The 72,089-nt window shown below is 40.1% G+C and overlaps 1 protein-coding gene across 6 annotated transcripts; it reads left to right on the plus strand.

Annotated features, from left to right (window-relative positions):
- The first annotated feature begins 5,415 nt into the window (after nt 1-5,415).
- Nucleotides 5,416-53,982, plus strand: POLD3 (DNA polymerase delta 3, accessory subunit). Of its 6 annotated transcripts, none has more exons than XM_002822247.6 (12): nt 5,416-5,602; nt 6,935-6,990; nt 17,544-17,646; nt 23,054-23,093; nt 24,434-24,566; nt 30,114-30,381; nt 31,554-31,626; nt 36,681-36,846; nt 40,466-40,572; nt 45,850-45,962; nt 47,452-47,530; nt 51,811-53,982. In XM_002822247.6, exons 1-12 carry the CDS (start codon nt 5,543-5,545, stop codon nt 52,011-52,013), a joined length of 1,401 nt encoding a protein of 466 aa, XP_002822293.2. In that variant the 5' UTR covers nt 5,416-5,542; the 3' UTR covers nt 52,014-53,982. The 6 variants fall into 6 exon arrangements, with proteins under 6 accessions (XP_002822293.2, XP_063584278.1, XP_024111526.1 ...); XM_063728208.1 differs by lacking the exon at nt 5,416-5,602 and adding an exon at nt 5,650-5,815; XM_024255758.3 differs by lacking the exon at nt 5,416-5,602 and adding an exon at nt 6,053-6,084.
- The last annotated feature ends 18,107 nt before the right edge of the window (nt 53,983-72,089 follow it).

Consider the following 72,089-nt stretch of genomic DNA (forward strand, 5'->3'; position numbering starts at 1 on the left):
TGGCTGGTACTTGCTTACGAGAGCTGAATGTTAAATTTTCATAAGTTTGCAAGTCAGTTGAACAGAGCCATTACTAAAAATTTAATTATATAAATGTACAATCAAATTATATTAAACACAAGACAATATTCAAATTTCATCACTTCCTAAGTGTTTTACTACTATCTATGCTCTTTTTTGTTTGTGTTTTTTTTTTTTTTTTAGAGAGACAGGTCTCACTATGTTTCCCAAGCTGGACTCGAACTCCTGGGATCAAGGGATGCTCCTGTCTTTGCCTCCCAAAGTACTGAGATTACAGACGTGAGTCACTGTACCTGGCCTATCTATGCTCTTGAGGTTATTTATGTTTATTGTGTCTGTGTGGTGGAAATAATGGTGTGATACTGTGCATCTCTTCCTAACTCTGCATTCTATGGCATCAATATCTGTAGCTTGAATTCTGCTATGTGGAGTATTTATACCACAGAAGTGCAACCACTTCAAATCAGGGCTTTTTTTATTTAGCAAGTTGGTTATTACACATTTATCTGTACATCGCTGGATATTATTATCTCTCTTAAGATGATAAAAGAAGTTAAATGATTTGCCTAAAGCCACACAGCTAGTAAGTGGTAAAGCTGGAATTCAGGCCCAGATTTTTGTTTGTTTGCTTTCTTGCTTTTTACAAGAAAAATTGTTTCCAAAGCCCATATGCTTTTCATTCAATTACCCTCCAAATTGGAAAAGGAAAAATCAAACTGGGTAGGCCTTAGACACAGAAACAGAAAAGCTATCTCTTCTCTTCCCCCTCCAGCTCTCCTGCCCTTAATGTACACACCCAACCCCCAGCCCACCCAATCCTGTGCAGAGCTGTAGTCATTCCTTTCTAGTCCCATTATCCCAACCCAGACTTGGAGATATCTTTCATTATTTATCGTGATTTGATAATCCAATTACTGCCTTGCTTTGCACCACTTTTGCCCATTATCCCTTCTTCCCAGAATCTCCATTCTATTGTCCAAGGTTAAGATTAAACCCATTCTTTCTAATACCTCTACCTATTTTCTATTTTCGTAGTTTGAAAAGGCTTGACACTGTATTTAAGATTCCTCAAATAATCAATTTCCTTAAACTTTTGATTAATGCAAACATCCATATAGAAAACTATATATACATATCAAAAGTATATACCTCAAATCATTTTCACAAATTCAACACACCATGCAACCAGCACCAAGATCAAGAATATTACCTTCATCTCAAAAGCCTCCACATATTGCCTTCCAGTTTTTACCCTCCCAAGGGTAACCACTAATCCAGCTAAGTCATTCAACCCTAATATTGGCAGGTCCATTGGGTTGGGCTGGGTACTCTAGACAGTGTGGTTGATACAGGAGTTAAGAAGAAATCCCTTAGGCAGATAGTAGGGGTATAGAAGTCCATGGTAAGGCTTTTCTTTTTAATGAAAAGCAGCCCCAAATCATTTTCTAACAAAGACCAGCCTGTAAAGTTGAGCTGCAGACATAGACAAGCAAGTTGGGAGCTTGCACGGGTGAATGTGGGCAGGAACTAGGGCCTAGACATGTTCAAGATGGCAGCTGCATCATCCCTTCTCTGCCAGCCACGTGTACAGTAAGGAGCAGACAAGATGGTGCCAACCAAGGAGAGTTTATTTGCATCATAAGATTAGGGTGGGGATACCAGCCTTCCCCCTGGGCTATGTAAATGTCACACCTGATTGAAACAATCTGTGAGCCCTACATAAATCAGACACTGCCTCCTCAAGCTGGACTATAAAGTCCAGTGCATCTGCCACCATGATCACTAGGAGACCCCTCTCTCTCTCTATAAAGAGAACTGTTTCTCTTTCTCTTCTGCCTATTAAACCTCCGCTCCTAAACTCTTCGTGTGTGTTAGTGTCCTAAATTTTCCTGGCGCCAGACTACCAACCCCAGGGTATATAGCCCAGACAATGTAGCCACCTCATTGTCATCTGCTCCATTTGGCATAGGGATAGTATCAAGACTCTTCCCTGGCCAATTACCTTGACTTACTTCCCACTCCTGTGGAGCATTGACAAGAGACCTGAGTTCTGATCCCACAGCAACCACCTAATAATCCTGGAAAAATCTATTTCTCTCTGAGCCGCAACAATCCAGTCTCTAAAATATGGACAATGGCCAGGCACAGTGGGTCACACCTGTAATCCCAGCACTTTGGGAGGCCGAGGCGGGCGGATCATTTGAGGTCAGAAATTTAAGACCAGCCTGACCAACAAGGCGAAACTCCCTCTCTACTAAAAATACAGTTGGGTGTGGTGGTGCATACCTGTAATCCCAGCTACTCAGGAGGTGGAGGCATGAGAATCGCATGAACCTGGGAGGCAGAGGTTGCAGTGAGTGGAGATCGTGCTACTGCACTCCAGCCTGGGCGACAGATTGAGACTCCATCTCAAAAAATAAAACAAAATAAATAAATAGGCTGGGCACGGTGGCTCACACCTATAATCCCAGCACTTTGGGAGGCTGAGGTGGGTGGACTGCCTGAGGTCAGGAGTTCGAGACCAGCCTGACCAACATGGAGAAACCCTGTCTCTACTAAAAATACAAAATTAGCTGGGCGTGGTGGTGCATGCCTGTAATCCTAGCTACTCGAGAAGCTGAGGCAGGAGAATCACTTGAACCCGGGAGGCAGAGGTTGCGGTGAGCCGAGATTGTGCCATTGCTCTCCAGCCTGGACAACAGGAGCAAAACTCCGTCTCAAAATAAATAAATAAATAATAAAATAAAATATGGACAATATAATACATTTGCAGCATTGCTATGAGGACTAAATGAAATATTACTCTTAAAGTACCTGGTATAGTATGTCTGGTATATAATAATGTAACAGTCAACGATCATAGATTTTATTGTGTGCAGGTACTGCATGAGGGTTTTATGTATATTACCTCATTTATAACTGGCCAAATAGAATTATTTGATTTTCTCATCTGCTTCCAGTCTTTCACGTCTCAGTCAAGGGCATCACCATTTACCTAAAGATTTATGTTCCATATCTAGGTATTTTCCTTGATTCCTGTTTTTTCCACATTCCACTCGTGTAATTCATCAGCAGGTTTTGCCGACTCTAAAAGAAAACTCAAGTCACTCAGTTCTCTCAATTTCCACTACCACTACTCTATTTTAAAAAATGTATTGGTCGGGCGTGGTGGCTTATGCCTGTAATCCCAGCACTCTGGGAGGCTGAGGCGGGTGGATCACCTGAGGTTAGGAGTTCGAGACCAGCCTGGCCAACATGGCGAAACCCCGTCTCTACTAAAAATACAACAAAATTAGCCAGGTGTGGTGGCTCATGCCAGTAATCCCAGCAACTTGGGAGGCAGAGGCAGGAGAATCACTTGAACCTGGGAGGCAGAGGTTACAGTGAGCCGAGATCGCGCCATTGCACTCCAACCTGGGGAACAAGAGCAAAATTCTGTCTCAAAAAAAAAAAAATTATTATTTTTTTAGACAGGGTCTCACCCTGTCACCCAGGCTGTATGCAGTGGCATGATCAAGTGCTCACTGCAGCCTCTACCTCCTGGGCTCAATCCATCCTCCCACCTCAGAGCTGGGACCACAGACCACACACCACAGGCTCGCGCCACCATGGATTTTTTTTTTTTTTTTTTTTTTTTAGTAGAGACAGAGTTTCAGTATGTTGCTCAGGCTGGTCTCGAACTCCTGGGGCTCAAGTGATCCACTTGCCTTGGCCTCCCAAAGTGCTGGGATTATAGGTGTGAGCTACTGTGCCCGGCACTGCTACCCTATTTTATTTTATTTATTTATTTTGAGAGGGGGTCTCACTCTGTTTCCCAGGCTGGAGTGCAGTGGCACGATCTCAGCTCACCGCAACCTCGGTCTCCCAGGTTCAAGCGATTCTGCTGCCTCAGCCTCCTGAGTAGCCGGGATTACAGGCGTGTACCGCCACACCTGGTTAATTTTTGTATTTTTAGTAGAGACGGGGTTTCGCCATGTTGGCCAGGCTGGTCTCGAACTCCTGACCTCAGGTGATCTGCCTGCCTCGGCTTCCCAAAGTGCTGGGATTACAGGTGTGAGCCACTGCGCCGAGCCATTTTATTTTATTTTTAGATGGAGTCTCCCTCTGTTTCCCAAGCTGAAGTGCAGTGGCATCATCTTGGCTCACTGCAACCTCCACCTCTTGGATTCAAGACGTTCTCATGCCTCAGCCCCGGGAGTAACTGGGACTATAGGCACGTGCCACCATGCCCGGCTAATTTTTATATTTTTAGTAGAGACAGGGTTTCACTATGTTGGCCAGGCAGGTCTCGAACTCCTGACCTCAGGTGATTCATCCCCCTCGGCCTCCCAAAGTGCTGGGATTACAGGCGTTAGCCACCGCGCCTGGTCGGCTACCCTATTTTAAACCACCACTATCTTTCACTTAAAAATCTCATAATGTAAGTTACATGTGAACAGGCTCAGTTTATTATTGCTCACAGCTGCAGCCCCAGCACCTCAACACTCAGAATAGTATCTGGCCTTTCTCAGGATTTTGCTATGCTTTGAATGAATGCATGTCGCAACAAGCCTTTGAAGTAGGTACTGTTGTTATTCCCATTTTATAGATAAGGAAATAGGCTCCCAGTGGCTAAAGAATTACCTAAGTTTACACAACAAACAGCAAAACCAGGATTCAAACCCAGTGACTCTAGAGCCCACTCACGCACTACAGCTGCGGTACTGAACTGCACCGGCTTATGCTGAAGTCAATTATTAAAGATTTTTGGCGGGGTGATACTGGGAGAAATTTGAGTTGAAATTCCCCAACCTGATAACTTTTCTCTAAGTTTTCCTGAGAACACAGCTCATGCGCCTCTTCACAGTCTCCTAGGCACAACGATTTGGCTTCTCCCAAGTCTCTCTCATCCGCCTCTTCTAACAATCCAGAGATAATGAACTCTTTTCCAGCAATTGTCCTGCTTCTATCCGAAACATTCAGCCTCTCCTCATCCCCTCTGGAAAAACCTTCCCTAATTTCTCAACTCTGAGGGATTATAACAGGCAGTACTTTTTCCCAGTTGGCAGCACTACTAAAATTACTTGTTTTCAATTGTCTCCCCTTTATCCCGGCTTTCCCGGGTTTCATCACCCGCAGCCAACCTCGGTAGGGAAATATTATATCCAATGACATCTGTTGAGAGACCATATTCACTAATGTTTATTACAGTATAATAATAATTGTTCTATTTTATCGTTAGTTATTTTTGTTAATCTCTTACTGTGCCTAATTTATAAATTAAACTTTATCATAGGTACGTAGGTATAGGAAAAAACCAGCCAGGAGGCCTCGCACTTCGGTGTTTCCTACTAGCTCTGCCTACTTCAGTCTGCGCCGTCTCCCTGACTAGTTTGACCCTCCGAGGGCCGCCGTAGTGCGTCGCTTCCGTTGCCGGGGAAACGACCCAGGACCTGGGAGGGAGCAAAGACGTTTCCCGCCGGCGGGAGCTGTGGCTGTGATTGAGAGAGGGGCTAGAGGCGGGTCCCAGCGCTGCCGCACCATGGCGGACCAGCTTTATCTGGAAAATATAGACGAGTTCGTCACGGACCAAAACAAGATCGTGAGCAGCTACTACTGGGGAACGCGGGCGTGCGACCGGGGTCCTGGGCCCGGCTAGGGCGGCGGGAGCCTTGACCCCCTCTCTGCTTGTGGCTTCGTGGGGACCAGGGGAGACAGGTCCCCACGAGGGGACCTGGGCGAGCTCTGTACCCCAGAGCGAGCGAGGACTCGTCGGGAAGGTCCTCCGGCACGCACGGAAGTCCGCGTCCCTTGGGTGGGCGTGCTGGGAACAGCCTGGGGCTGAGACCGGGCGCGGAGGGAGGGCTGTTGGCTGAGAGTATTTCTAAGGCGTCCCTACACCTTTCTTTTAAGGTGGTTGGCGTTTAAAGTTTTAAGTTTACAGTTGAGGAAATCGTGTCTTAACAGTGTTGTTACAAGTTGCGTAACCTCCAGATACTGTTTCCTCTTCCTGGAAATTTAAGCATTGATAGAGGTTTGATCCGCTTCACAGGGGTGAGGAAAAGATCAAGCGAGATGATGGATGTGAGTGCACTTTGCAAACCGTGATGATTGAGTGCCTGCTGTGTGTCAAGGCACTTTAATCTTTACAGTGACCTCCCCGCACCCCATCCCAGGTCGGTGGTGGCATCCCGAGATGAGGAAATTGAAGCCGAGGGGCCAAATAACTTGTTTATTTGCGGTTGGTAAGGGATAGGCAGTTTTTCAACCTAGATCTGTCCTCTTACTAATGCTTTCTTCTACATCACACTGCCTTTGCCTAACCTGTGCAAGTCTTCTAACTATTGGAAGCTTGACATTTGGAATTGGAAGAGACTTTGAGAGGAGAGAGTGCAGGCATCGTGGGTCTAGGAGGGATGAAGGCTTGATGCTGGTAGTTCCCAATCTAATCTCTTATAAAAATATTTACTCGCTTTGTTCATTTCCTGACCCCTGCACCACTTGTGCCCTTTAATGTTTGCATGGGTGCAACTTTCTTTAGAAGTTTCTGAGACATCACACTTCAAAGTCATCTAGCTTCTGAATGTGTTTTAGGATGGCTTTGGCTGGTGGCCCCCAAAAAAAACATCATGAGGAAAGGCCCTGAGTAAAACAAGGAATGTGAGGAAAATGAGAGTTTTTTCTGTTAGGTATGTTCAGCCTGTCTTTTTAGATTACTTTTCATTAGTTCATGAAACAAACTTCTTAGCATTTTTAAGATAAATAGGTCCTGCCTACCCAGATAGATAGTTCTTGGCAAAACTGCAGTGGCATTTATTGTAATTTATAAGACATAATCATCTAAGAATAGGAATCTTTAGCAACAGACCCTCGGGACTGATGTGCACTCTGGAGTCATCTAATAAAACATTTGAAAAATTTTTTCTTCTTACAGGTGACATACAAATGGCTGAGCTATACACTAGGGGTTCATGTTAACCAGGCCAAACAGTAAGTCCAATTTACTACTAATTTTAATCACATTGGAGTTTTGTTTTTTTTGTTGTTGTTATGCTTTGCTTTTAACTCTACAGATAGCCTACAGATTAGAGCTAATTTGGTTTGCTGGCAATCATTGGCATTTCTTGGCTTGTAGCTGCGTAATTCCAATCTCTGCCTTCATTGTCATGGCATTCTCCCTGTATATCTGTATCTTTGCATGTCCATCTTATATGAACACAAGTCATACTGAATTACAAATCCACCCTACTCCAATATGACCTTGTCTTAACTAATTACATGTGCTATAATTCCATTTCTAAATAAGGTCACATTTTAAGGTATTGGGGGTTAGGGCTTTAACATACATTTTTGGAGACATGATTCAGTCTGTAATATGGATACAACAAGTTTTGTTTATTCATCATTAATGGACATTTGGGTTATTTCCATATTTTGACTGCTATGAATGATGCTGTTATGAACATTCATGTATAAAACATTCATGTATAAGTGTTTATATGAACATATATTTTCAGTTATCTTGGGTATATGTGTTAGTCCATTCTCATGCTGCTATGAAGACACACCTGAGATTAAATTTATAAAGATGAGGTTTAATTGACTCACAGTTCCACATGGCTGGGGAGGCCTCAGGAGACTTGGTGGAAGGCATCTCTTCACAGGGTGGCAGGAGAGAGAATGAGTGTCGAGCGAAGGGGGAAGCCCCTTGTAAAACCATCAGATCTCGTGAGAACTCACTATCGTGAGAAGAGCATGGGGGAACTGCCCCCATAATTCAGTTATCTGCAGCTGGTCTGTCTTTGACACGTGGGGATTATTACAATTCAAGTTGAGATTTGGGTGGGGACACAGCCAAACTAGGATTGGAATTGCTGGGTCATGAGATAATTCTGTATTTAACATTTTGAGGAACTGACAAACTATTTTTCAAAATGGCTGCACTGTCTTACAGTCCTAACAGTATATGAGTATTTCAGTTTCTCCACATTCTGGTCAACACTAACACTTTTTTTTCCCTCAGACTTCTCATGGATGAACTATTTTTTTTTTTTTTTTTTTTTTTGAGATGGGGTTTCATTATGTTGCCCAGGCTAGATTTGAACTCAAGGATCCTCCCGCCTCAGCCTACCAACTAGCTCTACAGGTGTACATCACCACATCTGGCAAAAACTTTTTATTATGTCTTATTTTAACCATCCTAGTGAATGTGAAGTGGTATCTCATAAATTATGTTGATTTGCATTTTCCTAATGACTAATGTTACTGAATAGCTTTTCGTATGCTGCTTGGCCATATCTTTGGAGAAATAGATATTCAAAATTTTGCTCATTTTTGTCATTGGGTATTTTTGGTTGTTGTTGAGTTTTAAGAGTTCTTTATATATTCTGAATACAAGACCCTGATTGAAAAATGATTTGCAAAAATTTTCTCCCATTCTGTGGATTGTCTTTGTAACTTTCTTGATGGTGTGCTTTGAAGCAGACATTTTTTGTTGTTGTTGTTGTTCGAGATAGGATGTCACTCTGTTGCCCAAGCTGGAGTGCAGTGGTGTGATCTCAGCCCACTGCAGCCTTGACTTCCCTGGGCTCAGGTGATTTTCCCACCTCAGCCTCCCGAGTAGCCGGGACTACAGGGTGCGTGCCACCACACTCAGCTAATTTTTTTATTTTTTGTAGAGATGGAGTCTCGCCATGTTTCCCACGCTGGTCCCAAGCTGGTCTTGAATTCCTAGGCTCAAGCCCCTGCCTTGGCCTCCCAAAGTGCTGGGATTACAGACATGAGCCACCATGCCTGGCCCATGGAAGTTTTTATTGCTGATGAAGTCCAATTTATTTATTTTTCCTTTTGTTGCTTATGCTTTTTTAAGTTTAAATTTTAAAATGATTAAATTTTTTTTAATCTTATTTTTTTTTTTAGTAGAGATGAGATCTTGCTATGTTGCCCAGGCTGGTCTCAAACTCCTGACCTCAAGTGATCCTCCTGCCTTGGCCTCCCAAAATGCTGGGATTACAGATACGAGCCACTGTGCCCGGCCTAAGAAGATTTTTTTTTTTTTTTTGAGGCAGAAGCCTTGCTTTGTTGCCCAGGCTGGAGTCCAATGGCGTGATCTCGGCTCACTGCAACCTCCGCCTCCCTGGTTCAAGCTATTCTACTGCCTCAGCCTCCCAGGTAGCTGGGACTACAGGCATGTGCCACCACACCCGGTCAATTTTATTGTATTTTTAGTAGAGATGGGGTTTCACCATGCTGGCCAGGCTGGTCTCGAACTCCTGACCTCAAGTGATCTGCCTGCCTCAGCCTCCTAAAGTGCTGGGATTACAGACGTGAGCCATCGTGCCCAGCCAAGATTTTTTAAATTGACAAATAAAGTTGTATGTATTTATTGTGTACAACATTATGTTTTGAAGTGTATATACACTGTGGAATAGTTAAATCTAGCTAATAAATGTATTACATCACACAGTTATTTTGGTGGTGAAAACATTTAATGTCTACCATCTTTGCATCTTTCAAGAATATAATATATCATCACTAACTATAGTCACCATGCTATACAGTAGAGCTCTTGAACTTATTCCTGTCTAACTGTAATTATGTATCCTTTAGACCGCCGGCTCCCCATTCCCCCTCCCCTAACCACCTCAGCCTATGGAAAGAAAATTCTGCTTTCCACTTCCGTGAGATCAACTTTTACAGATTCCACAAATGAGTGAGATCATGTGGTATTTGTCTGTGTCTGGCTTATTTCAGTTAACATAGTCTCTTCCAGGTTCATCCATTTTGTTGCAAATGATAGGATTTTATTCATTTTTATGGCTGAATAGTATTCCATTGTGCATATACACTGTATTTCCTTTATCCATTTATCCATTAATGGACATTTGTTGATTCCATATCTTGGCTGTTGTAAATAGTGCTGCAATAAACATGTGAGTGCAAATATCTTTGACATACTGATTTCATTTCCTTTGGATGTATATCCGTAGTGGGACTGCTGGATCATATGGTAGATCTGTTTTTGATATTTTGAGGAACCTCCATACCATTTTACATAATGGCTGTATTAATTTACATTCCCACCAACAGTGTATAAGCATTCTCTTTTGTCCATACCCTTGTTGTGTTTTCTTTTTGATGTGTTGCTTGTGCTTCTGACCTAATATCTAAGAAGGCTTTGCCTAACCCAGGGTTGTGAAGATTTGCTCCTGTGCTTTTTTCTAAGCCTTTTTAGTTTTTGCACTTATATTTAATTCTGTAATCCACTTAGAGTTTAAAAAATCATTGTTATCACTATATTTAAGTTTTCTACAGATCATGTGCTTGTTAACATCATTATTATTATCATTGTTTTGAGACAGGGTTTCACCCTGTTGCCCAGATGGAAATGCAGTGGCGCAATTTTGGCTCACTGCAACTTCGGCCTCCCAGGCTCAAGTGATTCTCCCTCCTCAGCCTCCCGACTAGCTGGAACTACAGGCGCATGCCACCACACTTGGCTACTTTTTGTATTTTTTGTAGAGATGGGGTTTCGCTGTGTTGTGCAGGCTGGTCTCGAACTCCCAGGCTGAAGCTATCCTCCTGCCTTGTCCTCCAAAGTGCTGGGATTGCAGGCATGAGCCACTGCACCTGGCCATGTACTTGTTAGCATTGGAAATGCTTCAGTCGGGTGGCTGTGGTGGCTCAGTTGTATTAGTCCCAACACTTGAGGAGGCTGAGGTAGGAGGATTGCTTGAGCCCAGGAGTTCAAGACGAGCCTGGGCAACATAGTGAGACCCTCATCTTTATAAAAAGTTTTTTTAAAACATGAGCCTGGTGTGGTGGCATGCACCTGTAGTCTTAGCTACTCAGAAGGCTGAGGCAGGAGAATTGTCTGAGCCCGGGAGTTCAAGGCTGCAGTGAGCTATGATCACACCTCATGTGTGACAGAGCAAGACCCTGTCTCTAAAAGAGAAAGAGAGGAGAGAGAAAAAAGGAAGGAAAGAAAGAAAAAGAAAAAAATGCTTTAGTTCCTACAGTAAGACTATACTAAAGCTTTCAGATTAGGTGTTAGTTCAAGCTAATTTTTAAATGAATCACTGAAATGTGTAAATATTGACTGTGTCTTCTAGGAATCACTTGGAGTTGATTTTTTGTGTATGGTGTAAGGAAAGCGTCCATCGTCATTTTTTTGCACATGGGTATACGGTTATCCCAGCATTTTATAATTCATTTTATTGTCTTGACATTTTCTTGCTAATTATATGTCTTTCCCCACTAGAATATAAACTTTATGAAGGCAGGAAACTTGTCAGGTTCATCACTGTTCTGATTACTATTGCTGTGTCAGAAATCACCCCAAAATGTAGTGCCTGGAAACATCATTTTATTATGCGCATAGATTCTTTTGCTTTGGAATTTGGATAGGGCACAGTGGGAATGGCTTATGTCTGTTCCATGATGTCTGGCATCCCTGCTGGAAAGTCTCAATAACTGGAACCTGGTCATCTCTAGGCATCGTTATGCACATGTCTGGCTGTTGATTCTGGCCATCTGTTGGGCCTTTAGCTGGGGCAGTGGATTAGAGTGCTTGCATGTGGTCTATCTGTATGGCCTGGGCTTCCTCACAGCCTGGTGTCTCCAGGTAGTCGGACTTCTTACATAGAAGCTCAGGGCTCCAAAAGCTTGTGTTCCAGCACAATGTAGAGCCAATTGCCTTTTCTGACTAGCCTTAGAAGTCAAGCAGTGAATAACTGGCCATACCAGATTCAAGGAGTGGGCTCTACTTCTCAATGAGAGAATATAGAAGAGCATATGGAATGGAAGATGCTGTCTCAGCCATCTTTGGAAAATATAATATGCCACAATTATTCTGTCTTCAGTGTCAGGCACACAATCAATGCCAATACATACTGAATGAATACCAAGCACTATGGTTTATGTTTGTTTTGAGATACAGTCTCACTCTATCACCCAGGCTGGAGTGCAGTGGTTCAAATATGGCTTCCTGTAGCCGTGACCTCCTGGGCTTAAGGGATACTCCCACCTCAGCCTCCTGAGAGTAGCTGGGACCACAGGTACACGCCACCATGCTAGCTGATTTTTTTCTTTCGTAGAGACGGGATCTTGTTGTGTTGACCAGGCTGGTCTTGAACATCTGGACTCAAGCAGTCCTCCTGCCTCAGCCTCCCAAAGTGCTGAGATTATAGGCATGAGCCACCATGCTCGGCCTCACTATAGTATTTTCATAAACATTTCTCTCACGTAATTTTTTTTTTTTTTTTTTTTGACGGAATCTCGCTCTGTTGCCTAGGCCGGAGTGCAGTGGCGGAACTCGGCTCACTGCAACCTCCGCCTTTCAGGTTCAAGCGATTCTCCTGCTTCAGCCTCCTGAATAGTGGGGATTACAGCGCCTGCCACCACGCCTGGCTAATTTTTGTATTTTTAGTGGAGATGGGGTTTCACGATCTTGGCCAGGCTGGTCTTGAACTCCTGACCTCGTGATCTGCCCACCTCGGCCTCTCAAAGTGCTGGGATTACAGGCTTGAGCCACTGTGCCCAGCCTCATACTGTTTTTTTTTTAGCATTATTTCAGGCTATGTCATACAACAGTAAACCTGACAGACAGGGTCCCTCCCCTGGTTGATTTAAACAAGATAATTTCAGACTGTGAAAATGCTGTGAAAGAATTAAGTTGGGTTAGAGAAAGCAGTATGGGCAATACACTGTACTCATCCTGGGGAACATTATGGGTGGAACTGATCAGGAGGGAAGATTAATGAATTAAAATGGGAAGCTATAATTAATCATATGTGTAGGAAGTGTATCTTGTAAGAAGTCATCTATGTTGTTATTATTATTATTATTTTTTTTTTTTTGAGACAGAGTCTTGCTCTGTTGCCCAGGCTGGAGTACGATGGCACAATCTCGGCTCACTGCAACCTCCGCCTGCGGAATTCAAGCAATTCTCCTGCCTCAGCCTCCCGAGTAGCTGGGACTACAGGCACATGCCACCATGCCTGGCTAACTTCTTGTATTTTTAGCAGAGATGGGGTTTCACCATGCTGGCCAGGCTGGTCTTGAACTCTTGACCTCGTGATCCGCCTGCTTCGGCCTCCTAACATGCTGGGATTACAGGCGTGAGCCACTGTGCCCAGCCTGTTGTCATTCTTATTTAAAAATATTTTATATTTTGTTTATTAAAAAATATTTGGCTTAGGCCGGACTCGGTGGCTAATGCCTGTAATCCTAGCACTTTGGGAGGCTGAGGAGGGCAGATTGCCTGAGCTCAGGAGTTTGAGACCAGCCTGGGCAACACGATGAAACCCTGTCTCTACTAAAATACAAAAAATTAGCCAGCGTGTGCCTGTAGTCCCAGCTACTTGGGAGGCTGAGGCAGGAAAATCACTTGAACCTAGGAGGCAGACATTGCAGTGAGCTGAGATCGCGCCACTGCACTCCAGCTTGGCGACAGAGCGAGACTCTATCTCCAAAAAAAAAAAAAAAGTTTGGCTTAAATTAGATAAAACATGTTTTAAAGACTCAAAAAGTAGACAGAAATTCTTTCCTTTTTTTTTTTTTTTTTTTTTTTTGGAGATAGGGTTTTGCTCTTGTTGCCCAGGCTGGAATGCAATGGCACGATCCCGGCTCACTGCAACCTCTGTCTCCCAGGTTCAAGCGATTCTCCTGCTTCAGTCTCCCGAGTAACTGGGATTACGGGCATGCACCACCATGTGCCCGGCTAATTTTGTATTTTTAATAGAGACGAGGTTTCTCTTATGTTGGTTAGGCTGGTCTCAAACTCTCGACCTCAGGTGATCCGCCTGCCTTGGCCTCCCAAAGTGCTGGGATTACAGGTGTGAGCCACCGCACCCGGCCGCAGGAATTATTTTTTAAAATAAGAGTTTGCTTTGCATTTTCTGTTAATAATACAAGAGAGAAGAACTGGGGTCAATTTGGGGAGACAAGTGCATAGAGGACAATGACTGATGATATGGGCAGGACTATTAGTTGTGGATAAAAGATAGTGTATTTGGCCAGCAAGCTTGCAAGCATCTTGGGCATGGTACCTGCCTATCATGTCTTCCTTTAGCACGGTCCAAACTAGCATCAGTAAACCAAAATGTTCATGGATCTGTTAGCTCATTTATCCTTCTAACACAATTGTTGCAAATGGAAAGAAACATTAGAGGGCAAAGAGGAGGAATCAGCAAAAATCCTGACTAGGGCACCTTTTTGTACTCAGGGTGTTAACAGTCTAGAGGGGATGCCTCATATGTAAAATAAATAGAAGGCAGGGTGATACGTGCTGTAATAATAGATATGGGATAAGATTTGTTAGAGCTTGGACGGCAGAGGCTCATTGTCTAGGCATGATGGCTCACTCCTGTAATCCTAGCATTTTGAGAGGCCAAGGCAGGAGGATCGCTTGAGCCCAGGGGTTCGAGGCCAGGCTGGGAGATATAACAAAAGCCTGTTTCTACCAGGAAGAAAAAATAATAATAATAACCAGGCATGGTAGCATGTACCTGTGGTCCTATTTACTTAGGAGGCTGAGGAAGGAGAATGGCTTGAGCCCAGGAATTCAAGGTTACAGAGAGCTGCGCCACTGCACTTCAGCCTCGGCGACAGAGTGAGACTCTATCTCTTAAAAAAAAAGATGTGCCCTGGTGACCTGATGGTGTTGGGGAAGGGTTCATACTTCATAGAGGAGGTGACAACTGAGCTGCTGTCTTGATGAGAAATTAGGTAGTTGAGGCCTGAGAAGAGCCTTCTAGGCAGAAGGAAGGGCATATACAAAGGAATAAAGAGAACTGTAGAATGTTTCATAAGGATGAAGATAGTGTAGGTATGAGGGGGAATGGTCAGAGATACAGGGCCCAGAACAAGAAGGGTCTTACCTGTCATTGCTAGAGATTTGAAGTGGATCTTTAGGGGATGAGAAGCTACTGAAAGCTTTGTTACACTTTTTTTTTCTCCTCTCTTTTTGTGGAACACGGGGTCTCGCTATATTGCCCAGTCAGATCTTGAACTCCTGGGCTCAAGCTATCCTCCCACCTCTGCCTCCCTGAGAGCTGGGATTACAGGCGTGAGCCACCATGCCTGGCGCTACTGAAAGCTTTATAACAAGGAATTATATTTCAGACAAGACTCTCTAGCAACCTTTTCAACATCAACAGTGACTAATAGGCATTGCAAATTTAATATGCCCCCAAACCTAACTCCTGACTTCTCCCCTCAACACCTGCTTTTCCTGCTTTTCCCCCATCTCAGTGAATTATAGCTTCCTTCTTTGGGTTGCCTAGTCCAGTCATTTCTGACTCTTCTTTCTCTTACACTTCAACACAGTATATCAGCAAATCCTGTTGTTTCTCACTTTAAAATATACCCAGAATTCATCCACTAATTACTACCTGCACTGCTACCGCCCCAAACTGAGCCACCAATCATCTCTAGGCTGGGTTATTGCAATAGCCTCCTAACTGGTCTCCTTGCTTCCTCCCTTGCCCCTCTACAGTATATTGTCCACATAACCTTCTCAGATCCTTCTGAAAGGTGAGATCACGTTACCTCTGCTCTCAACTTTCTAATGGCTTAAAGTCCTGTGGTAGCCACAAAGCCCTATGTGCCTGGCACTCTGCCCTCTCTCCCCTACTACCGTCCCTATTCCTCTACAGCACACTGGACTCCTTTCTGTTCCTTAGATCTTGCTGACCTTCCTGCCTCAGAACCTTGGCATTTGCTGGACTCTCTGCCTAGAACATTGTTTCCCAAGATATCCACCTTGCTGGCTCCCTCCCTCCCTGCAGGGCTCTGCTAATGAGGCCTTCCCTAATCACCTTATATAAAATAGCAAAAATTCTCAGGCACCCTCTGTCCTCCTTAACTTACTTAATTTTGTTTCCATAGACTTACTGTCATCTGAGATTATAATATGTTTATTGTGTGTCTCATTTCTAGAATGTAAGCTCTAAGAGCGGACTTTGCTTTATTCACTGTTCTGTCCCTAAGGCATAGAACATAAAGTAACCACTTGGTAAAGTTTTGTTGACTGAATGACTTGATTTGCATTTTTTAAACTTCACTCTGGCAGCATCATGGATAATGAAGGTGAGGTGGGGAGGAGAAGAGGAATTGATACTTGGAATTGAAAGAGTCTAGTCAAGAGATTTGGAGGGCATGGAGTCAAGAATTACTTGGGAAGGAGAGCTGATGAGACTTGGCAACACATTGGATAGGAAGAAGTGAAGTATAATGACTCCCAGATTTCTGGCTTGCGTGGTTTTAGCAGATGATGTTGTTGTCAGGGATGGATGAAATACACCGAGGAAAATATGTAGTAGGGTGACCAGCCACCCTGGGTTTGCCCAGGATGGTCGGGTTTGTCACTGCAAGTTCCACATCCCAAGAAACCCCTCAGACCCAGGCAGACAGGAATGGTCAGTCACTCTAATACATAGAGTGAAAAAATAGCTAAAGACAGAACACCAACAGTTAAGGAAAGGGAGGAGATAGAGAAGTCTCTTCAGAAAGTAAAGCAGAAGCAGTGAGAGGGGTAGCAGGAGACTCAGTGGGGCATGGTTTTATGGAAGCTGAGAGAGCAGGCTCTTCAAGAAGAGAGTGAACAGCAATGTAGGTTGAGTTTCTCTGGGGATTTTTTAATTTCTAGCTGTGCTTGGCAGAAGTATATTATAGAGAGACTGTAAATGTTTCTCGAAATAAAAGACATGTTATGTCTCTTTTTGTTGTTTTTAAACTAGATTATTGAAGGGAGCCAACTTCTGATACTTGCTGGATCATAGAGTAAAAATGAATTTAGAGATTTTACTAAAAGCAACATTATTTCTGCATTTAGTATTTGGCTATCTCAGGTTAATGAATTATTCTGAATACTGGGAAATGTGAGTAAGCTGTTACATTCTGCAATTCTGAACTGGCATTAAATCTGAGTAATCATAAAATTGGAATTTCAGAGCTGGACATTTGTGATCATATACTTAGTACTCAATGTTTTGGAGTAATTCACTCTTCAGAATCCATTGAAAACCCTCACACATCTCCCAAAAAAGCACATAAACATTTGCTGAAACTTTAGGATTGGAGGATTATAGATGGCCACCTGAAGCCCAGGTTAAAAGAATCACTAATCTAATATAACCCTCCTGTTTACGCCTTTGGATATTAAGAGGCCTAGACAAATTAATTAACTTATCCAGAGCTTAGACAGTTACCAAACTACTTCTTGATTCAGTGTTCTATTTATTATGTATCATTGCCACTGTTTTAATGCAGGTTCAGTCCCTCTTGGTCTATTGTTAATCTTATTTCAGTTAATGTACTGATCACTGTGCCAGCTCCAAACACGTGGACTCTACTCCCCATGTCCTGTCTAAAGTCCATCCTTTTTTTGTTTTTCAACTTTCCATAGGCCAAGCAAAAATGCTACTGTTCAGAAAATTTGATGGACTACCAGATTTCGTATGTCTTTTAAGTCATTAATTAAGAGTTGATCATATAAAAACTCTTACTGATGACTTACTTGTGCCTTCTTTTCTTTGGAACAGGATGCTGTATGATTATGTTGAAAGGAAACGAAAAGAAAATTCAGGAGCCCAACTGCATGTTACCTATTTGGTGTCTGGCAGTCTCATTCAGAATGGACATTCCGTAAGTTCTCAGAGCCTTGTAATGAGCTTAAATGCGTTTGTGTTATGAAGAGTGTTATAACATAGTTCAGGGGAGAGAAAAAATCAAGATTCTGTGTTATAGTAGTTTTAAAGAGCTATTTGATGGTGATGATTATTTTGGATTTTTAGATTAAATCTAAAACTGAGAAGTTTGGGTAATATCTTGGCTGTGATGCAGAGACTGTATCATTATTATGCAATAAGGTGTTAGGAGACTGCTTCTGTTATTCCCTATATCTCTTTTTTTCCTCTTGAAGGTATATGGAGAACAATGGTGTTTAATTTTCCACCTGTTCAAATTTCAAACCATGAATACAAGTGTTCAAAAATTATAATTTTTTTAACTGAACTTCTTTTAATTTTGAACATTCATTTGGGTAGGCTTATGTCTAAGTGCCTGAAGGGTAAGAGTTTTTGGCAGGAGCATAGCTAATGCAGTGCATAGGTTGGGAACATTTTATTCTCCTTCCTCTTCTTTTTGTAGTCCCACCTGGTATCTGGTCATCTGGCAACACAGGTGACTGCTGGATTTCATCATCCTGACTGTAAAGCTTTCTCAGGTCTGCTTGACTTTTCTCTTAGCTATTTTCATGTCCCTCTCAGGGGCACAGGGATCGTTCTCTTACTCCCATGCCTTGGTGGCTGCCAGAAGCTCTGCTAAGATACCTTGTTCCCTCTCCTGCACCAAACTGGGCCTCGGGAACTTTCATAATTCCCCCTCTCTGGCGTCCTCCCAAAAGTAAGGCATACCTCCTCTGTTCTCACTTCCTCAAACTTCCTATCTGAAGGTTCTTTCGGGCATAAAAAGCCCCATGGGACTTGGCCCAAAGGTCAGGTGGCCGCTTCTCAGAGATCCACTATGTTTTCCTCTTTCCTTTGATTTTCCCTCAGAATCATAAGTTCAGAGCCCTGATTTGTCAAAATATTGACTGGATTTGTTTTTTAGTGATTGAGTCCCCAGCATGTGAGATTTAAAACTGAAATGTCAGGCTGGGTACTGTGCCTTGCTCCTGTAATACCAGCCCTTTGGGAAGCTGCGTTGGGAGAATCACTTGAGCCCAGGAGTTCGAGACTGGCCTGGGCAACCTAGTGAAACCCCATCTCTACAAAAAAATACAAAAATTAGCCGGGCATGGTGGCATGTGCCTGTAGTCCCCACTACTCAGGAGGCTGAAGTGGGAAGGATCACTTCAGCCCATAAGGTCAAGGCTGCAGCGAGCTGTGATTGCGCCACTGCACTCCAGCTTGGGTGATATAAAATAAAACTGGAATGTCAATTTAGTAATTTACAAGGAGCAACAAAACTGCTAGAGGGGTCCAATCCTTATACTCTCTAGCCAACATATTCTTTTCTTGTTTGCAAGCTATTTGGCAAGCCAAATGATAACCAAGATATTTGCAAGTATAAAATAAGATGTCATTTATATCTCTGAAGCAAAGTTAAACAGACGTGACTCATTTACTTGCAGAGATAAACCTGCCTCCAGAGTTCTGCCACTGTAGAGCTCTTGAATGGATACTGTCAAAGTTTATGGCTGATTGTCATATTTTCTTCTGTTTCCAGGGTCAACTGACCTTCTGTCTCTTTCTCTAGTTATGTCAGTACCCTCAATCTAGTCATATTCAAGCCTTTACTTGGGAATCATTATGTTTCTTTAAAGCAGTGATTTTTATTCTTTTTTTGGTCATTGATCCCCTTGAGAATCTGAAAGAAAAATGCATATGTTGACATTCATAAAATTTTGAGTTCATGGATCTTCTGGAATAGGATCCAAAGTTAAGAATTTACATTTTAAGATAATGTAGGTTTTTACTCAAACTGACCCATTATAACAGGGGCTCTTAATTTAGGATTCTTAGATGGTCTTCACGGTTGGTCTTCAAAGTCCAGGGTTTTCTTGGATGACACTGAAAGTGTTCAAATTGTGTTCCTCGGTGCATATTTCCGAGACCATTTTTCAAAATGATATATAACCTATAATCAGTTAAAAACTTCTAAGCCATGGCTTGCTTATAAAAAGGTCTTCTGTTTCTAAGATGGCATTTAAATTCTGCCTATCTTTTTTTAGCAGGAGAATGCTTTTTCAAACAAAATCTTAATCAGAGTTCTATATATAAAATTTATTAAGAGTGGGGTTGCTGTGGTTGAAGTGGTTGTGAGGATTTCGGAGCCCTGGACTTGCCCTCCCGATAGCCTCACTGGGAAGCTCTGTGGAACCCTGTAGAATGAACTGACCAAATGTGGATGCTTACCTATGCCTTTTTTCCCTTAAAGGAAATCCTCCTAAGGAAAGGCAAATTATTAAGCATTATGATCAGGTTTTATTCTTTTAATTCTTCTATTAATAATTTCCTTTTTAAGTTTTTAGTGCTTCTAGAAAGAAAAAAGACATTACGCAGCTTTGTATGGAATTTATTATTATTATTATTATTTAATAACCCATTGAATCAGAGCTCCACTCTGGTCTGCATTGTTTTAGCACCAGCTGGCATTTCCATTCTGTTGTTTTTATGTACTTTGAGTATCCCCCAAAGCAGAATATAGCCACACTGACCTGTCTGATCTATTCAGATCTTCTCATGAGGTGTGAATTACTGTTTTTAGGGCTCTTACTGCAAAGCTGCGTAGGTTTTGAGTGGTTCATTCCTAATGGTCTGTAATTTTTATAATAAGCTCTGTAATTTTTAGTGTGCAGTTTTACGGAACGTGACTTTTTTCTTCCTTTGAATAAACCAATGAAAATGACATTTTTAGGAGTGCCAGTTTTAAGAGAAAACACATTATGAGAACATTAATAATCCCAGCTCAAACTTATGGTTACACTTTTTAAAAAACTTATTTGATGTTTAGATTGCTGTTTTTTTTATGTTGTGAATTTTGGTGGTTCCAAACATTAACAAAAATATCTATTTGCTTTAGACAAATATATGAGGTTTAGAAAAGCAAAACCAGTATTATTACCAACAGTTTGATTACTGAAAATAAGATTTCTTTGCAGTTCTTTGTCTGTAGGATATGTCCTGCTAAGGATGCACAGTAATCCTGTATTTTAGAATCACTTGAAATAATTCCTCACTGTACTGAAGCCACCAATTCAATATCTAGTTTAATTCAATTTTTTTTTTCCATTTTGCTTTCAATTGATAAGTTCCCTCCTTTCCCTTACAGGTAACTGTTATATTGGGTTTGCCTTCTCCTTCCATTGTTTTTGATATATCTATATCTATATATAGATATAGATATAGATATAGATATTGATATAAATATATATATATATATTTTTTTTTGAGATGGAGTTTTGCTCTGTTGGCCAGGCATTGGAGTGCAGTGGCGCGATCTCAGCTCACTGCATCCTCTGCCTCCCAGGTTTAAGCAATTCTCCATCTCAGCCTCCCGAGTAGCTGGGATTACAGGCGCCCACCACCACGCTAATTTTTTTTGTATTTTAGTAGAGACGGGGCTTCGCCATCTTGGTCAGGCTGATCTTGAACTCCTGACCTCGTGATCCACCCGCCTCGGCCTCCCAAAGTGCTGAGATTACAGGCGTGAGCCCCTGTGCCTGGCCTGTTGTATGTATTTTTAATATAAGAAAATATATATTCATTTTGCCTCTCTTTGTTAGATAAATGTTTTCATATGTGCAATCTGTTTGCACTCTGCTTTTTTTTACGTAACAATAGATTCAGAGCGTCACTCCACAGCAGTTATAGAAATATTCCTCATTAATTATTACAACCACATAGTGCCACATTGATAGATATACCTTAGCTTATTCAGCAATCCCTTATTGGTAGTTGTTATTTACAATCTTGGCTATTACAAATATTAATAGTGCTGTAGTGAATAGCTTAGTTTCTGTGTGTTTTGTATATTTTTGCTAGTGTGTTTTAGGTTTACATTCCTAGAGTAGGATTGCTCGGTCAAAGGGTGAGTGCATGTGTACTTTTGTTGGATATTGCCAAATATCACTCTTGTTTCTTGTTCCCACCAACAATGTATGAGAGTGCCTGTTTCCATATAGCATTATGGTATAATATGTTTTAGGGCTATTTATATTTCTTTTTCTGTGAACTGTCTGTTCCTACCACTTGCCTTTTTTTTTTTTTTTTCCTTTTTTAAGACGGAGTCTTACTCTGTCACCAGGCTGGAGTGCAGTGGCGCGATCTGAGCTCACTGCAACCTCTGCCTCCCGGGTTGAACCGACTCTCCTGCCTCAGCCTCCCGAGTAGCTGGGACTACAGGCACGCGCCACCATGCCCAGCTAGTTTTCGTATTTTTAGTAGTGTCAGGGTTTCAGCATGTTGACCAGGGAGGTCTCCATCTCTTGACCTCGTGATCTGCCTGCCTCGGCCTCCCTAAGTACTGGGATTACAGGCATGAGTAGCCACATCTGGCCTTTCTTGCCCATTTTCTAAAGAGTTGTTAGTCTTTGTTTTCTTTATTTTTAGAAGTTGTGTATTAACCCTTTGTGATGTAAGTTGCAGATTTTTTTCCACTTTATCATTTGTTTTTGTACTTAAAATTTTTTTTCATTTAAAAGTTGTTTTTTTAAATAGATTATTTCAGTTATTTTTGGATTTTGAATTATACTTAGGAAATTTTCCCTCTTTCTTAGGTTATAGCAGGTTATAGAATTCACATGTTTTCATGTGCATATATGTGTTCTTCTCTTTTTTTTGAGACCAAGTCTCACTCTGTCACCCAGGCTGGAGTGCAGTGGTGCGATCTCAGCTCACTGCAACCTCTGCCTCACAGGTTCAAGTGACTGTCCTGCCTCACCCCCCTGAGTAGCTGGGATTACAGGTGCCTGCCACCACGCCCAGCTAATTTTTGTATTTTTAGTAGAGACAGGGTCTCACCATGTTGGCCAGGGTGGTCTCAAACTCCTGACCTCAGGTGATCCACCCACTTCGGCCTCCCAAGGTGTTGGGATTACAGGCGTGAGCCAGCACACCAGGCCTTATTTTTTACATTTAAATCTCTGATCCATTTAGAATTTATTTTGGTATATGATGTTAGGAACAGATCCAATTTTTATCTGGTTCCATGTGATTATACAGTAATTCTTATTAAATCACTCACTAAAAAGCCTTTGCTCACACTGATTTGAGATGCTGTATTTTTTTAATTGTAGTACTGAAATCTGTGCTAGATCAGTTTCCTTATTAACCTTATTGAGAAGTTTTAAGATAAGCAAATTATTATTTTTTTCCTGAAAGTAAGCAAATTAAAAGTGAGTCTGACTTTATTAAATTATAACATATATTTTAAGGAGTGCCTGGTGTTTTCCTAATTTCACATCCAAGCACAATTGAATTATTGGGGCAAGGAAACTAAAATTGCAGATTCTTACATTAAGCACTAATAAAGTGTTATTTTCTTACAGTGCCACAAGGTTGCAGTAGTGAGAGAAGATAAATTGGAAGGTAAGTGTTTTAGTGACTTAGCAAGTTTTTCCTCTTATGGCATCAGTGTAGGTGCAATAAAAAATCTGCCTCTAACATCTGCGTGTAATATATTTAGCTATTTAACTGAATAGCCCAATATTCATTTTATTAGTAGTTTTTAAAGCATGTTAAAATATGATACTACATCTGCCTGACTTCCCATTTTTAGGGCCAATAGCTGCTGACATTTATAAAGCACTTTTATCACAGAATTTCAAAACTCGTGACACATGCAGAAACTGTTATGAATACCATATGAGCTACCTCATCAACTGTAAAAAGACAGTGGCAGTTTTTTTAGGAAACAAGTTAAAGAATGCTTTTCTGGAAGTCAGAAAGACTTCTAAATAACTTCTAAATTAAATTTGTCTAACTGTTTCAAGACTATCAGTGCTACCGTTCGATTGTTTAAAAACCCAATTCAAAGGAATTTAATAACAGTCAGGGTCCTCATGATCTTGGACCTATATCTCAAGACAAAACCTGTACTGTTGTACTTTGTATATAGAGGCTCCTTGGCCTGCAGGCCCCATTTCACAGATTGGGACTGAGGAGGGTGGAGGGCAGCCACGCCAGGGACACAAAAAATATGTGTATTTTAAAAAGAAAGAGTTCCTGCCCATGGGGGTAGGGTGGGAGTATTTTACCAAATTTAACTCTGAAGTATTCAGAGTGGTGGGTTTGTCCGCTTTTTACTTTCTGAATTCCCACAGTGTTAAGCAAAGCAAAATTTCTTTATTCTGTAGATATGTAATGATTATCTACTATGTACCAAGCTCTATACTAGGCACTGGGGACATGGAACAAGTTAGCTGCAATCCCTTCCTTCGCGGAACCTAACATTTGTTCTTGTGGTGTTCTTTTGTGTTTCTCCTCCATAGACTTATCTAGTTAGTAGTGTTTTTATTATAGAGTTGCTTTCTCTAAACTAAAATTGAAATATATAGATGAGTATTCTCACATAGAAATTACTTAGTCCTCTTTAATTATATGCTATAGTGTAAGGCTCTTTTCTGACTGAAAGAAAAAGGTCATTGTAGTCATCATCAATCATTAATATTTACTAAGTGTCCACTGGATGAGTGATACCCTCACAGGTGCTGTCCTTAGAAATGACTCACCACCACCTACCTTGTCATAATGTCCCCATTGCAGACAGAAGAGTTGATGTTTTACTGTATATGTGGCTGTGTGGCCTTTTAGAATTTTTTGGACCACCACAGATTACAAATGCTTTAATGCAGAAGGGTTTCTTGTTAAAGTCCCCACATGCTATGAAGTTTGTGTATTAACAGACTGCTTTTCCTGTTGACTTGTAGCAGTGAAGTCCAAGCTAGCTGTGACTGCCAGCATCCATGTGTACAGCATCCAGAAAGCCATGCTAAAGGACAGTGGGCCTCTGTTCAATACTGACTATGACATCCTTAAAAGCAACTTGCAGAACTGCAGCAAGTAAGCTTCTTAATGTTCCTTGTGGGCTTCTTTACGAATTGATTTTGTAAGATGTTTACACAGTGGCTGCCTCTTAAGAGTGAATGCCAAGTCTAGTAAAACCCCATTTATCTTGCAGTAAGAAACATGCCTGGTTTTATTAGTACATCATAAGGTGAAAAATATCAGCCACAACCCATATTGAAAACCCCAGTGGACTCTCCATAAATCTATTTTTCATGTATTTATCCTGTCACTGCCACCAGAAATGTTTGTCGTGCCTTCTCTAACTCCCTTACCCAGTCTCTGCTTGTCTAAATCCTACCCATCCTTCAAGAACCAGTTCAAATGTTGTCCTTAAAAAAACAGTTCCTAATTTGATATCCCTCTACTTTTCATCCAAAAGCAACTTTTTCTTGAGCTTCCATAGCCAGGATCAGGTTTTTTTTAAATCTTTTGTATCCTTAACAGCACAAGGAGGTAATGGACTATAATACATGTACATTTTGGAAATTGGTGGTCACAGGTTTGAGTTGTGGCTTTGCTGCTTAGTAGCCCAGTGGCATTGGACAAATTACTTAAACTCTTTGAGCTTTGGTTTCTTTACCTTTAAATTCGATGTAATAATGTCTCCTTTGTGGGGTTGTATTGAGAATTCAGATCAGTTCCCCAGACATACATTGAGCACCTACTACTTTGACAGGTACTGAGCAAAATCATTTGAATTCATTCAGCAGATATCTCATGAGTACCTATGACATACCATACAGTATAGAGTGAATGTGCCGGCGTACCTTTTCATGTAACTGATGGGAGACAGGCAGTTATGGTACAGTGTAAGAGTGCTGTAATAGGAGGAATATTGGGGGAGATGTTGGCGGGGGCACTTATCTCCCACTTTTGGATGGATAGAGTGAGGGGACAAGACTGTTATGACTTATGACACTGAAGGTTATGATATCTCAGTTGAGGCCTGAAGGCCCAGTAGAAATAGCTAGGCAAAGGAAAAATGAGAGATTAAGGACAGAGCTAAGAGAGAAAACATGCTTGTGTGGAACCACGATCGTTTTCTATGGCTGCAACTTAGAGTGAAAGGTAGGAAATAATTAGATAGAAGATTAAAGAGGCCAAGCAGGAATTACATTATGCTTTGACTACTAGGATAAAAATTTAGACTCTATTCTGAGAGCACTGGGGAGCCACTGAAAATATTTAAGCAGATGGAGTGAAATTATCAAAATTGCATTTTAGAAAGATTGCTCTGGTTGCAGTATTGAAGATAGATCAGAAGAGAATAATCTGGAGGCAAGGCCATCAGGGAAGAGAAATGTGGCAGTAATCCAGGTGGATGCGACAATTTTCTGATGTAAAGTTGTGCTGTTGGGGATGGAGAAGTATGGTTAATGAGTCATGACCATCAAAAAACCTCAATGTGTCCGGGCACAGTGGCTCACACCTGTAATCCCAGCACTTTGGGAGGCCGAGGCAGGCGGATCACGAGGTCAGGAGATTGAGACCATCCTGGCGAACACGGTGAAACCCCGTCTGTACTAAAAATACAAAAAATTAGCTGGGCATGGTGGTGGGCACCTGTAGTCCCAGCTACTTGGGAGGCTGAGGCAGGAAAATGGCGTGAACCCGGAAGGCGGAGCTTGCAGTGAGCAGAGATCGCTCCACTGCACTCCAGCCTGGGCAACAGAGCAAGACTCTTGTCTCAAAAAAAAAAAAAACAAACCTCGATGTATGGTAGTGGTTGGGGACAAGGTGTGTGGAGGTAGGGGATGGTGGAAGACAGCCTTTCTTGGTATTGAAAGGTTGATACCCATGCTTCTGGCTTGGGCAGCTGGGTACTAAGAAGGGGAATATAACAGGAGGAGCAGGCTTTAGGAGAGATAGAAAAATGACAAATTGGGTTTTAGAGATGTTGAGTTTGAGAAGCCTGTGAGAAATCCAAGTGAGGATGTCCATGGCAAAAGATAGGTGAATCTAGAGCTAAGGAGAGAAATCTGGGGTAAAGATAGAGATTTTGGAATCAGAAAAGTAACTGGGCCATAGCAGTAGATACAGTTATCAGAGAGAATGTATAGAATGAAAGAAGGGCAGAAAGTAAAACTCTAGGCCAAATTACTAGTTGTGTGACCTTGGGCAAATTATTTAACCTCTCAGTGCCTTCCTGTTCTTGTCAGTAAAGCTGACAGTAGTACCAGCCAAATAGGGTTGTAGAGGATTAAATGGACTATTATATGTTAAGCACTTAGAATAGTACTTGGCACATAGTAAGCACTATTTAATGATAGCTGCTCTTCAAGGGAAGAATAGAAAAAGAGGGGCCCAAGAGGGAGCCACCAGAGATAAGAGTATATGGGGTTTCAGCCCCTAAGGAAAGAGATTCAAGTAGGAGGAACCAGTCAACAATGTCAAACATTGCTGAGAAGCCAAGTAAGTTAGGAAGTTAAAATTGTCCATGGCATTTAGTGATAGCCTTGGTAAGAGCATTTTCAGTGGAGTGACCAGATTCTGGTGAGCTAAGTAAATGGGGACAGAGGAAGTGAGACAGCAAATATGGACAGCTCTTTCCAGGAGATTTGACTGCAAAGCAGAAAAGAGGGTGGTAGCTAAGGAGGGATTGAGACGGGAAGGATATATACATTTCTCAAGTTGAGAATGACTTGAACTTGGGTTGTTAGAAAGGTGCTATAGGAAGAAAAGTTTGAAAATCCTGGGGAGGTGGAATGACTAATAAAGATGGGTCCTCAAGGAGAGAGAGATATAGAATTGCCGTAGTTTCTGTAAGTTCCATGAGAATAGGGATCGTGTCTAAATTGTTAACTATATACCCCAAATAGTGCCTGGCACACTAATAAGTAGTTATTGAGTGAATTAATGATAGACATTAGTTCTTTTTTTTTCTTTAGCTCAAAACCTTGAGTATAATAAGCATACAAATATTTATTAAATAAACAAATATATGGCCAAAGAGTAATAATTTACAAGTCTCTTGTCTTTTAGGGAAGGATTTCAAGAAAATATTAACACCCTGATAAGTTTATTTGAAATATATTACTAGATTTCAAAAAATTTTTAAATCTAGTTGGGTATTCCAGGCTCTAAAAATCAGTTCCCTTGTTGTATCTAGCAAGTAAGCAAACAAGAATAAAAGTGATGCGAAAGTTCAAAATGAAATCTGCCAGGGCCCACTAAAATAAACATGGCAAGTAAAAATGTAGTAATAGGAAGCACTTCAGTGAAACTTTACCTAAATACTTAAAGTATCCTCAGTAGAAAAGTGAATTTATCTCCAACAAATGAGTTTGTATTTGGTCCTGAGAATTATGGGCCAACTGAGATCTGACTTATGATCTCATGTGTTTTAAGAAGTGCCGTGACATGAAGAGAGTTGAAATTTTAGGATTGAGCAGAGATCTCTTGTCATCAGACATACTCCTAGCCTAGCTCGGTCTCTTCCTCATTGCCAATTCCTGGTCCTGACCCTAAGGTGTAGAATTCAGACCAGAAGGAGAAAGAGTTGTTTCAAGGCCAACTTCAGACATTGACAGTGAAATAAAACATTACCCTTTTCCTTGTATGTGGAAGCACTGCAAGGTCAGAGAGGAAGAGCAGTGGGTGAAAGCAAATGATTTCCGTCTGTTCTTAACTCTGATGCATAAAAGATGTGTGTAAATACAGAGTTTTCTGATGAAGACCATAATCAGTGGAAGATTTTTGGAGCTTTTGACTCTAGCTTTGGGGCTGCCCAGTCTAAAGTTACTTCTGAGATGAAATGATGTATCAGGGATTTTTTTTTTTTTTCATTAGGCCAGATATTCTAGCAGTTAATCTTGAAGTTGTGCCTGGTTGATCTTTTAAGATAATTGCTATCACCACATAGTTTAGAAATCTCCCACCCCAAGTTGAAGGTGATACACTAAAGGAGGGAGAGAAGCCAGAAGCCTCACTTTCATTCACTTAGTCATTCTTTCAACATGTCGTTTCTAACACTTTTCTATGTGCCAGGTCTTGAGCTGGGTGCCTGAAATAAAAAAGATAAATAAGACTTCAAGGAGGTCTTATGTATGCTCAATAAGCAAGACTGGGAAAAATAAAATATTTTTCTTTGTTAGAAAAAGCTGGGGAACTTTGCTTTAAGTACAATCCTTTGAGAAGGCTAAATCAATTACCCATTCACAATGTGGAATGTTACATTATGGATTTGTGTGAAACGGCACTTCTATAATGATTAGAGAGAGATGTATGTTCCCTTTAATATGCCACACAAGCTGTTCTACCAATTTTCTTCTCTTGGCCTTGGGCATACTTACTTGTCCGGTGCTGTTAGTATTATTATAAATTATTAACAAATGGCTGTAAAGGACTATAGGTTATAGGAGCCAGTGGCTCTGCTTCCAGCTTCTCCTATTTTTTTTTTTGTTTTTCGTTTTGAGACAGAGTATTGCTCTGTCGCCCAGGCTGGAGTGCAGTAGTGTGATCTTGGCTCACTGCAACCTCTGCCTCCTGGGTTCAAGCAATTCTCTTGCCTCAGCCTCCTGAGTAGCTGGGACTACAGGCATGTGCCACCACACCTGGCTAATTTTTGTATTTTCAGTAGAGACGGGGTTTCACCATGTTGGCCAGGCTGGTCTTGAACTCCTGACCTCATGATCCAACTGCCTTGGCCTCCCAAAGTGCTGGGATTACAGGCGTGAGCCACTGCACCCGGCCTCTTCTTTATTTTAAAGCATGATTTATTTATTTATTTTGAGACAGCATCTCACTCTGTTCCTAGGCTGGAGTTGAGTGATGAGCTCATGGCTCACTGCAGCCTTGACCTCCTGGATTCAGGTGATCCTCCTGCCTCAGCCTCCTGAGTAATCAGGGCTATAGGCATGCGCCACTACACCCAACTAATTTTTGTATTTTTTGTAGAGACAAGGTTTCACCATGTTGCTCAGGCCCGTCTTAAATTCCTAGGCTTAAGCGATCCGCCCACCTCAGGTTCCCAAACCGCTGGGATTACAAGCGTGAGCCAATGCGCCCAACCCTGCAGCATGATTTACTCTGGCCAAGAGAGTTGCCAGGAAATTTGTTAATATTTAAAGCTTAGTTTTGATTCAGTCAATATTTATTGCAAATCTAGCCCTATCAGAGGAAGGTCTTTAAAAACAAGGGCTATTTCATTTCCCAAGGATAATGAAATTACTGCATCTTTTATTATTGTTGGTTGCGTTCCTACTCTTTTGAATTAGGATACTTTTTTCAAAAAAGCAAGAATATTCAATTAGTGGTGGTAGAAGGCACCTAATTCCAATCCTATCTATTACTAACTAGATGTATAACCTAGTACAAGTGACTCACTTCTCTCTAATATTTGTTTCTTTATGTAATGGAAAGTTTCATACAACATTTTTCTAAAGTTGATTCTAAACAATATTAGAGTTACGTATTGTGTGGAAGAAGCAAGAGTTTGAAAATAAAGTTTTATACTGACATTAGTTTTTTTTTTCTTTTTTTGTTGAACCACCCAAGAATGCATATGCTGACATTAACTTAATGTAACATTTCTGTCTGCAGATTTAGTGCTATACAATGTGCAGCTGCAGTCCCTAGATCTCCTGCTGAATCCTCTTCATCTTCCAAAAAGTTTGAGCAGTCACATCTTCACATGTCAAGTGAGACACAAGCCAACAATGAGCTGACTACCAATGGTCATGGCCCACCTGCATCTAAGCAGGTTTCCCAGCAGCCCAAAGGAATTATGGGAATGTTTGCCTCCAAAGCTGCTGCTAAAACCCAAGAAACCAACAAGGAAGCGAAAACAGAGGCTAAAGAAGTAATAAATGTAAGTCTTCTTTGAAGATACCCCTTCATTGCAGCTCAGAGAGGGTAACTAGAAAAGCATTAATGGTTCCAGTGGTAGTAGTTTATTTATATAAGTTTCTGATACTCAGTTCTGATTTTTCTACTTTAGTTTGAACGCTTTAATACTTGATATTGTTATCTGAAAGAGTTCTTTTGCTTTTGATAATGATTCTCACCAAACCTTGGATTTCCTTTGCAAAATGGTAATGCCTATCTTGTGCATATTACAAGATGGTTGTGAGACCCAGATGAAAACATGTGAAAACACCTCGAGAATTGTTAACGTTCAAAAAAATGTTTATTTGCAATATGTCATTCTGAGGAACATCTTATATTCTGGGCTTTGCAACATACACTTTCCTTCCTAGTGTATTTCCCAGTCTTATACTTTATGCGGGTTTTTTTGTTTTGTTTTTGCTTTATTTGCTTCCCTTAGATTTTTATTGTTCAGTCGTCTGAACTAACTTAAGGGCATTGACTTAACAAAAGTATCATTAAGATACTATTTTAAAAATCCAGAAAAGTATAATTATTGTTGCTACTATTATTATTATCACTGCCATTTTCAAGCATCTATCTTGGGAAAGAAGAAGGATTGAGGAAAACACTAATGTTTATTGAATTTCAACTGTGTGCCAGTCTTTGTTTAAATGCTCTTATCAGTTCTGTGAGGGAGATATTAACTATTTCCCTTTCGCATATGGTAAAACTGAAACCTAGACTTAAGTAATTTGCCTGGAGCCCATATTGCTACTAAATGGTGGGAACCAGGAATTCAGATCTACTTCTGATGATTAAAAATGTAATGTTTTAGGTTTTCCTGCTTTGTGTACATACTGCCTCTGATCTTTATTAATTCTGTCAAATTAAATAGTTTTTAAATGTGCTCAAGAAAAGTTTAGATATATCCATGGATAATTAATTTTATAAGATCTATAAGAAACTAAGCTTTAGAGATTAACACCAGTTACTATCTGGTGTGGATTGTTGTTCTAGATTTGTTCTTATATCTAACACCTACGCGTTTTGGCATGATTATATAGAGACTATAACATCGCAACAGTGTGCTATAGAAGAGATTGTTTGAGACTGCTACTTCATGAACAGCCTAAATGCCAGCAAAAAAATCATATGTGTTTTCTGTGCTTGTAGGCATCTTCAGCAGGCAACAAGGCACCAGGGAAAGGGAATATGATGAGCAACTTTTTTGGAAAAGCTGCTATGAGTAAGCATATTCTTACCTTACTTTGACTAATGAATGAATGTTAATGTAATGACATATACCTGAAGTGAAAGCCACTTTGTCTAGTTTTTGCCTATCCAGGAGACTACCTGCATTCTAACATAAATTTACAGTGTACTGCCCAATATATTGATGAAAGTAACTCAGCTAGAACTTTATGGGTGAGTTAGGCTCAGCTGAGATCTCTTCGAGAGCAGTTTATTATTCCTGGTTTAACTTCCTGCCTTGAAAAGATAATGAACTATTTGCTTCATAGGGCCCTTGAAAATGGGTGATTAAAATAAAAGGGAGGCTGCCTGGCTATGCAGTATAGTGTTGAGGTTAATAACGTGGATGCTAGAGTCAGTTTGCCTGGTGTGACCTTTATTTCTTCTATCTCTCAAGGGTCCACAAAAGCAAATATTTTGCCTTTCTTCAGTTATTTTTTGCAGATTACTCACAGTAATGAATTAGACTTCCAGTGTGAATTAGAAGGGCCCAAGTAGTAATAGACATTTAAAAATCTTTTTTGAGAAAGCAAAAATTTTCTTTATTTTTGAAAAGATACTTAAGTAAGAATTCTTTCGTATGGAAAGAACCAGTAGTCACATATTTTCATACTTCTCATATCAAGTGTGCGTCCCCTGAGAGTATGTGGTAGAATACCAGGAAGAATGCAGGAGCCACAGGATCATTTTATGGCACACTTTCTTGGAGCATCAGTTTTACAAAGATTTTTCAAGGAGGCGTTTTGTTACATGCCTATGCAAGCAAAATTAGTTAGAATTCGGCCTTTCCATGATGGCTAAATTGGTGGTCACGGGAGGGATTGGAGTGACTTTTTTTTTTTCATATTCTGCTCATGTAAGGGTGACAGTTTTTGTGTTTGCTATAAAAGCTATCAGAGAACATTTTTGTGTTCTTGCAGCTCAGAATGGGTAACTAGAAAAGTGAATGGAAAATGTGATACTTAAAGGTTACTGGGAAGCATTATTGTATTACTGCAGGCACAGTCAGTGCACAGGGAATGCTTCCTACTTCTGTTAAAACAGGTCCCCAACCCACAGGCCACTGATGGGTAGCAGTCCGTGGCCTCTTGGGAACCGGGTGGCACAGGAGGTGAGCAGCGAATGAGCAAGCGTTATTATGCCTGAACTCCACCTCCTGTCAGATCAGTGGTGGCATTCGATTCTTATAGGATTGTGAACCCTATTGTGAACAGCATGTGTGAGGGATCTAGGTTGCGGGCTCCTTATGAGAATCTAATGCCTGATCTGAGGTGGAATGGTTTCATACTCAGATGAAACCACCGCCGAGGGGTTTCGTCTCTCACCAGCGAGGGGAAACCACTACCCCCACCCCCCACCGCCGCCCACCACCACCCCTGTCTATGGAAAAATTGTCTTCCATGAAACTGGTCCCTGGTGCCAAAAAGGTTGGGGACTGCTGTGTTAAAGCATCATGCTGTCACTGACCTGCCTGGCTGGTATGGGCCACTGTACCCAGTCAGAATATGGTTTCTTGGCAACTTTGATGAGACCCACCCTTTTGTTGGTTGATTTTTTAATGCATTTGTAACCTTAAAAACCCAGTGAATTTTAAAATTCTTATTTTTAAAATACATAAAATATGTGATTGTGAATTGTTTAAAAAAATCAAACTATACAGAAGTATGCTTATTTAAGTCATGTGTTTAGTTAGCAAATAGATTGAGCACCTGCTATGTGCTTGGCATTGTTATGCAGTGGTGATACAATAGAGAAAAAGACAAACAAGCTCCCTGCCCTCAAGTCCTTATATTCTACTGAGAGAGATGGACAAATAAATATGGTAAAAAAGCCAGGCGTGGTGGTACATGCCTGTAATCCCAGCTACTTGGGAGACTGAGGCAGGAGATTTGCTTGAGCCCATGAATTCAAATCCAGCCAAAAATATAGCAAGACCCCATTTCTAAAAAAAAAAAAGGGAAAGGAAAGAAAGAAAACGTTTGAATAGTGGATGATTGTAATTGCTAGGTAGGAGTAATAGGGTGTTATGATGGCACGTAACACAGTGAGAGGGAAAACCTGGATAAAATAAAATACTATTAAATATTAATCTAAAAAAGAATTGCTTACAAAGTTCATTTATTTGACATTTCTTCAAGGCTGAATGTTCAGAGTAAAATTATGACTTTTTTATTGTATTCAACACATGACAAGATCATTACAATGAAAATGAAGCTTGAGAATTGGATGAAGAGAGTTCATTGTGGGGACTTGAACCATTTAAAACTTAATACTGGACAGTAACAAGTGTTGGCAAGGATGTGGAGAAATTGAACCCTTGTGCTCTGCTGTAGGGAATGTAAAATCATGTGTACTTACTTTGGAAAATGATGTGGCAGTACTTCTAAAAGTTAAACATAGAGTTTACCCAGCAGTTCCTCTCCTAGATATCTACCCAAGGGAATTAAAACTCTGTGTCCACACAAAAACTTGTACATAGATGTTCATAGCAGCATTCTTCGTAATAGCCAAAAATTGAAACAGTCCAAAAGTCTGTCATCTGATGAATGGATAAACAGAGGTGGTATATCCAGACAATGAAATGTTATTCAGCTATAAAAAGTAATGAAGTACAGATGGATATGTGATATGACATGGATGAACCTTGAAATATTAAGTGAAAGAAGCCAGATAGAAAAGATCATATATGATTTCATTTATATGAAATGTCCAGAATAGGCAAGTCTATAGAGACAGAAAGTAGGGGCCGGGTGCAGTGGTTCACGCCTGTAATCCCAGCACTTTGGGAGGCCGAGGCGGGCGGATCATGAGGTCAGGAGATCGAGACCATCCTGGCTAACACGGTGAAACCCCGTCTCTACTAAAAAAATACAGAAAATTAGCTGGGCCTGGTGGCGGGCACCTGTAGTCCTAGCTACTCAGGAGGCTGAGGCAGGAGAATGGTGTGAACCCAGGAGGCGGAGCTTGCAGTGAGCTGAGATCGCGCCACTGCGCTCCAGCCTGGGCGACAGAGAAAGACTCTGTCTCAAAAAAAATAAATAAATAAAAATAAAATAAATAAATAAATAAATAAATAAATAAATGTTGTCAGGGGCTGGACTGGGGTTGAGGAGGAATGCTGGACTAGGGTTGAGGAGGTTCAGGGTTTCTTTTTGGGGTGATGAAAATGCTCTAAAATTGGACAGTGATGGTGGATATACAACTAAAACGCACTCAATGTAAAGTGATGAATTTTATGGTATGTGAATTATATCTCAATTTTTAAAAGTAATGCTTTATATGTAATATAATTCAGCATTGATGACAAAATTTAAAGGTCATAATTGGTTATCTTTATTTGTTTGAAAAGGTTTCATGTTTTCTTGAGTATAAGAAGAGAAATGCTTTTAATCAGCTAGAAGATAGGTGACTTGATCATTCAGGCAACAAAAAAAGTCATTAAATTTTCCTTAATAATCGCCTTAAAATGTTGCATTGAACTACCTCTTTACCAGTTAATTGGCTATTGGTAGCTGCATATATGTTTAAGTTGGAGTTCTCAAAATTCTGTGAAACCAAGACAAAGAGAAGAAACTCTGGATGCTGAATCTAATGTTTGATCAGTGACATTTTAATTCAGATCAGTTTTCTGTAATTGGTAAACTCAATGCAATAGCCTCTCTTTCCTTAATCCATAGGTAGGTAGGAAGTATTTGGAGGTTTTTTTCTCCTAATGATGCAATTTTTAAAACAATTGGTATTAAAACAATATAATTTATGTGATAGATTGCAAAATTTGCATAAATTTTAAAGCTACACATGTGACTCCCGTGAATTGTATTTTTTGGATTGGCTGTTGGCCCTTAGACCCCTGGAGATGCATGTTTACTCTCCTGTACAATTTGAGATATTTGAGAGGCACTGATACTTGAGAACAACAGTTGAAAATGCAAGAGTATGCCATCGTTGGGAAGGTGGATTCCACCATTCGCATTTTCCATTCAAGTCTTCAGGAAAAAAAGTATAAATAGATTGCATTTTACACTTTGGTCCATCCACTATACCTTCAAATAATACACATGATTTATAAATTATTATACTAAGCTATGCATAATAGCCCAGACTATGATACCAATTTTTTCTACACTGTAGATGGTTTAAGCTATTATACAACATATAACCAAAACTACTTATTGAAGCACCTCCAGCTATTGACAGCTTTCTAATAGTATTTTGTGACTTTACTTGTGAAAAGCTATCACTAAGTACAGCGTGAAGGCTAGATGACATGCTTCAATAGTTCCTCAGATGGCTAGGCCTGTTTGCATTTCTTAGTTCTCCCTGCTGCACGGTAGTCATTCTTCAGCTTGGTGTAGGGAAAGGGTTAAGGACTTTGAGGAGTTAAACTGACTTTGGTTCAAATCCCTACTCTTTTCTGTCAGTGTTACCTTGGATAAATCATTTAACCAATACTGATCTCTTTTAATCCTTATGATAATCTTGTAAATATTATCCCAGGTTTAGAAAAGACTGACTTAGATAAAATAGGTTGTCCAGAGTGAAGCGGGGTTTGAACCAAACTTCTTTGACTCCAAAATAGTCTTTAAATTTTATTATTAAGGTAGTAGTGAGATATTAAGGGTATCCAGGCATTAAAAGATAGAATATATAGAAAGTAAAGGTCTTGCTGCAAATCGTTGTCACCATTTGTAAACTGTGTATCGTTGGGAAACATCTTGTAATCCTTCTGATTCTTGATTTTCCTCATCTGAAAATGAGAAGGATGATACCTCATAAAGTTGTATTTGTTTTTTCTAAGCCTTGCTTTTACCATCATTTAGCCTGGGGGCTGTGATACAATGAGGGATTAGCAGGAGGCAGAAATGAAAAGTTACAGTTAGAGTGGTAGTTGGAAAGGAGGAATGTTTTCTGAATAGTCCTGAATAGTCCGTGAGCTCCTTTTTGCCCCTGCTCCTAACATATTACCTGGCACATGGTAGACTGTCAAAAGAATGATGTATTAATATTGCATGATGGGGTCATATGTCGTCTGCTATACTTTATTTATAGATAAACTTAAAGTCAATTTGGACTCAGAACAAGCAGTGAAAGAAGAAAAAATAGTGGAGCAGCCTACAGTGTCTGTCACTGAACCAAAGCTGGCAACTCCTGCAGGCCTGAAAAAATCCAGCAAAAAAGCAGAGCCTGTTAAGGTGCTGCAGAAGGAAAAAAAAAGGTAGGAAAATTTTGTTGCTTGTTGGGGAAGAGTCTCTACTGGGGGTGAGAAGGTCTCTTTGGGCTTACTGACAGCAGGCAGTTTTCAGTTAAGTACTAAATCCCACTTAATGCCTTAGGGATACAACTATACAACCAAAAGGGAAAGAGAAGCCCAGTAGCTTATCTAGTGGAGTAGGACTGTGGGATCAGCCAGTTTGGATGATTTAAGGACCAAACTCGTGTTTTTGGCCTTATTGATCTAAATTAATTGTTAATTTTTGTTTTAAATTTGTGGACATGGCATGAGTGTGCCTAGTTGTGTGTGTGTGTGTGTGTGTGTGTGTGTCTCGCTTCAAATTGCCAAATGAACAGTTACTGTTTCCAGTCAAATTTAAGAGAAAAACTTCTTTGTTTTCTTTTTATATCAATGAGTTTATTTTTCAAGTGGTAAAATGTAATTAGAAAAGAAAATAAAAAGCACATAAGCTATTAAAACTAGATCCAGGAATTGGAGACACTACCTCATAGTTGGTAGAATTAGTCTGTTGAAAGAAATTCTAAAGGACACTGTCAACACTGATAGGCCTAGAAAGACGACTTTTGTGGCAAGGTTGGGACTACTCTCGTTGAAAACATCAACAAAATGGTGAAATTTTAGAGAGTTAAAGCTCTGTCCAGTGGGCCTCACCGCCTAGGAACATATGACTTGTATGGATTAAAATGTCCACAACCATGGGTACATCACTCACTGTTGATGCTTATTGCCAGGAATGCATTCAGTATTTCACTACTAAATGTGATGTTAAATGTAGATTTTTAATAGATGCCCTTAACCAGATTGAGGAAGTTGTTTTCTGTTCCAAGTCTGCTAAGAGGTTTTATCATGAGTGGGTATTGAATTTGGACAGATGCTTTTTTGAATTTATTGGATGCTCAGATGGTGTTTTTATTAATGTGGTGAATTACACTGATTTGAAAATGTTAGGCCAACCTTGTGTTCTTGGGATAAACTCCACTTGGTTATGATGTATTGTCCTTTTTTATATATTGCTGGATTAGATTTGTTAATATTACACTAAGCATTTGTTGCCTGTGTTTATGAGGTCTACAGGTCAGTTACATTCTTTTCTGGTAATGTCTTTATCAAGTTGCTGTGTCAAAATTGTGCTAACTTCATAAGATCAGTCATGCGCTGCATAACAATGTTTGGGTCAACAGTGGGCCGCATATATGACAGTGGTCTCATAAGATTATAATGGAGCTGAAAAATTCCTATTGCCTAGTGACATCATAGCTGTCATGACATGGTAGTGCAACACATTCCTCACGTGTTTGTGATGATGCTGGTATAAACATACCTACTGTGCTGCCAGTCATATGAAAGTATATCATATATATTAATAGTTATATATATAATACTTGATAATAAAAATGAGTATGCTACTATAATTACTGCACTATACTTTTTATCATTTTAGAGGGTAGTCTTTCTACTTATAAAAAAAGTTGACTGTAAAATAGCCTTAGGCAGGCCTTAGGAGATATTTCAAAAGAAGGCATTGTTATCGTAAGAGATGACAGCTTCATGTGCGTTACTGCCCCTGAAGAAGACCTTCCAGTGGGACAAAATGTGGAGGTGGAAGACAATGATCATTGATGATCCTGACCCTGTGTAGGCCGAAGCTAATGTGTGTGTGGGTCTTAGCTTTCAATAAAAAAAGTTTAAAAAGTAAATAAAAAAATTTTACAAAGAGAAAAGCCTATAGAATAGGAATATAAAGAAGAAAATATTTTTGTACAGCTGTACAATTTTTTGTGTTTTAAGCTGTGTTATTACAAAAGAGCCAAAAAGTTATAAAATTGAAAATAAAGTAAGCTGTTTATTATTGAAGAAAGAAAAACATTTTAAAATAAATTTAGTGTTGCCTGAGTATCCAGTGTTGATAAAGTCTACAGTAGTGTACAGTAACATCCTATGGCCTTCACATTCACTCACCACTCACTCACTGACTCAGCCAGAGCAACTTTCAGTGCTGAAAGCCCCATTCATGGTAAGTGCCCTATACGTGTGTACCATTTTTAGTCTTTTTTATACAGTATTTTTACTGTATCTTTTCTCTTTTTAGATGTTTAAATACACAAATACCGTTGTGTTAGTTTCCTACAATATTGAGTACAGTAACAATGATGTACAGGTTTGTAGTCTAGGAGCAGTAGACTATACCATCTAGGTTTGTGTGAGTATACTCTATGATGTTCACACAGTGAAATCACCTAACAATGCATTTCTCAAAATATGTCCCTGTCATTAAGTGATCCATGACCGCAGTTGGGAGAAGTTTCCTCTGTTTTCTGAAGGAGTTTATATATACGTGTATATTTTTCAAATGTTTAATAAAATTTACCAGTGAATCTAGGGCTGGATTTTATTTGTGGGAAAGTTTTTTATTGTGAATTTGATTTAACTAGAGCTGTTCAAATTCTCTAGTTCTTCTTGGATCAGTTTTGACTGAGTTGTGTTTTTAAAACTCAGTCAAAATTTGATCTAAATTGTTGAGTTTATTGGCATAAACCTGTTCGTTACATAACCTTATTCTTCGAGTTTGTAGAACCTGTACTCAATACAGATTTCTTTACTGTTTCATTCCTGATTGATAATTTATATTTTTCTGTTTTCAAAATAGGTTTTATAAAAGGCTTATTAATTTTATTAATCTCCCAAAAATAACAACTTTGGCTTTGTTAATTTTGTCTTATTTTTTATCTCATTGATTTCTGCTCTTTATTGTTTCCTTTTACTTTGGGTTTAATTGTTCTTTTTCTAGTTCAAGGTAGAAAGGAAAGTTGGTATTTAAAGTTATATAGGACATAAGGTACTTGATGGCCAAGATTATGTCTTGTATATATTTGTTTCTCTAACATTCAGTAGGCCTTTGATAAATTACTTGTTGGTTGCATGAGGAGTGTGATGGAGTATCCATTCATCCAGAGGAGCTAAATAATGTCACGATGGAGTCTAGGTTGTTTTTTTTTTTTTTTATTATGTCATTAGAATCACCTTAAAAGGATATCTCTGCCTTTGCTCATATTGTTCTTTCTCTTTAAAATATGTTTCCCCTTTCTACATGACGAACTTCTACTTAGCTTTTAAGTTTTCCAAATATGAATTATATTCCATAACATTTTGTCTAGTTAAATCTACCACATTGCTTTATAGCCAGTGGTGCTTGCCAGAGCTTCTTGAAAACAGTATTTTCTTCTGTATCGTTGCATTCTCAATGGCTAGCAAAGAGCCTTGTATGTATGTAGTAGATGCTTATTTAATGCTTGTTGAATAATTGAAAGGCCAATCAGGGAAGTAAGAAGGAATTTGGAAAGATTCTTGATAACCTGGTTGTAGCTTCCAGCAGTCTCTAGAGAACTCTAGAACTTTTTTATTCAAGTCACCTCATGAAGTGACCTAGTTGTGGTCAGTTAGCAGAGTATCCTTAACAAGAGTCCTTCTTGGACTATTTGGCCATCCTTTTCTACCCTCTGGAATTAAGACCACAAGTTATAAAGCAAAACCCATAAGAGCATGTGAATACTTACATTTTTGTTCTGTGTAACACGCTTAATTTATTTCTGGATGGCAACAGGGGGAAGCGAGTAGCGTTATCTGATGATGAGACAAAGGAAACTGAAAACATGAAGAAAAAGAGGAGAAGAATCAAACTTCCTGAATCTGATAGCAGTGAAGATGAAGGTGGGCATTACCATTCATTTTGGGTTAGGGGGATCAATTTTACTTTCAGTGTTCAAGGAGCTAAAAAAGTAATGGATTAAGGATCACAGTGAGAGTAGTAATTCTAGCATTAAGAGACACCATAGCACCTCTTTCTGTTTGAAATCTGCGTTAGCCTTTTGACTAGAACCATGATCTTTCGGAAATCTGTCAAAATAACACAGAGGGAAAGAGGATAAGAATTATTATTATACATACTATCTAAGACTTTTTCTTTTCTTTTCTTTTACTTTTAAGGGGAGGATATTCCTTTAGCTACCTTCATGTGAATCTTTTAAGAATCGTGACATTCTAGGCAGCCAGGGTATTACTGGTGGTGGTCCACACAGGTAAAACTAGGGTTAACTGCAACAACCTACAGTGTCATTGTTAGAAGGGAATGACACTGTGGACCCTTCTAGTTTTAGGCTGTGAGCAATGTTGTAAGATAAGCAGACTTCATAAGGGCAAGAGTCTTACCGGGAACATTAATATGCTTTTTAAAAAATATCGAGTAGTGTGAAGAGCCAAGATCTTGCCCCAAATTGTATAAAGTATACAGAAAAAGAAGGAGGCTAAAAAGAAAGTTAAATGGGTTGAACTGATATGCTGGATGACTCTACCTTGAAAAGCCCACTTTGAGACACAGTGGTGAAAAGTCTGAACTGCTCTAATCAATTGTCCATGAATTCATGGCATAATGGGTATAAAACATTTTAGGTAATGAGGGGAAATCTAGTCCAAAGGATTTCAGCATCACATAAAGATACAGAGACAAACACAAACATACTAAAAGGGAGAGTAAAGAAGAATAATGAATGCAAAAAAGGAACCTACTGAGCTATCAAAGGACAAAATGAAACTTGTAAGATTCTACTTTTTCCAGAAACTACTCTAAGAGGAATTGAAAATGGTAAGAGAGGCTTCTGAAAAAAGGATATTAGCTCAACTATACAAGTGAGTGAAAAAAAACAAATTATATATACAGATGACAGTAATGCAAAAGAAATGAACAGACTCAAGAAATAGTAGCAGGAAGTTGAATCTGTGACAGAGGTGTAGCATCTTTGACACTTCTGTGGATTTAGATTCTACCATTCATGCTATGTGTTTAGAATTACAGCCTGTGATATCCTGTGAGAGGTACAATGTCCTTCTGTGGTTTTTAGTGGCTCTTTAGAATGGGTAGGAGTAAGACACGTGAGCATCCCAGAGAGGCAAATGCTATATTTTCATTCCATTGTCATTTATCAAAATGCTTTGGCCAAGGCTGCTGAAAGGAACAACTCCATGTAGACACATGGGAAAATAATTAGGAAGTAAATGTAGGAATAGGTGCTAATTGGAACAGTCTTCCCTATTTCCAATCAGTAAAAGACCTTGGGAAGATTTTGGAAATGTCTTTGAAGCTATCAACCTAATGTACATTAAAAAGCTAAACTAGATACTCTAGTATTAGTAAAGGAGTCAGTTCTAAGTTAAGGAATGACTATGGTTGGTTGAGCACTCATTATATCCTTCTGAAATATTCCCTATAGTTCTGATCTGTAGCCTACAAAAATAATACTGTTGGGTGATTAGAAATATAAGTGGGGTTATTTAGTTTTGAAAGGAATGTGAAGAAATGCGATAGAGGTGCACAGCCTATAATAACAGATGATATAGAGCAGAAGCTCTTAGATTTTTTTCCTCTGGCAAAGATAATTTTTGGCATCTGACTAAATTTATAAACCTCTGCCATTTTATTCTTAAGTTTCGTCTTTGTATCAAAGCCAGTGGGATTTTATTTTAAACCTTTACACAGTCTCTAACTTATTATTGCTTTATTTCTGTTACACTGAATATGTCATATTAGTTCAATATGCTGTCTTCAGCCAGAAGTTAGAAAAGGAACAGCAGGAGTAGAGAAAATACAAGAACTTTGGTGTCAGTCAGACCTGGGTTTAAATTTTACCTTGACCACTTATTGTGTGACTTTAAGCAGATTAGTTAACTTGTTTAATTCCTTGTTTTTGCATCTCTAAAATGCGGATTTTTATCACAGATGGTATAGGCTTTTTATGAACATGAAATAAGATGATGTGTCAGAAGTGCCAAGACAGTGCTTGGTACATGGTTTTCTTTTGTTTTGTCTTGTTTTTTTTTTTTTTTTGAGACGGAGTCTTGCTCTGTCGCCCAGGCTGGAGTGCAGTGATGCGATGAGATCTCGGCTCACTGCAACCTCCGTCTCCCGTGTTCAAGCGATTCTCTGCCTCAGCCTCCTGAGTAGCTGGGATTACAGGCGCCTACTACCACACCCAGCTAATTTTTGTATTTTTAGTAGAGACGGGGTTTCACCATGTTGGCCACGCTGGTCTTGAACTCCTGACCCCGTGATCCACCCACCTTGGCCTCTCAAAGTGCTGGAATTACAGGCATGAGCCACTGCACCCATCCTGTTTTTTCTTTTACCTGTGTCTGGAAAGAAGTTCAGATAGTTTTCTTATTACTCACTTTACTCTTCCTGCTGAGGTGCCCATACTTGCAAGTACCTTCAGTTTTTTCAGAAAATTCCCTTCCACTTCTGTTTGTAACTCTACCCAAGGGACTGTTCCTTTCTCTTTTACCCCTGCGGGGTCATAAGCACCTTTAGTAGTTCTATATACTCTCTTTTTAAAGCAAAAAAAAAGGCCAGACCCAGAAAGAAATAACATTAAGAATAACATCTACATTGCTAGGAAGAAATGTAGTTTTAACTGATATATCTAAGTCTTTGCTAATATTTTCAGTCCTTGCAAGTTGCTTGTGGAGAATGTTAAGCAAATGATCCCCATTTTTAGGTAAAGATAGGTATTTTTAAAAAATAGTCCTAGGAAGCTGTGAATGGTTTCCAGGAATTCTAATTACCTGTCTCTGCCAGAGAACTCTTTGACACACTGGATCTCTGAAATTAGTTTCATTGCGGTTTTTATTCTGTCCCAACAAAGGTTGCTTTCCTAGAATAAGTGATATTTCATTACTTACCTTTTGCTTGAAGAGCTGCAGATTGGCTACAAATCTGTTTAAAATACACCAGTGCATTGAACATTCTTTATGTCTGTGTCAGTAAAAATGTATTGAGTGGGGATGTTTGGCTTGGTAAAGACTAAGGCAGACAGACATATATTCTAGTACATGAATGGCGGCAAGTTTAAACAAAGCAGTAGATATTTACAATTTTAAAAGTCAGATAAAAATAGAAGTTTTATAATAGATAATAATCTCTACTCTCTGGCTCAGCTAATTTGACTGATGCTTCTTTTGTCAGCTTTCTCCCATCTGCCTTCCATCTTCCAGGGATTTGTTGAAATTTCTTAATCATTAAGGGCTCTTGACTCCTCTACTATTCTCTTCCCTGTTGGGGGAGTTATAATGTTTGACTCATTTATTATCACAGTGTTTCTCTCAGGGAGTGTGTGGAAAGAAGAGAGAGATATATGTTGTCTTCCTTGACCTGGATGTTCCTCATCCCAAATTTAGTTCAGAAAGTGGTGGTTTTCCTTTATTTAAGTAAATACACACACACACACACACACACACACACACACACAGTTACTCTATGTTTATGGTTTTCCTTTATTTAAGTAAATACACACATACACACACACACACGCAGTTACTCTATGTTTATGCCCTTTTTGGAGCTTAGAGTCTAGAGTGGGGATCTAGATAAACATTTGCCTATAGTGCTGTGAGAGAGGTCTTAGAGGGTGTCACTAGGATTGTTTTCTTTGGTTAAGTCAACTGGTTTCAGAACTGGAAATAGAATAAGAACGCCTAAATTTATTACTGTGAGTCTCAAAATTCCTTTGGCTTCCCCACTGCCTAAATTTTCCTCCTCCCATTATAACACATCTACCATTGTGGCCCAGCTTTCTTCATAGCTGTTCCTTCAGAACAATGGAGGCTTGCTTCTGGGGTTTGACTTTTCTCTTGCCTGAGCTCCCATCATGTTCTAGCCTCCCAGAGCTGGCTAATAGCTGGACCGCTTTCCTTTTATGTTTCTCTCTCTTGTTTTCCAGAGCTTATAAAGTTTTTGGGGCCCATTTTGTACTTAAAGTGTGTAATTTATTGTTCTTTCTGGCTCTTGTTCTGCTTCACCTCTTTAGGCCATTTGGCCTTGAACTCTTCACTGTCATAATTTTTAACACTGACCTAATCAGTTGGGAGAATTTCAGATCCAAGACTTGTGTTAAGAATTTGAATACAGCCAGGAGATTCAGGGAGCAGGTGAGGCTAAGTTGCTACCCGGTCCCCTGACCAGCACTTTCTTTGTGGTGATTGAGTAATAAGTCAGTTGAGGATTTTTACTTCCCCTCTCATGGGCTGTTTACTAAGACCACCAATTCTGCAATTGTTGAGAAATGATGGGATGCCTCTGGTGGTGCTCATTTCTTGGGTGATGCCACTTCCACAGCAGTATTTTTTTCCTAAAAGTGTTCTTTCCTGTTAACCTCACTGTAGCAGAACAAGCCTTATCAGTGAAGCAGTCACTAGAAATATGCGAAATATTAAGCAGGTCCTAGTTATTAGAGCTTAAATAATGATAATCATTTAAAAGATGACTTCACCCACCTGCAAGTTTATACTCTTAACATCAGCTGGAAATTTTCAGTCTAACAAACATCTCAGGTGATTAAAAGTAACCCTTAGGTCACAGTGAAAGACTCTGGCATGAAACATTTGTTATAACCTGGGGATTATCTCCACATAGATCTTGAGAGATAATGTCTTGTCCTCAATGGTAAGGCGGCATGGGATAGTTGGAATAGCAAGGCTATAGAATTGGATTGACTTAGGCTTAAAACCTCCTGTCTCAGTTATAAGCTGTGTGACCTTGGCAAGTTTAGGAACCCCTCTGAACCTCTATTTACTGTAATGTGCAAATAACAAAATCGTCTCTTAGAGTTGTTGTAAGAATAAAGTGAAATACATGGCATATGGAAGGCAATGAGTGGATATTTGTAAACCAGCTTCATAACCCGACTTAGCTATAAAAGAAAACATTTAGCTAAGATACTTCCAGCTGTAATAATTCTTGATTGTCTGATTTTATTTGTATAAAATTAATAAAATATGTATTTTAAAGAAAACTATATAACTGCAAAGTTCTTGGTTATCATGAATTACTGCTTGCTAAATCCCCTTTGCTGGACATGTCAATTTAGAGAACCAATGGAGAAGGCATTATACCAGATAGTGCTTGTAGTTCTCTGATCTAAGTCTGTTTCATTATTTCAGTCTTCCCAGACTCTCCTGGGGCTTATGAAGCTGAGTCACCATCCCCACCTCCTCCTCCGTCTCCACCTCTTGAACCAGTGCCAAAGACTGAGCCTGAACCTCCTTCTGCCAAGGTAAAATTATACCGGGATTCTTGCCTGTCCATGTATCCTTTATGTCTTAAGGACCTACAACCACTATGCTAAGTCAGTTCCCTTGCTGTATACTTCACAAATGCCAGTAGATGGCTCTTGTCTCATTCTGCTCTCCTACAGGTTGTACAGAATGGGCGTTCCCTCCATTCTTACCTGAAGGGAGATTTTGCTAGTGGGTATAGTCTCAGGAACGTTGCAGAGGTGGAACCTGGGAGCTGTTCTGTTTTCATGACCTTCAGCATCTCTGCTGTGCTGTACAGCTCCTGTTAGAATGGTGTAAAAAGAGATACCCCCTGCATCAGAGCAACATGTGAAAGACAGAGGGGAACAAACAACTTAACACTCGTTTGTTGCTCTTCAGAAGCAATTCTGGAAAAGGGCTGGTTGGGAAAACTGTCAGCCAAAGAGCAAATACAGCTTTGAATGCTCTTCAGCTGCATCTTATCTACATCTATTAGTGTAGATAATGAAGAGTTGAAAAAGTAGTTGCTGACAATTTTTTTTTCCTCTGTGGCTGTTAGTTTTTCTTAATTCGTTGTGTTAAGACCATCATTTAAATCTTACGCTGATTTCCTCATTAGCTGAAGAGAAAATGGGATGAAAGAGACCAGTGGAGATAAAAGGAAGTTGATATTAGTAATACCTATTTTGAGTCTAAATTAGATAGCTATAATGTTGAAGTGTCAAGGCTGGCCAGACGTGTTGGCTCACACCTGTAATCCCAGCACTTTGGAAGGCTGAGGTGGGCAGAATGCCTGAGTCTAGGAGTTTGAGACCTGGGCAACACAGGGAGACCTTGTCTCTACTTTAAAAATATCTGGGCATGGTGGCACATGCCTTTTAGTTTCAGCTACTTGGGAGGCTGAGGCAGGATGATCATTTGAGCCTAGGAGTTGGGCTATTGCAATGAGTTATGATTGCACTTCTGCACTCCAGCCTGGGCAACAGAGCGAGACCTTGTCTCTAAAAAACAAACAAAAAAAGAAGACAAGAAATGTGAAGGCTGACATAGCAAGTATCTACAGCAAGGGCATATGTCACAGAAATCCCTGGTGTGGTTTAGGGGCCATCCCTGTGTACTCCCATAATATCTGCGTCAGCCCTCACCACACTGTATTGCAGTGGTCTGCTTTCCTTATCTCTCCTCCACTAAGGTCCTTATCCTATAAGTCTTTTTAACCATGTTGCCTACACTACCCGACAATAGTTTATTGACTGAATGAACAGAACACAGTTCTTTCTTCAGCATGCTACTTTCCTTCTTATGAACAATGAAGTATCAAGCCTGTGTATATAGTGGGCGTAACTTGTCTGTGTGATGGGGTTGGTTCTCTAAAACTAATGTAGAGTTTCTCTTTCAACTTTTTATCATAATGGAGTATTGGAGAGTGATTAGATTTAAAAGCTTTTGTTATTTTTCTGTATAACATAATTGATCAGCTTAACATTGTATCCTCTGATCTTTTAGAGCTCAAGTGGAGAAAACAAAAGAAAACGAAAACGCGTGCTAAAATCTAAAACTTATGTGGATGGGGAAGGCTGCATAGGTAAGACAAATATTTGGCTCCAAATCCAGAGATAGAATCTCTTATTACCACAGAGGCACCATAATCCCTTTTAGAACAGGTACATCTCAAATTTTAATTTACATGTGAATCATCCCCAAGTGGTACTGATGCTGTTTGTCTATGGCATACACTTTGTGTAGCAGAGTGTAAGTCAGAACACCTAGGTTCTTGTTTAGGTCATACACTATAAAAATAAGCACTGAGATCTTGGCTAAAAGTTGTGTCGTCTCTGGTGAAGTTTCTTATCTATGGAATATCCATTTTGCCTAAATGTGCGGTTGTTATGAAGATTCAGGTAGCATAAATATATCCAAAAACAAGATGGAAACCACAGTACGGGCTTAAGATGTTATCATAGACATTGAGAAGCTTTTTTTTTTTTTCTAGAATATTTGTTTTTATAAATTTGAACAGTGGAAAAGAAGCTACAGATGATTAGACTAATCAAGAGTCATCTTTGGTATTTGGTTCCATTTGTTCTTCAGAAGGGTATGACTCATCAAGATTGCTTCCTTTATGTTTCCTATTTGTAAGCCATGTTAGGTAAAAGCATGTGCTTGTTATGAAGGCCTAGGGAGGAATTAGAGTTCAGGCTTTGAGTCATTGGCTAGTTCTTCAGCCATGTTTTAGCTTCTTCTGTCCTTTCCGTAATCAAACCAGACTTCTGTGGAGCTTTTAAGATTTAGCACTTGAGGTTTGATGGGATGCTCAGATCGTGGTACGGTACTTTTGTGTTTGAAAAGAGTTGTGGGTTTAGGCTCTTACCTTTGTTAGTTGGATAGCCCATGGTTGTCATTTTGCCTTTTGTGGCACATGCCACAGCTTGGATCTTCAGAGAAGGTTATTTTCCCTGTTACTGATTTTTTTTTTTTCTAGTTCAGACTTGTTTTTAAAAGATTGGCTCTGAAGAATCAACCTTTCCGGGTTCTTAAAACGAGTGAAGACATTTTGTCATCTGTGTTCCCACTATTTCTCACCTCCCAGTCCTCGGAAAAGGCCTCTGCCATTTTAATTGTAGCATGTGATTGGGGAGTAAAATTCTTTACATGTGGAAATTCTGTCTTTTCAGTGCCAAATTTCTTGTGAACCTGTGAATTCTGGACTTTGAATGGGTTTTTTTTTCTTTTTCTTTCTTTCTTTTTTTGGCTTTCAGTCTTTTAATAGTTGCCATTTTCAAGCCTCTTGGTTTGGCCATGGGTGATAATATATGTATTTACTGTTGAATTTCTTAATTCAACAGTGTATTTTTTAAATTTAAGAGGACAAAAGCATTGGTGCCAGTTTTTTCCTCCTCTTTCTACCCCAAAAGAAAAAAGTCAAATGTCTTTGTGAGAGTGAGAGTTCATTGGGAATTTGTGGGTAATTATTTATTGCTTTGTTTAAAATATAGTACTCGAGTTTTGGCCAGGTGTGTGATGTGGACTTTTTTGCACTCCTGTCTCCAGACAGGACTGTTAAGAGCCTTGGATGCAACAATGAAAACTGTGCTCACATTGCACTTTTTTTTTTTTTAAAGGTTTTTGGTCCAAGCTCAACCTAATGAATCTTGGCTTTGGTTACCAACGAAGGAGTTCTGCTTTCCTCTCTCTGCTCAGACTGTTCCAAATGTACCAGCATAGGGGGTTGCCCTGTCCTGTGCTGGATCAGATTTGTTGTGTGCGTTTAGAAAGTTCATCTTTCTCTCTTTGTGAGTTTGCAGCAGAAACTGGGGAGTTGGGCCCATGAGATAAGTTTGGAGTAGACTCCTGGACAAGGGAATGGGTTTCTAAGAGCAAAGCAGTTAAGTGGAAAAGAAATCTGATGTTACCCACGAAAACCAGGTTTGTTTGCCTTGTTTTAATGGCAACCCAGAAAATTGGCATGTTGTTCAGCTAAAATAAAGGCCCTATATTTTTAATGGAGACCTCCTTTTTCCTGGGGTTTGAGGTAGCTACAGCTTTGAATATAGAAATATTCCTTTTAGCTCTTACAGTATACTGAATATGCTGCTAGAGAAATTTTGTTGGTGCTGCCCTGACTGTTTTTTTACTCCCCCGAGCAATGTCTCACACAAAATTGGCAATGAGACAGCCATTGATTTCATTAATAAGTAATGAAATAATGAGCTAATTGATGCTGAAGTATAATGTAGACATGTTGCCATGTGAGTACAGAATATAGCTTATGAAGGAGCAAAGTCTTACACCACCAACTAGTAGAAAGTAATTTCCTTTGTGTATCTGTAGATGGCTCTTCAGACTTTTCTAGTTTAAGATATTGAATAAATAAGAGCTCGTAATTTTGTCCCATTAATACAGTTACATAATGCTTTTGAAGATGCATGTGAGATGGAGGTGGTGTTCTGGGGTCTAATTGCTGGACGAATAGGTATGCCATGGGAATTCTCTAATTATCTTAGAGCAACATTTCTCAAACTTTGCCGACTATGTGCATTACTTGAAGATCTTGCTAAAATTGAAATTCTGCATCAGTAGGCCAGGAGTGGGAACTGGGAGTGCATTCCTAATAAGCTCATGGGAGATGCCGTTGCCTCTAGTGTGTAGAGCACAATTTGAGTAGTAAGGCCTTTCAGAATACTTAATATATATCTAAAGTTTATCAGTATTTTTTAGCCTCTAAGTGAACATCAAAGTGAATTCTGGGCTCTAACAAAATTAAAGACAAACTCTGGGAACTCTCTGGAAAGGGATTGTTGATTATGCAGCCTTAATGGAATTAGCTGGATAAGAGGGAAGGAATGCTCCAGTGGCAATTGCACTTCAACATTTAAAACAGGGAAGGAGAGAACATTAATTCCCAGAGTGTGGTCCCCAGACTGGCAGCATCAGCATTATCTGGGAGCATGTTAGAGAAGCAAATTCTCAGGTCCCACCCCAGATCTGCTGAGTCTGAAACTTGGGAAACAGAATCTGGCAATCTATGGTTTAACAAGCCCTCCAGGTGGTTCTGATGCACAGTAAAGTTTGAGATGATATCTTAAGTAGCAGAGTAGGTATTGGGACACAGATACATTTGATTCCAAAGTTTATGCCTCTAGAACAATTTGATATATTTTATTAGAAAGAATTATCAATAAAAGCTCAAGACTGTCATTGTTCTTTAATGGAAAAAAAAACCTTTTACTTTAATCATTTGAGCATTTATTATGCATATTAGGTTACCCTTTTCAGCTAAGAACGAGCTCTTTTCCTTCAATGTTTCTCTATCACTTGCTGCAACCAGGAAGGCTGAGAAAGAATTTAGATAGCATTGGTTATACAGCTGCCACAGCTCTCTAAAATTACAGAAAGGTGGCGTGCTGTTTCTTGTGGTTGGTGTATGTGTTGCAGTAGTGTAGATCCTCCTCGGTTATGTGACGTCATGGCTGGAAGCCACTATCTGTGCCTGTGTCCTTTGGGGCTTGCTCATAATGACTGCTTATTGTTATAGTTCTTTTCCAAGTTTCCCTTGGGAAGGATTCAGCGAGTTTTAATAGCAGGGGAAAGGCAATTTATGCCTTCGGCTGATAGGGAGTAAGAAAACTGGTAACTTTGTTTCTCATTTTATCACTGTCATTCCTTAAAACTAACACGTGTGTCATCTGATAGCGTTTGCTTGAGATAGTTAACCTTCATGATATAGACTACTACTAAATTTTAGGTTAATTTGCAGCCATCAAGAACTAAGAACCAAACAGTTGAGTAACTAATCTTTAATTCTCTGTACCTAGGATGTGCGGAGAGTGGGTGGCATCAGGATAGAGCTAGACAGGAGGGTCCATGGTGAGCTTGGCTAAACAGAATGGAGGCAGGCAGATAGACCAGCGGTTTAAGACCAGTAATGGGAATAGGCAGGCATTGTAGGTCAGAGAGGTGATACTTAAGAAGCCAATCAAAGCATGGAGTTAGAAGTAAGTGTTTGAGATATAGACAATTCGGATATAGAGTTGAGGAAGTTAGCTAGCATAGGCCAGGACCCAAATAAAGGATTTAGGCAATTCACTGATAAAGGGCCATTTAAAGGCATGGGATATAGCTGTGAGGGAGAAAAGTGAATGTTAATTCTAAGCATCAAATAGAGACTGTGTGAGCTCAGGATCCCACATACTTCCTACCTTAGGCTAGATCTGATCTCCCAGTGGGAGAAAGATTCAGTCCTAAGTAAGCATATTTGCCTTGATCAGAGAGTCTGAAATGATTGGGGTTAGCAAGACGTCCCATTTTCTTGATAGAGTAAATGATTCAACCCACCCATGTTCCATTTTTTTCTCATCCTACCAGTGACTGAAAAAGTCTACGAGAGTGAATCCTGCACAGATAGTGAAGAGGAGCTTAAGATGAAGACATCCTCAGTACACAGACCCCCTGCCATGACTGTGAAAAAAGAACCCAAAGAGGAACGAAAGGGCCCCAAGAAAGGGACTGCTGCTCTGGGCAAAGCCAACAGACAGGTGTCCATTACTGGCTTCTTCCAGAGGAAATAAACTGCCATCTCTGGTAGATCAGAGACTTGGAGTGGTCAAGGGAGAAGACCAAGAAATGTACTCCTCACTTACTATGTAAGTTCATCTAGATCTCCACCTCACCTGTATCAAAAGACTGTTCTTTCATCCTGTGAGGTTTATACTATTTCTGGTTTTTAACCAAAAGGAAATCATCTGGAAGCAGGAGGCAAAAAGCTGTTACCTTCTAATGACATTGAAAAAGCACAATTTTTGACCTGTCCAGGAGAAGGATTTACTCCAAAATTATACTGGAACAGTTTTCAGAATTCTCACTGAAGCCATTTAGTGGCTAATCCACTGTGCCTCACTCACCCTATGCCCTGGTCCACATATGGCACAGGAACTATTCCTTCTTGTTCCTCTGTGTTCTAAGAATTCATGTGTGTGTTTCTTATCCTTACATTCTGTTGGATATGTTTACCCCTCTTGCCTTCCTCCAGTACCACACTTCTGTCCCCTAACCTCCTGAGGCTGTTCTCTGTAAGTCTTTTAAGTTTTGGTTGGACTAAAGGCTGAAGTGAAAATCTCCCTGTAATCGTCTTCCTCCATTATGCAGTACACGGACACCTGGCTACAGACCAGGACATGGCTTGTGTTCTGTTCCTTTCACAAAAGCTCTCTGGGACCTTCACTCGCAATTAGTGGTTAGGGAAAAGCCTCAGGCAGAACACAAATAGAAATTTAATGATGTGTTCAACTCCACCAGAAATTACCTCGAGTCAGCATTGACGATATTGGAGGAGCTGCCGTGCTGCTGACACGGGGTGTGCTTTATGCTGCTCTTTGCGGTTTGTTGACCCCCCCTCCCCCACTCTCAGTACCTAGAGAGTGAAACCGGTACAATGAGATAAAGACTAAAAAGAGAAATCCCTTCCTATATACAGTGTGCTACATTTACATAAAATTTCTCCTTAAGAAAACGGAATATTCAAAAACAGCACTTTTCCAGGAAGTTAGTGAGGAAGATAAGGCACACATTTATTTATAAATGGATGTTGCTCCTTTGTATTTTTAGCTTCCCTATTTGCTTAGAAGTACAGGCTCCCCAAGAGAGGATGGAGAGGGAGAGACTGAATTGTTAGTGGGTCTAAACATCAAAGAAAACATTTTTATTAGTTACTTATGGAAAATCATCTATTACAATGATAACCTTCAAGTGACTTCCATTATGGCTGGACAGGCGGTGAGCTCACTGGATTGCAGTGGTGTGCTGGTGATTTTGCACAGTGAGCTCTGTGGAAGGGGTCAGGCTCAACTGCTGATGTGTCTCACACGTAGCAGACAAGGGGTGTCTGACTGGCTTCTTTTGCCTCAAGATGGTGTATGTCGTAAATGATGCAATCAGCTGTCTCCTTTTTAAGGTTGGGATTGTGCTGACTTTGGGATTAACATGAGCTTCTTTAGCAACCAAGCATGAACTTGATTAAGACCAGAAGTTTGGGAGATGAGTCCTGGCATTATGTCTAGGACTAAAGCAGTGGCTTTGTATAGCAAGCTGAGTAAAGGTTGACATATTCCAAAACCCTTTCTTTTTAAAATGAAAAAGGATGGAGAGAAGGATGGAAAGCCTGGACTTAAACCTTTAGAAAAAACTTCTGGAGAGAAATCCCTTTTAAACAGTTATTTTTGTCATTGCCTCTGGTCATTTGTCTAAATAGGAATGGAAAATTAAAAGAAAAGCAACAATCCAATCTTTTTTCTAAAAATGATGCTGGGGTCTTGACTAAAACTGAATTTGAATTGGAAAATTCTGGTGCTGGTTGGAGTTCCATCTTGCAAGGGAGAATACAAATCCTATGATCTCTGTGCCCAATGTGCTGCCTCAACTCTGAGCTGTCTGCAGGGCTTAGTAAGTATTGAGTGGTGGTTTTTTTTCTTTTTATACAATACCATGTTAACCACATGAGTTAAATAAATTTGAGAAGTTGTTTTAAAACAGTGCTTCAAACTGAGTATCTGATGAGTCTCTTATTTGACGGATGGTAACAGTGTTGCAGTTATTTAAACTCTGAATGGGAAGAAGGCTGGTTTTCAGTTGATATTGTTAAAACTGCATACCCATAGTCTTAGATGAACAAGTTATTTGCTGCCTTCATCGTTTTTTTCAGCACTGGGGAAATGTTAGTTTCAGCCAACCTCATTTTTTAGTTCATCTAGAAGAAAATCTAGCACATTGTATTAGTTTGGCTTCATCACTTGCTAGCTGTATGACCTTGGGCAAGTTTCACAGCCTCAAGTTCTTTATCAAAATAAAACTAAAATGAGTTACCAAGGGTTGTCAAGACTAAAGTCAAGTGTATGTAGCATGAATTCGGTCCATGATGGCAGTCACATATGCGCTCTACAAATGGTGGCTTGCTTTCTGATGTCATAAGTGATGTAATCAGCTAGCAACTTTCTGAAATGTTATCAGTTATATGACCCAGGTGGTATATTCTTCAGTCATTCTGGCTGTACATGTAGTAAAAAGGGGAAGATAGTTGTCCTATTTCATGAAAGGTTTGAAGAGAGTAGATATTTTCCTAACTGAAGGAATTATAGATGGCCATATTTACTGTTCATTTATTGTGTATGTACTATGTGTCAAGCCCATGACCTGGGGCCTAGAGGATATAATAGAAACCATAGAATTTGGCACTTGATCCTCACAATTTAGTGGAAGGGAAAGCCAGTAAAATGAAATGACAGTGCCATATGTGAGTGCAATGTACAGGGTCCTCCAAGAGTTCCCAGGAGGATGGGTATCAAGGCAGTCTTCCTGGAGCAAGCAGTTCTTTGAATGATAAGCAGGATTTCACCAAGCGAAGAGGAATGGAAATGACTTTCCAGGCAGAGGAGCATGGCTTTTGGGAGAGGTGGGCTGTAGAACTTGAGAATAGGGAGGAAAATGTATTCAGAAATGAAATTGGGGCCTTGCTAAGCAGTTTGGATTTGATTTGTAGATAATGGGGGCCAACTGAAGAAATTTAAGAAGAGTAACAGAATTGGTTCTCAGTTAAGAGTGACAGCCAGTATTTACTTTGATTTTGTATTCATGATAGTATTTCTACCCTTGCATATGCACATTGTATCTTAAAATTGTAGCGGGGTTAAAGAAAACCATCTTGGTTAAAACAAGGCTGCTTAATTCTGGCAGTCAGCATAGACAATTGCAGTGTTTCCTTTGTCTTCCCCTGTCAACATAGATTTCTGTAGCAGAATCAATTTTTTAAAGTGATTTCAAAAGCTAGTATTTCTTCTTTGACACTCTCAGTGATGAGCCTCCACTCACCTCCCTGGAAAAAACTGGGAATTTAGGGGCAGAGGGGGCTGGTAAACGAGTGAAACAGTTCTCTATTCCTTTTCTATCTTTGTTTCTTTAAGAAGACATTAGTTATTATACAGGAGAGGGCTGAAGAGAAGGGCCATATAAGGAAACTAAATAGTTTCTCCAGGACATGAGTAGAATGAGTGCCTAATAATGTATTTGCCAGAAACGTACTCTGTGTCAAGACTCGTTTTGGTAAACTTGTCTCCTTTCATTGGTTCCAGGATCTCAGTATGCTGTAATGCAGCTTTTACCACCATGAAACATTTTGGGGCTGCCTCGTTTTGTTGTGAGAAGGCAGTATTGCTTTCTGAGTTATTGCCCTGGCAGCTCTGTAAATTAGCCCATGCTGTCACCATGCCCTCTCTGAAGGGCACATTGTACCCAAATGACTGCATTTAGGATTGACTCTTACCACTCCCTGCTGCATGACACTTCTCTCCACTTGTATCTGTGTCCAGTTTTTCGTGTTCTTACGTGCGGACCACCCACAGATTGCCACCCAGGCTCTTTAGCCAGAGAAACTTGGTAAGGCTTCTGATCCAATATTTTTCCATTGGATCAGAATCCACCTTAACTCTACAATTCCCCTTCTACTTCAAACCCTTAATGTTTTCTGAACACCCACTCCCCTTAACTGTTCTCATTTTCTCTTTCCAGACTCCATGTTTCTTGAGGTTTCACCTTGGCTCCCTGTACCTTCTTTTTTAATATTCAGAGTTCTTCATGGCTGGTTCTTCAGCTTCATTCTTTTGGTGTTTTAGGCTTTCTCAAGGCTCTTCATGGCATGTCTTTTACCGGACTGCTCTTGAAGAATAGAAAAACTACTTTGTTTAGTGTCTGTTTGGGATCAGTCAGATCCAAAACATAAAGCAGTTATTGGAAGCTAGTTATGTTTAGTCCTGGATGAAATACTTCGGGGATTGTAAGAGCCCGTAAGTTGCCATTTTGGAGTGACAAGACAAACATACTAAATAGCATTTAGCATTTGAGACCACGCTTAGATGAGTGATAGACATGGGACTTAATAATTTAGGAATGAATTAGGATAATCATTATGGGCAAAATGTTATATTCCTATGCAAAGAACAATAAAAAATTTAAAGAAAGAAACATGCTGAGGTAAGCTAACCATTTTACTGGGTGTTATTCAGCTATTTGAACTTCACTTGCCACTTGTACATTCATGGTGTAAATAAACCATGATTTAGTGAATCTTTAATTAATGGAGTTATTTCTGTTGTGCTTTAAGCATGAGAGTATTGACGAGAAAGCAAGCATTTATCAGGAATTACTTCAAAAGGCAGTTTATACAATATAAAGTCTGTATAAGCTCCACTCAGTTTTGTACACACTCAACAATTTTGACCTACTAGGGAGGCAGGATGCCGGGATGGAAACAACACAGGCTTTGGAGACAGAGGGCACTGGATGCAAACCCTGTCTGAGGCACTGACCTTAAGCAAGGTATGCATCCTCTCTGAACTTGTTTCCTCATCTTTAAAAATGAGCTACCCACCTACCTTAAAGGGTTGCTTTAGGGCGTTAATGAAATAATGCATGGGCAGTCCCCAGTATTTTGACACGTATTAAACTAATACAAAGCAGAGTAACTCACATTTACCTCTTTTAATCCTCATAGCAGCCCTGTGAGATAGGTACTTTTATTCCCATTTTGCACATGAGAAAACTGTGGCAAAGAGGTTAAGTAACCTGCCCAAAGTCAGAGCCGTGATATAAATCATGACAATTTGGCTTCATTGCCCTCAGTCTTAACCACTGTGCTATATCGCCTCTTGGCTATATATTAGTTCATACTTCCATACCGCCCAGTGATGATTGATGTTTTTTTTTTTTAAGACAGAGTTTCGCTCTGTCACCCAGGCTGGAGTACAGAGGCACAATCTCGGCTCACTGCAACCTCTGCTTCCCAGGTTCAAGCGATTCTCTGCAACCTCCGCTTCCCAGGTTCAAGCGATTCTCCTGCCTCAGCCTCCCGAGTAGCTGGGACTACAGGTGCATGCCACCACACCTGGCTAATTTTTGTGTTTTTAGTAGAGATGGAGTTTCACCATGTTGGCCAGGCTGGTCTCGAACTCCTGACCTCAGGTGATCTGCCTGCCTCAGCCTCCCAAAGAGCTGGGATTACAGGTGTGAGCCACCACGCCCGGCCTGATTTTCATTTTTATAAGTGAAAGTGCAGCTGGTTGTTGAGATCCCAGATTGTCAGATTTGAAGGCAATCTTGATGCTTATCTAAATCAACCTCTTATCTGATGTCTGCATCTTCTCTACAGCATCCCTGCCAAGTGGTCTGGAATCTATAAACAAAGATTCAGTTATGTTCAGTATACCATACTTAACTAAATTACAAAGTTAGATAAGTAGGCTAATAAATGTTAAGAATTTAAAGAGAGGCTGGACTAAAATTAAGTTTTCTGATTAATTTTAGATCACCAGGAAACTTCCAAATAGAGCATAGTGCCGTAAGCAGTCCATTTAATTGCTTTCAGTTTAAGTTGAGAACATTGTTTTCCTTGAAAAAGTTTGTCCGATTCTTGGCCTTGCCTCTGACTTAACATTTATAAGAAAATCAAGAGGATATTTGGCATTTGTGCCCTGTTTAAGCCATGCTACAGGTTCATAGGTTGAAAAGTGGTCCTGGGGTGCTTGCAAGTGGGTTAGGCCAGGGTGGTGTTCTCCACTTTGAATGTCAAAACCTTGTTTTCCTAGGATACTTGGTTTCAAGCTTATAAGGTATGTGAAGATTACATAAACATAGCATAATGACGGTACAGTGCAGTAGTCCCTAACCTTTTTGGGACCAGGGACCGGTTTCATGGAAGACAATTTTTCCATGTCCAGATAGGGGAGATGGTTTCGGGGTGAAACTGTTCCACCTCAGATCATCAGGCATTAGTTAGATTAGCATAAGGAGTGCACAACCTAGATCCTTGCATGTGCAGTTGACAATAGGGTTTGTGCTCCTGTGAGCATCTAATGCTGCAGTTGATCTGACGGGAGGCGGAGCTCAGGCAGTAATGCTCTTTGCCCGCCTGCTGCTCACCTCCTGCTGTGCAGCTAGGTTTCTAGCAGGCCACAGACCAGAACCAGTCCGCAGCCCGGGGGTTGGGGACCCCTGTTATAGTACTTTTTAAAGTTCTATCCTGGAATGGGATATACAGAAGGCAGAACCATTTTCCTGCAAACCATAAACCCTGATAGGAGTGTTTTCCCTTGTACCTCTTAGTTGTGTTCTATATGTATTTAGATGGTGCTTTACTTTATCTTACTTCATCCTTATGATAACCTGCAAGGTCTTTCTCTCCCACATTTTGCAGAAAAGAAGCAGAAGCCCAGAGAGTTGAGCTAGTATGGCCAGCATCTCACAGTGAGAAAGTGAACCAGGGCTAGAACCTAGGTCTTGAGACTTTGTGTCTTCAGACTCTGTATCATGTGACTTTCCCGCAGTATAGCAACCCCTAAGAAGAATATATTGGTCCACTTACAAATGTGGCTTGAGTCATTAAATGCTTGCTTATTTGCCCAACAACTATGGTGGCTACTGTGGATTCAAGAAAAGTACATGACAAGTTCTCTGCCTTCCTGGGACTGACCATCTGTTGGGAAGGCAAAAAAATATGTACATATTTGTACATTTCACAGATTTTTGACTAAAAGTTTACTGTGTACCCAACACTGGTGCATTAAATACTGAGGATACAAAGATGAATTTCTTGCCCTTGATACATTTACTATCTAGTGAGGAGAGAGACAGACAAATATGCTATAATTATATTATAATAATATTTATAAGAGTGCTTACCACGGGCCCAAATTTTTGCTAGATATTTAATAGACTTTCTCTAATCCTCACAACACTTTATTTACACATGAAGACAGGGAGGCTCGGAGAGTTTAAATGATTTGCCCAATAAGTGGCAAAGGTGAGACATGTCTCTGTTTAATAATTGATAATGAAAAGTTAGAGAAACTAGTATATTTGAACGCTTGTTATTAGCAAACCTGCATGGAAGTCAACTTCCCTTTGGGTGGATCAAAAGGAGCAAAATGAATTATACCTTTACAATTGTCATTCTCAGGTAGGTGTGATCTTGCCAGTAAGTCAGTCTTTTTGGCTACGATCTGCAGCTTGTATCTCCACATAAGGAAACCACACCAGTGGACTGTATGTTAGGCTAGAGATGAAGGCTTTCTCCCCTCTGGTTGATGTTCTAGCTGGCCTGGGGAGAGGGCCACATTTGAACTCTAGTCTTTCTGACTTGAAGTCTATGTTCTGACTACCGTACCATGTCCTTCCTCCTCCTGTGTAAAGGAGGTGTGTGTCCATAGGTCAGTGTGGACCCAAGAAAGGGTTGCCTGTGACTGCCTGAGGGATTAAGGGAAGATTCACAGAGGAGGAAGTGCTTAAACAGGTCTTGAGAAAAATAGGAGTTTGCCAGATGGAAAGTGAGAAGGGCATTCCAGGCAGAAGGAACAGGACATACAAAGGCATGGACACACGAGAAAGCACAGACTGTTTAGAGAGTTGTAAGTGGTTTAGTGAGAGGCAGAATGGTTGGCTATGAGGCCATATAAGTAGGCAGAGGCCAGCTCACAGAGGTCTTTGCTAAGTAGTTTAGACCTTGCACTATAGGCAGTAGGAAGCCACTGAATTTTAACATGTCAGATTCGTACATTAGAAAGATCAGCTTTAGTAGCCTAAAGGTATAAAGTAGATCATAAGTAAGAGCCAAATTGAGCCTGTATCTTGAGTTAGAACAAGCAGAGGAAAATAATTTGAAGTTAGATCTAGTTTTGTTTTAGGCAGATGACTCCTTTGATCCCCTTGGAAACTCAGGGGAAGAGAGTATTAGGAGTGACTTCAAATGTGGAATGATTAGCCTTTTGCTAGGTCGTCTCATGCTTGGAAATTCTCTGGCTCTTGCCTGAGCCATGGTCCTAGTTAAACCATGGAGATGGGATTGGTTCCACGGTTTCACCAAGGATTCATGTAGGCCATTCTCTGACGCACATACACACGCTAATTCAGACCTGGAACTGACTGCATCTCCCTGGAATTCTTTGGGTCAGAAATGACCCATAGTCCTAGACTGATCAACTAAATTCATCCCAAATCTTACTATACACCTATTCTATGCCAGATGCTTTCATATACTTTATATCATTTGATCCTTAACAACTTTGTGAGGTGTAGGTATCAGCCTAATTCGATGAATTAGGAAATTCAATGGTAGAAAGGCTATCCAGCTAGTACATGGTAGAGCTGGGATTTGAGAGGCAGACAGAGTATCCTATTGTCATCCATTCTTAGTGTAAGTTTTTTCCAGTGGCGTGAAGTGTTGTAAACATTCTTGCATATAAGTGACATTCGTATTAGACATTGAATGACCATTATGCTTAGGAATGTACCAGTGATTTAATTCTTCTCTAGCAGTAAGTTTTGCTGTGAACTCCAGAGCTCACCCCTAAAATACAGGAACAGCTATCCTGAAGCTCTTGCATGAAACCCCCCACTCTTAGAATTGTGCATAGTTCATAATATGTGATATGTGTCTTCCCAGCCTGTACACTTTAGAAGCAGCAAAGCAGCGAGAGACAGTTGCTTTTTGGCCACGTGCGGTGGCTCATGCCTGTAATCCCAGCACTTTGGGAGACCAAGGCAGGTAGATCACTTGAGGCCAGGAGTTTGAGACCAGCCTAGCCAACATGGTGAAACCCCATCTTTATTTATTTGAGAGAGAGAGATACTTACATTTTGGAAAGTACTCTGGCTGCAGTTGGAGAGCAGACTGGCTCACTTTTTGGTGTTGTAGAAAGTCCTTGGACTTTAGAGTCAGGCAAACTGGAGTTCATGCCCTTTTACTATCAGTGTGACTCCCAGAAAGTCACCGAATTTCTCTGAGCCTCAGTCTACTCATCTGTAAGATGAAGCTTGTATCTACCTCAAGGTTATTGTGAGGATTAGAGATAACAAATATAAAGTGCCCAGTTTATAGTGGTTGGGTTTTTATTGTTTCAGAGTAATGCTTTGGGCTTTAATCTTACCTGTGTGAGAAAAATGAGTTGTCATACTTTGTTAATTTTTTTGCCAGCTAACTTTTATTGGAGTGCCTACTTTGTGCTGTAGACAACACATCAGACTGTCAAAACTAAGGTTCTAACAAAGTGAGGAGGGAGGGCTAACGGACCCAATGTTTCCTTGCGGTTCTGCTCACCTGTCAAATTCCTGACTCCCCTTTGTCCCACCAGCACCCCTACCTTTCAGGTGGGCTGCGTGTCAGTCTGTGTGCTACACAACACACCCTTGTTTCAACCATATTTCTACTTGAAGTCGTTTAGAGGAAAGCCAAAGGTCTGAGTATGCATTCTATTTCCTCAAGTACAGACATCAGAGAATGCTGTTTGTTAATGAAAAAATAAACAGATCTTTAGCAGCAAAGAAGCCTCTCCCAATGATGTATGGGGTGCTTGGGCTATAGTCACGCCTGCAGTTTGAGCCCATCTGTTTTCTCTGTTCACCTCCTGAGCACTGTCCCCTTGTGGTTTGCATCATTCCTTAAGACCAGCCAACTCCAACCCTCCTCAGTCCACTCATTCAATAGCTGTCTTATTTAAACACACACTCTCTCTCTCTTTGGGTGCCAGATGTGAAGTTTCAAGGCAGCAGAGGCCGGGCTGGCTAGTGCCATGACACCTGCTTTAGCAGGCAAGCCAGTCAGCTGCTGCTTCTGATGATGTTGGCTCTTCTTCATGGACAGCATGAGGGTTTCACCCCACCAAGTGCACACACAGGCAGCTGAGGGAGCCTCATAAATTATGGTTTTGTTTGTTTACTTCGGGCAGACAGCGTGGTGTAGTGGAAAGAGCCCTGCACTTGGACGCAGAAAGCACGGGTTTGAGTGCTTGGTGGTTATGTGCTTTCTGTCTACAGAGCACCTCTTCATAGCACTTATCACTATCTCTCCTAATTGTGTATCTGTTTATCTGCTTATTGGCTATCTCCTCCACCACAATATAAGTTCTAGGAAGTCAGGGACTGTCTATCATTCTATCTCCAGTACCTAGGACAGTGCCCAGAACATAGTAGGCTCTTAGAAAATATTTATTGAATGAATTAATGAATTATAAAACTGCCTCTTCTACTCACTGGCCATGTGATCCTGGGAAACTCATTCTCTTCTCTGGGCTTCAGTTTTATCAACTCGGTTGAAAGCATTAGGTCTCTATCCCTGAGGCTATAAGAGTTTAAGAATTCATTCATTTAACAAATTACCTTGTGTCTCCATAGAGGGTACTGCCAAGCCCTAAAACTACACAGTCATGAACAAGGCAGAAACAGAACGTGCTCTCAAGGAGTTTTGAAACAGAGAGACAACCAAATAAATAATTGCATGGACAATTATGTAATGACCATTGTGATAAGCCTTATAAAAGGATCTGTACAGGGCACTAGGAGAAAAAACTCTGTCTCAAAATAAAATAAAATAAAATAAAAAATAAATAAATAAATAAATAAATAAATATTAAATATATATATATAAACTGAAATTAAAAACAATAAAATAGAACTTCTTTATCTGAAAAAAAAAAAAAAAAAAAAAAAAAGAAAAACCACATAGGAGGGCCATGTTGGGGGTTGTCAGAGATTTCTTGGTGAAAGTGACATTTAAGTCAGACTTTACAGATAAGTAGTTGACCAGGCAAAGATGGTACAGTATTTCAGAGAGAGGGAAGAGCGTTTGTGAAAGTCCAGGGTGGGCATGTGGCTGTAGCCTGGTGACCAACAGGGAGGTCATGCCAAGATCAGGCTAGAGAGGGAGGCTAGGCCAGATGGTTCAGAACCTTGTTGGCTATGGTAGGGATTCTGTCATATCTAAAGATAAAGGGAAGTCATTGAAAACAATTCCTGTCATTACAAAGGCTTTACTAGTACATACAGAGGGGAAAGCTGGACTCAGCCTTACATGGCTGTCAGAGGTAGAGCAGATAGTACCTCCATTTTGTAGCTGAGGAAATAGGCCCCAGGGATGATAGGTAACTTACCAAGACCACTAGGCAAGTCAGTGGTAGAACTTGATCTCTAAAATTTTAGTCTACTTTTCTCAATACTATATCACATTACAAAGTTGAGAGGGTTTTCTTTCCCTTCACATACTCTAGATGGCCAAATTTTAGACCTAAATGCCTTGTAATAACAGCTGTCATCTGCAAATTGAATGTCGAAAGCAACTTTTAAACAAGTCTGTTAGCAACAAATCCCTCCAGAGCATTATGCTTGCATTTTGGGTAACTACAGCCATATCTTTGATGCCCATTTTAGATTATTGTTAGGATAGATTGTTAGGAATAGAATTACTGTGTCAAAGGATATACATTTTAAGAAACTTTTCATACATATTGCCAACTTGTCTTCCCAAAGGTTGCGTATCATCATCAGTATATGACAGTGACTTTCTCAGTGCTTCAAGTAATAGAGACCAACTCTAATTTAAGCAAAACTGAATAGAGCTTACTTTCTAATCATACATATTTTGTTCACTTAGAGATGGGAAACTCAACCAGGCTTTGGCAATTTGAATTGAGGAAGAAGATGAAGCTATAGAGATAGTGCCCAAAGGAGGCAGAAAACTCCCCAAGGCATTGTTCACTGTGAAGAGGCACATAACATAGACATTAAAGGCAGGAAAGTGAAGGCAAACTCTATTGTATTCTACTAAAGGAAGAATTTTCAGCATTGTGACATTTCTGCTAAAAGTAACTCCAACTTGGAAAAGCCCTTCCTCTGGCTTGCTAGAAAACTAATTGGAGATCCTAACTTGGAGTTGGTTGCCATGCTTGCCCTTGCCCCACCAGAGATTGTCATGGACCCAGCTTTGGCAGCACAATATATCATGATTTACAGGTTGTTCAGATGTTGTCCCGGATGAGAATGATGATCTGTAAGAAAATTAATCTGGAGCCCAGCATCAGAAGTATAGTTTTATAAGCATCTGTGCTGTGCTGTCAGTGGTGTAGCGTGTTTGCCGTTTTATTGTGTAGCTAAGCAGAACATGTGCTTTATCTTTGGGATGCTGAAGGAGATGAATGGACTTCAAAAATACCTTCAGTTTTTGGACCTGCATATTTAGCTGTTTTGGTTGTTTCCTTCTGGAGTTTCATGTATATTAGGTTAGTACAAAAGTAATTGCAGTTTTTGCCAAAGTATTGCAAAAACCACAATAACTTTTGCACCAACCTAATATTTCACATCATAATATTCAGTGAGGATCTTATTTTACTGCCATTCCCATTCCTTTTCATTTAGAAACAGAATAAAGTTGTATTTCAAATACCTAAGAGATACACACACACACACACACAAACACACACACACACACACAAACACACACACACACACACACACACACACACACACACAGTGTGGTCCATAACTTAAGTAGAAATAAAATACTTGACAAAACTAGCACAAAGGATGAGAGGAGGGAGTATGGAAGTATAGTATACTCTTCTTCTTATGTTATACTTGAGGGGGTATATTATTTTTAAATTAATAACTTTTTAAATAATTTAACTGTTTTAAGTTAAATATGCATATTGTAAACCTGAGAGCAACCACTGAAAACCACAATGTAACTCAAAAGTATAGTTAATAAGCCAATAATGGAGATGAAATGGAATACTAAAATTACCAATGAAGGTTAGAAAAGAAGGAAAAAAGGACAAAGAATAGATAGGACAAATAGAAAGCAATAAAAAGACATTAGACTTAACCATATCAACATTAAATGTAAATGGAATGAACACTTCAATTAAAAGGCAGAAATTATCAGGCTAGATTTTTTTTTTTATAAATAGATACAAATATGCTGTGTGCTAGTCTGTTCTTGCGTTGCTGTAAAGAAATACCTAAGACTGGGTAATTTACAAGGAAAGAGGTTTAATTGTCTCATGGTTCTGCAGGCTGTACAAGCATGGTGCCAGCATCAGCTTAGCTTCTGGGGAGGCCTCAGGGAGCTTTTACTCATGGCAGAAGGTAAAGCAGGAACAGGCATGTCACATGGCCAGAGCAGGAGCAAGAGAAAGAAGGGGAGGGGAGATGAGATGCTACACACTTTTGCTGAACCAGATCTCATGAGGACTTACTATTGGGAGGACAGCACCAAACCATGAATGATCCCCGGAGATGACTCAAACACCTCCCCCCAGCCCTGACCTCCAAGATGAGGGATCACATTTCAACATGAGGCTTTGAGGGGACAACATCTAAACTATATCATGCTGTTTACAAGAAAGCATGTTAAACATAAAGATGCAGATAGGTTAAAAGTACTAGGACAGAAAAAGATAGACCATGTGTACACAAATCATAAGAAACCTGGAGTGGCTATATTAATATCACATGAAGTAGACTTCAGAACAAGGAGTATTACCAGATGTAAAGAGACATAATAAGAGAATTAATCAAGAAGATATAATCCTCATAAACGTGCACACAATAACATGAAATAAAACAGAACTAAAAACAGTAGATAAATCTGTAATTTAGGGGAATATAGAATGATGAGCAGGACTTCTGGAATGACAGAGTAAGAAGCTCAGAAAATCCTCTTTAAAAAGAAATTGTCAAAAACAAAATTGATTAAAGGCTTACAACAAATTGAGAAGCATTTATTCATGAAAAACTAGTGACCCTCAGGTAAAAATAGTGGGAGTCTGTGGTGTTTTAACCTGGGGCTGCTTCCAACCCACCTGCTCTCCTCTGCTCCCCACCAGCTTGGTCACCATAGTAATTGTGCTACAAGGAAAGACAAATCACGAAAACCGGCAGCTTTGCTGTGGGAAGGAGCTCACTTGATTTGAAGCAGAATTTGAAAAACTGTATGTCCGGGGTATTGAAAGAAAAAATAGCAGTCTGAGTGATGAACTAACAAAAAACAAGCAAGACCAACAATTCAGCTAGCCTGAAGTTGAGGTCCTGGTTGGAGCAAGCAAGGGACCAGGGAGATAATGGGAATGAGAGCCATAGTGAGCCTCGATAAGCTGCCACATATCCCTAGCAAAGCACATGTGCAGGAGAGACCAAAGAGTGCCTTAGCTATCCACATACACCTGGTAGAACTTAAGGCCATGCACACAGGTAGAGGAAATGTGAGAGTGCCCAACAGAAAGGAAATGCCAAGGCAGACTTGTGAACTGCCTGAATTTTTATGCATTTCCCAACCCACATGTAGATGTGTGACATTGTGGAAAGTAGAAGTCTTACTGGCTCAAGGTATTTGAGCACAACCTCTGATCAATCATTGGCTGACCACTAAGCAACACTGACATGGGTGTAAGCCCTCGCAGCAAGGCTTAAAAATAAAGACAAGAATTTAAGAACAAAAATGAAACAAACGAGAGACATCAATGGTCCTGCACCACAGACTCCATAGATTTAGTCTAGGCAAGTTACTAACAAAAGCAAAAACAACCCCTAGAGGGGAAATGTCAGATTTCATAATTGCAAGGATGTATTTTCTAAAATATCCAGTTTTCAACCAATACTATGAAATATGCAGAGAAACGTGAACATGTAACACATAATGGGGGAAAATAAAATGATATGCAAGACTTGAAAAACTTTATCAATCAACTTGACCTAATTGATATTTACAGAACACAACACTCAGTAACTTTAGAATGCCTCTTCTTTTCAAGCATGCATAGAAGACGAACCATGGGGATTTTTACAAAATTCAACACCTATATTTGACCAAAAAAAAAACTTTGCAAAAAGTAGGAATAGAAGAAAACATCCTCAACCTGCTAAATGGAATCTACAAAACACTAAATACCATATATCATACTTTGTGATGAAATATTGAAACGTTCTAAGTTTGGGAACAAGGCAGGGATGTCTGGTATCAGTTCATGCAATATTATGTGACTGGAGGTTTCAGCAAATGCAATAAGATGAGAAAAGTAAAAGTCATACAGATTGAAAGGAAGGCATAAAACTGTATTTTCAAAGAACAAACAAGTAATCTACAAAACAAAAATCTAGGGCTAATGTGTGAATTTAGTAAAGTGACAGGATACGAGGCCAATATACAAGATTCAATCTTTTGTATATCAGCAATTAGTAATTGTAAAATTAAAATAACATTTAAAATGCCATTTATAATAGTGTGAAGAACATAAAATATTTAGGGGTAAATTTAATGAAATATGTTCAACATCTCTACACTAAAAACTAAAACAGTGATGATAAAAACTAGGTTATTTGAAGTTTTCTTTTTTAATGTAGGTGCTTATAGCTATAAAATTCCCTCTTAGTACTGCTTTTGCTGTATCCCATAGGTTTTGTATGTTGTGTTTCCATTATCATTTGTTTCAAGAAATTTTTTGGCCGGGCTTAGTGGCTCATGCCTGTAATCTCAGCACTTTGGGAGGCTGAGGCAGGTGGATCACGAGATCAGAAGTTCGAGACCAGCCTGACCAAAATGGTGAAAGCCCGTCTCTACTAAAAATGCAAAAATTAGCCAGGCATGGTGGCACGCGCCTGTAATCCCAGCTATTCAGGAGACTGAGTCAGGAGAATTGCTTGAACCTGGGAGGCGGAGGTTGCAGTGAGCCAAGATCGCACCATTGCACTCCAGCCTGGGTGACAGAATGAGACTCCGTCTCAAAAAAAAAAAATTCTTCATTTCTTCATTGACCCACTGGTCATTCAGGAGCATGTAGTTTAATTTCCATGTGTTTGTATAGTTTCCAAAATTCCTCTTGTTAATGATTTCTAGTTTTATTCCACTGTGGTCAAAGAAGACGTTTGATAATATTTCAGGTTTTTTTTTTTTTTTTTGGTTATAAGACTTGTTTTGTGACCCAACATATGGTCTATCCTTGAAAATGATCCATGTGCTGAGGAGAAGAATATGTATTCTGGAGCCATTGGATAAAATGTTCTCTAAATAACTATTAGGTCAATTTATTCTGTAGTTCAGGTTAAGTCTGATGTTTCTTTGTTGATTTTCTGTGTAGGAAATCTGTCCAGTGCTGAAAGTAGGGTGTTGAAGGCTCCAGCTATTATTGCATTGGGGTCTATCTCTCTCTCTTTAGCTCTAATAATATTTTCTTTATATATCTGGGTGCTCCAGCGTTGGGGACATATATATTTAGAATTGTTATATCCTCTTGATGGATTGATGCCTTTACCATTATATAATGACCTTCCTTGTCTCTTCTTACAATTTTTGTCTTGCAGTCTATTTTGTCTGGTATAAGTATAGCTACTCCTCTTTTTTAAATTTCCATTTGCATGGAATATTTTTTTCCATCCCTTTATTTTCAGTCTTTGTGTGTCTTTACAGATGAAGTATGTTTCTTATAGGCAATAGATTATTGTGTCTTTTTTTTAAATCCATTCAGCCACTCTGTGTCTTTTGATTGGAGAACTTAGTCTATTTACATTCAATGTTATTATTGAAAAGTAAGGATTTACTTCTGCCATTTTGTTGTTTTCTGGTTTTCTTTTCCTTTCCTTCCTGTCTTCCTTTTAGTGAAGGTAATTTTCTCTGGTGTTATGACTTAATTTCTTGCTTTTTATTTTTTGTATATCTGTTGTATGTTTTTTGATTTGAGGTTATTATGAGGCTTGCAAATACTATCTTATGACTCATTATTTTAAACTGGTGACAACATTGATTGCATAAACAAACAAAAAGAAAACTAATAACTACACTTTTTGTCTCCCCACTTGTTAACTTTTTGTTTTTATTTATACCTTATTGTACTGTATGTCGTGAAAAGTCATTGTAGTTATTATTTTTGATTGGTTCATCTTTTAGTCTTTCTGCCTAAGAGTAGATTATACACCACAGTTACAGTGTTATAATAGTCTGTTTTTCTGTGTACTTACTATTACCAGTGAGTTTTGTATCTTCAGATTTTTTTTATTGCTCATTAACATCCTTTTCTTTCAGATTGAAGAACTTCCTTTAGCATTTCTTGTAAGACAGATCTGGTGTTGATGAAATCCTTCAGCTTTGAAAGTCCTTATGTCTCCTTCATGTTTGAAGGATGTTTTCACCAGATATACTATTCTAGGGTAAAAGTTTTTTTCCCTTGGGACTTTAAATATGTCATGCCACCCTCTCCTGGCTTGTAAGGTTTATTAGATGCCTCAAGGTAGTCAAGTTAAATCTATTTGGTGTTCTATCATCTTGTACTTGGGTATTTGTATTAGTTCATTTTCATGCTGCTGATAAAGACATACCTGAAATTGGGAACAAAAAGAGGTTTAATTGGACTTAGAGTTCCACATGGCTGGGGAGGCCTCAGAATCATGGCAGGAGGTGAAAGGCACTTCTTACATGGCAGCAGCAAGAGAAAAATGAGGAAGCAAAAGCGGAAACCCCTGATAAACACATCAGATCTTGTGAGACTTACTATCACAAAAATAGCACAGGAAAGACTGGCCCCCATGATTCAATTACCTCCCCCCGGGTCCCTCCCACAACGTGTGGGAATTCTGGGAGATAAAATTCAAGTTGAGATTTGGGTGGGGACACAGCCAAACAATATCATTCTGCTCCTGGCTCCTCCAAATCTCATGTTCTCACATTTCAGAACCAATCATGCCTTCCCAACAGTCCCCCAAAGTCTTAACTCATCTCAGCATTCACCCAAAAGTTCACAGTCCAAAGTCTCATCTGAGACAAGCCAAGTCCCTTCCACCTATGAGCCTATGAAATCAAAAGCAAGCTAGTTACTTCCTAGATACAGTGGAGGTACAGGTATTGGGTAAATACAGCCATTCCAAATGGGAGAAATTGGCAAAAACAAAGGGGTTACAGGGTCCATGCAAGTCTGAAATCCAGCAGGGCCATCAAATTTTAAAGCTACAAAATGATCTCCTTTGACTCCAGGTTTCACATCCAGCTCACCCTGATGTAAAAGGTGGGTTCCCATGGTCTTGGGCAGCTCCACCCCTGTGGCTTTGCAGGGTACAGCCTCTCTCCTGGCTGCTTTCACAGGCTGGCATTGAGTGTCTGTGGCTTTTCCAGGTGCATGGTGCAAACTGCCAGTGGATCTACCATTCTGGGGTCTAGAGGACGGTGGCCCTCTTCTCACAGCTCCACTAGGCAGTGCCCCAGTAGGGACCCTATGTGGGGGCTCCAACCTCACATTTCCCTTCTGTATGGCCCTATTAGAGATTTTCCATGAGGGCCCCACCCCTGCAGCAAACTTTTGCCTGGGCATCCAGGCATTTCCATACATCTTCTGAAATCTAGGCGGAGGTTCCCAAACCCCAATTCTTGACTCCTGTGCACCCGCAGGCTCAACACCACATGGAAGCTGCCAAGGCTTGGGGCTTCCACCCTCTGAAGCCACAGCCTGAGCTGTACGTTGGCCCCTTTCAGCCACAGCTAGAGCAGCTGGGACACAGGGCACCAAGTCAATAGGCTGCAGACAGCATGGGGACCCTGGGCCTGACGTACGAAACCACTTTTTCCTCCTGGGCCTCCAGGCCTGTGATGGGAGGGGCTGCCATGAAGGTCTCTGACATGGCCTAGAGACATTTTCCCCATGGTCTTGGGGATTAACACTAGACTCCTTACTACTTTTGTAAATTTCTGCAGCCAGCTGAATTTCTCCCCATAAATGAGTTTTCCTTTTCTATCATGTTGTCAGGCTGCAAATTTTCCAAAGGTTTATGCTGTTTCCCTTTTAAAACTGAATGCTTTTAACAGCACCCAAGTCACCTCTTGAATGCTTTGCTGCTTAGAAATTTCTTCTGCCAGATACCCTAAATAATCTCTCTCAAATTCAAAGCTCCACAGATCTCTAGGGCAGAGGCAAAATGCCACCAGTCTCTTTGCCAAAACATAACAAGAGTCACCTTTGCTCCAGTTCCCAACAAGTTCCTTATCTCCATCTGAGACTACCTCAGCCTGAACCTTATTGTTCATATCACTATCAGCATTTTCATCAAAGCCATTCAACAAGTCTTGGGAAGTTCCAAACTTTTCCACATTTTTCTGTCTTCTTCTGAGCCCTCCAAACTGTTCTAACCTCTGCCGTTACCGAGTTCCAAAGTCACTTCCACAGTTTTGGGTGTCTTTTCAGCAACGCCTCACTCTACTGGTACCAATTTACTGTATTAGTACATTTTCACACTGCTGACAAAGACATACCCAAGACTGGAAAGAAAAAGAGGTTTAACTGGACTTACAGTTCCACATGGTTGGGGAGGCCTCAGAATCATGGTAGGAGGCAAAAGGCACTTCTTACATGGCAGCAGCAAGAGAAAACTGAGGAGGAAGCAAAACCAGAAACCCCTGATAAACCCATCAGATCTCGTGAGACTTACTCACTATCATGAGAATAGCACAGGAAAGACTGGCCCCCGTGATTAAATTACCTCCTCCTGGGTCCCTCCCACAACAGGTGGGAATTCTGGGAGATACAATTCAAGTTGAGATTTGGGTGGGGATATAGCCAAACCATATCAGTATTGATATCTTTCTCTAGGTTTTGGAAGTTCTCTGTTATTATCCCTTTGAATAAACTTTCTACTATTATACTGTCTCTTTCTCTACCTCCTCTTTAAGGTCAATAACTCTTAGATTTGCCCTTTTGAGGCTGTTGTCTAGATCTTGTAGGCATGCGTCGTTCTTTATTATTCTTTTTTCTTTTGTCTCCTGATATGGTTTGGATTTTTGTCCCTGCCCAAATCTCATGTTG

This window comes from Pongo abelii, chromosome 9 (assembly GCF_028885655.2).
Source record: "Pongo abelii isolate AG06213 chromosome 9, NHGRI_mPonAbe1-v2.0_pri, whole genome shotgun sequence".
In the NCBI taxonomy this organism is placed as follows: Eukaryota; Metazoa; Chordata; class Mammalia; order Primates; family Hominidae; genus Pongo; species Pongo abelii.

What these genes read in the sequence shown, in the direction of transcription:
- POLD3 (XM_002822247.6), top strand. Translation starts at nt 5,543, where the DNA reads ATGGCGGACCAGCTTTATCTGGAAAATATAGACGAGTTCGTCACGGAC. An exon ending in AGGCTAAAGAAGTAATAAAT is followed by an intron (nt 30,382 to 31,553) that starts GTAAGTCTTCTT and finishes CTGTGCTTGTAG; the next exon opens with GCATCTTCAGCAGGCAACAA. An exon ending in CTGAACCTCCTTCTGCCAAG is followed by an intron (nt 45,963 to 47,451) that starts GTAAAATTATAC and finishes CTGATCTTTTAG; the next exon opens with AGCTCAAGTGGAGAAAACAA.